Source organism: Haliotis cracherodii, unplaced genomic scaffold (genome assembly GCF_022045235.1).
Source record: "Haliotis cracherodii isolate W230 unplaced genomic scaffold, xgHalCrac1.p SCAF_7, whole genome shotgun sequence".
Classification (NCBI taxonomy): Eukaryota; Metazoa; Mollusca; class Gastropoda; order Lepetellida; family Haliotidae; genus Haliotis; species Haliotis cracherodii.
The window spans coordinates 8,035,566-8,107,646 of record NW_027266330.1 but is presented as its reverse complement, the minus strand read 5'-3'; the positions used below and the strand labels follow the sequence as shown (position 1 = coordinate 8,107,646).

The window sequence follows — 72,081 nt, the reverse complement described above, 5'->3', positions numbered from 1 at the left end:
ATATAGGTTTGAATTGAAAAAAACCTATGTGCAAACTATGAATCTGTTGAGCGTAACTAAATAATTTATTTATATATGATAGCCAGAATATATACTATTAGTCATAGAGAAGAATAAGTAGATGATGTAGGAAAAAAACCTATCAATTAGTCATTCATACATGTTAATACATTCCGTAATATTTTTACATGAATTATGCCTTTTTGAATTTCATTTTATATAACTGGTCTCAGAATTTGGCATAATGCTTGTTTTGAGATCGTGAAGATGAAATTTGCTTTATCATCTGATTATACTGTTATTGTGTGACTGTGACATTGAGTGATGTTCGTGACATCACTCACTGGTTTGCCTCATCAAGACCTCCTGTGAACTATGCCCCTGAAACCCAACATGAAATTGCATGGTCACAAATGTATGTCAGTGATACAGAAGAATGCCAGTGCTATGTGATGTACAAAAGTATGTCAATGATATACTTACTCAAAACAAGTTAAAGAGCACCCACAACTGATAGTCTGTGTTGCAATTCCCACCAGCCATGACAAATTGATTATAGTCATATGAAAAATATGGGTGTTTTTTAACTTCTTGTGAGTAGTATATATATATATATATATATATATATACCACTCAACTCTTGATAGGAATATTTTGAGTGTCAGTGTTAGAACTGAATGCAAGTAATTGCTTGGGGAAGTCCCGCAAAAATTGTTCAATGTTCCCATGGACTGGATTATCTCCTCTTTCTTTCTAGTGACAATGAACATAAGTATACAAGTTGTTGTCCTCTGTGTTTTGTAAAAGTATGACAAGTCGAGTAATTTTTCCAGGATTCAGGCTAATTTGATCATAATTATGCATTTTAAAATGAGTTGTGCGCAGAAAAAAAATAAACATTTTTAATTTTTTCAGTGCAAAATTCTTTTATTTTTGGAACTATAATTACATGTAATTAAATCACAAATTGGTCAGTTATTATTAAAGAAATGTCTTGATGTAAGCAAAGTCTGTCATGCTCACGACTGTTATGTTTACTATGAATACAAAAGTGAATGAATTCCTGTGATGTATATAGAAACGTTGATCTGTTCATCACCAGAATCGATGTATTTGTGTCTGATATTTCATGCCGACAGACCGTATGTAAAAAGTACATATCCATGATCTTAGTTGTGACTTTCATACACGCCCACACTGGTTGACTGGACCCCCCACACCCCCACCCCCCCAAACCCCACCTCCCCCCATCCCACCTCCCCTCATCAACATTTGTGGCAAAATCTCAAATGTGTGTCTCAGTATCCCTGTCGAGGGTTGAGTAGTATATTGGGAGCAATATGTAACCACGCCAGTTTAAAACTTTGAGCGTTAAAGGCAACTATGCTTGTCGTAAGAGGCGACTAACGTAAGAGGCGACTAACGGGATCAGGTGGTCAGGTTCGCTGACTTGGTTGATGAATGTCATCAATTCGAATTGCGGGGGTCGATGCTCCTGATGTCAATAACTGGGTTGCCTGGACCAGACTGGATTATTAACAGGCCGCCGTCATATGGCTGTAATATTGCTGAGTGTGGCGTTAAATAACATGAACCGAAGCCTCAAACAATGTGATGTAACCTGAAATGTTTCTGTATGGTTCTGTGTTCATGGGCTCAACGAAAACACCAAGACTTGTTACACAATTGATATAAGCATCATCACAATATCAACCACTTTCTGACTTGTCAGTTGCTTTCATCAACCATTCCATCAATAAATAGACAATAGATCACTGTGTGTCTGTCCTGTGTGGGAGTTGTCTCCCTTTGAATTGAGGATACAAGCTCCTCATTACAATGACCTGTTTGGTGAGCTCTCTATCGCCTTACCAGTCACAGCTCACCACTGCGCCAAGCTGCCTACAACCACGCATGGAGTTGAACTCACAGTGACTGACCGTTTCCTCTGTCATGACGCAAATACTCTTCTGACAGTTTTTTTGTTTTGTTTGTCAGTTTCATTTCAGCTTTCATGTAATTGGTACAGTGAGAATGTAAGATGGAAGTTGCTGCTTTTCCATTTGTCTGCAATCTTGAACCAATCTAAACAACCGTTAATTCATCTTTGAAATAGCAAGTCAGTCATAAACCTTTTCACTATTCACTATAATGGCTTTGCCAGTCCTACCTTTGAACTATCAAAACTTATTTAGCAAACGATAACATCAAGACATCAGATATAGTAGCAGTTTGATTAAATAATAATCGTTGCTGTCATCATTTGCTATCAACTGCTTGACATTTGATTTAGCTTTGATGAAATCAAAAGCATGGAATTCCAAATGACGCATATTCTATTGAGATTGTACAGGTTCCAGTTGTAACACGAGTTACCTCATTCCTTTGAACGTAAATGTGTTATCTGTGCTGTAGCGGAAAGTTTCACTATGTGGATGACCTGTGATTTGTAATTATATGACTATTTGACAAGGTTACCATAAACAAATATGTTGCCATACACATTTGGCAACTGTTGTAACTGCTGGATCAATTTGAGTGAACAGTCTTCCTGAGGCAATGGCGTTAAGTACTTTAAAAGTCCAGTTTCCACCCTTGCCGAAATAGGCTGGAATTTCGTGGCTCGATCGTAACGCCACCAGTGGCTATTACGAGTTATGTCCCTCCTATTGACCAATCAGATTCCACCTCTCAATTGCATGTGCTTCACACAAAATGGCGGCGCACAGTCAAGATGACCTGATCGATGTTCAAAATATTTAATCTAATAAAACGGGTCTTTCCTCGCCAAGTGCATCAAATCACTTGAGCACCAGGATTAAACACATGAAAACATTTGTAAAATATCTGTCGACGCCCAGTTGGCTGAACAAAGGTTTGCAAATCCTTCAGTCGACCGAAATCTGCCCTTGACTCGGGAAGGTGCATTTGACTTGGAACGTGGTGAGAAGCTCTGTCTAAATCTAGCACTCAATTACATTGTTTATTATGAGCATGTCTTATGCATGTCATTATTTTACTTTACACCCATCTTTACTGAACCTAACTTGACAAAATACTCCAATATGCCCTGATCAGAATTCATCACGAGCAACGGACATTCGCATTTTTCGCATTAATTTACAGTAACTTTTTAACCGCTGCTTATCTGTTGTTTGGGAATGTGCCATGCATGATATCTCTGATATGAAAGCCACCATTCGTGTCCTAATCCCGTCTTCATCTTACAATCTTCGTGTTTCTTTAATGCAGTTACTTTACTTTTATTATTTTTATTGCATGAATGTTTTCCCCAGTTGTTTTGTTCTGTTCTGTTCTGTTCCTTGCATTCACAGATCACACGGCCCGTGAAGATCCGGGGTAGAATAGGTCTTCAGCAACCCATGCTTGCCGTAAAAGGCGACTATGCTTGTCGTAAGAGGCGACTAACGGGATCGGGTGGTCAGGCTCGCTGACTTAGTCGATGCCTGTCATCGATCCTCCCAATTGCGTGGATCGATGCTCATGTTGTCAATCACTGGATTGTCTGGTCCAGACTCGATTACTTAAAGACCGCCGTCATATAGCTGGAATATTGCTGAGAGCGGCGTTAAAAAATAAACAAACAAACAAAACACCGATCAAACACAATGCTTCCTTTGAGTTGTATTTATTCTGTTCTGTTGCTTACGCTGGTTTTATTTTCCCCAAACAGCTTGCACTCCAGGGCAAGTTTGCTCCTAGAGCCGTTGTGCAGGAGTACAACCCACAGCCCTCCGAGGACCCCGCCCGTGATCACTGAGAGACACGTGGATGGAGGGATGGAAGGAGAGATGGACGGAGGGACGGAAGGAGGGATACGGGAAGAGGTTGTTCTTCTGGTTTCTACATCCATTCAGATTCTTGGTGTCACTCAAAATCTTTCATGGTCTTCAATTTATAAACAGCATTGTAGACAACAACAAAAAACACTTGACAGAGATTTATGCCCCGGATTTCCTAAATCTTTTTACACCGACATCTATTTTGTGTACCTTATAATGACTCGGTATTCTACAGCCAGTGTTATTGTTTTCATAAATGTTTAGTTGATTAATTAATACTTTTGGTGGCTCTCTTGGCTGGATATAAGTTTGCTTATTCATCAGCGAGTTGTTATGGAAACAAATTGAAACATACAGGTGCAGCAGCTTGATCTGGTATATTTAGAATACATCCCAGGCTGATGGAAACGCTGCTGCTTGTCTCCTACATAAGTCAAGTTGATTGTGATGTAGGGTGAGGGTGATTGAATCAGGGTTATACTTAACTGAAGGGGGCACGGGTGGCCCAGTCGTCTAAGGCGCCGCGATTCGCTGTGCAGAGTTGCGTCCCTTTGGCACGCCAGAAACCTATGAGTGTGGGTTCGAATCCCGGTTCGCCCAAATAATGTTTCTAGGTTTGTCAGCACCATACCCGTGCTCGTGAGTTTCACCGAAGTGGTAAACGTCTGAAACCTGCATCACTTAGGGCTTTTTCTCCAACATTAAGCTGACACGCCACGATATAACTGCAATACTGTTAAAAGCGGCGTTAAACCCAACTCACTCACTCACTTAACTGAAACGTCATGACTGTTTTATTAGAATATTTGAAGCCAGAATAATTTGAAAACTACTTTGTTGGAAGGTATGAAAGAAAGAAATTAAGGACGAGTAACTGAAGGTACAATGGTAATAGCGTAATAATGTGCAAAGAATACTTGTAGCTAAATATCGGTAGCATGATAAGGATGTGGTATCGATTGGCAGTATACGGACGTGTATATTGCTTGGGTTTGGAGCTGACCCGTATCTCTCTCACATGTGATTTTTGGGTCTGGGGTTCTGTAATCCAAGTAATGAAAATAACAAACACATGTAATTATTAAATTTTATTTTTCGGCTTATGGACGGACTTCGACCACATATATGTGATTTTTTGGGTCGTAGGATCAGTAAGTAATCAAACTAACAATTCGTCTTATGACGGAGTGTGATCAAAATAATGTGATCAAAATAATGTTGAGACATTGTTTACATTTATTTGAACCACGTAGTTTATGGATATTTCTAACCCCTGTGAATCCTCACTCTGCTAATCTGGATACCCACCTAGCGGAACATTAATTTTAGGTGCATGTATTTACATTATGAAATAACGAAATATTCTCCATAACTATGATTCATTGAGCCGGACATTCAAAACTATGGTCAAGTTCAGTTGGGATAGTACTGTCTGGATAAAAGGGTTGCACTGTACGAAAGGGGAGTAGAATTAACTTGCAGACGTTGTATATGCTTGTGTAATGTATATTTGCTGGTAATACTAAATAATGTGCAGTCACGCTCCCTGCATTGCGTGATTATAACCAGCTTTTCAGGATGCTAATATTATCGTTCATGCAATACATGAAACAGCTGGCATATTAATTTAATCCGTGACGGAAACGCATTATCTTGTGTTAAAAATCACTATTTATTGGTTTTATTAAATGAGTTTCAGAGCAAAAGGTTTTTACAACACATATACATGTTTTCGAGAGCGGCATTGTGTGAAATTGTGATATTTGTTTCATTTCATGTCCCTACAATTTTCTCTTTTAAACATATTGACAGTGAACCAACACTATGTGTGATTTATTGCAGACTTTGGATACACCTGGAAAGCAATTAAGCACCAATCATTTATTTTAACATTTCCTGGACTTCCATCTATCATTTGGAAATATGTACATAGGACACTATCGATACTAGATGAGCAGTATAAGAACACTGTATGTGCCTCCAGATGGTCACAGGGCCTTGGTCATATATGTTGCAGAGGCAGAGAAGCCATTTGAAATAGTCAGTCCCCGCTGTATTCTGCAGCCCCAAAATACAAACTTCTGCGGTTAATTTTCGTATATTCTGTAACCAGATTTTGAAATTTTGCACACTTTTAAACTTAGTTTTCGTGAATTACCTAGTTTTGCACCTGGTCCACCTATCCACGGGTAGAATAGCTTTTTGGAATGATTCTAGCGATCAGTAAGCACGTTCGTTAAGCGATATTATAAAAGTCAACTTTTATGGAAATGTATAATAACAGATGCTTTTATTAGTTTCCATGTGGGTAATAGAGTGTTGTCATGCTGAAAAAATATCAACTGTAGCCGTTCCACCATAGTGAACTAGCAGCTGCTGGGTCTCCATTATTAATGCTTGCTGTCTTACAATGTGCATAATGCTGGTCGGTTTCCGTAAACATTGGCAGAATCTGCTTGTTACAATATATCATATATTGTATGGTTAATACTCATTTAGCGGCCTGTGAAGATCCGGGGTAGAATAGGTCTTCAGCAACCAATGCTTGCCGTAAAAGGCGACTATGCTTGTCGTAAGAGGCGAATAACGGGATCGGGTGGTCAGGCTCGTTGATTTGGTTGACGCATGTCATCGATCCCAATTGCGCGGATCGATGCTTATGTTATTAATCAATGGATGGTCTGGTCCAGACTTGATTATTTACAGCTGGAATATTACTGAGTGCGGCATTAAATAACAAACCAAACAACTACAAAAAAAATACTCATTTAGCACACTTTCAATGCTATTTTATTCTCTTAATACATACACATTGTGAACTATATTGTGCAAAAATCAAACAGTATAATAGTTGTATATTCTTTCGTATTTCGCCTACTGTATCATGTTGTTAGTTGCAGTGTGTGATACCTGTGTGTAAATAATACCATGTACAGAGGGTTTCTTAGTTGCGATATATGTATGTGATATATATGGTTTGGGTGTGGACCAGAATTTGGAGTCGGATTGTGCGATTCCGACTGTATCACGAGCGTGTGTTTATGAATCGCTATCCAATAACGATGATACAAGTGTTTGTAAGAAGGTGAGCTTATCCTACCCCACCTGTTGCACCTGTCACGAACACATGCAAATATGAAAGACGAAACCCGATAAACAACTCCGACCATAACAATAGAATGTGTTTATTCATGGACCATGTTCGCGAAAAAAAACAGCTGTGGTAATGTGAAGGTCGTTTTGTGGCAGTCAACCACCTCCCTTCAATGTGAAAAGTCAGCCATGACGAAGGTTGCACCGGGGCCTGATTGGAAATCTTGTCACGGTGCACATTCTGATTATGTTTGCACGTCAGGTCACGAAAGATACAACTGCTTGGTATTCTATCCTGCGTATTCAGGACATTCAGGTATCTGCAAGGGAAATAGCAACACTAGCTGTCACAATCTCTAAAGCTACTGGGGGGTGGGCACGGTAGGCCCAGTCGTCTAAGGCGCCGCGATTCGCTGTGCAGAGTTGCGTCCCCTGGACACGCCAGGAACCTATGATTGTGGGTTCGAATCCCGGTTCGCCCCGATTATGTTTTTAGGTTTGTCAGCACCATACCCGTGCTCGTGGGTTTCACCAAAGTGGTAAACGTCGGAGACCTGCATCACTTAGGGCTTTTCTCCAACATTAAGCTGACACGCTACGATATAACTGGACTACTGTTAAAAGCGGCGTTAAACCCAACTCACTCACTCACTCACTTGGAAGTCATCCGGTGTAACAAGAATTTTGCCCAGTCGGTGATTGGGACTTCTCATGTGCAATTATATGAAACACAAAACAAACACTGTCATAATTGAATTCGTTAAGACGATGTGTTGCCATAGAGCTGATATTTTCCAGAAGCGATTGGAATTACTAATAATTGGAATGATTTAACAGCTTTTCCGGATTTTAAGCGATTGTTTCATAACACCCGGGTCACCACAACACATTAGGTATCTAATAGGGATGGGTATTGAAGGTTTAGAGTGCATAACAATATTTTGCAATGCACAAGGCCGTATTGCGATACGCATCAAGATATATCGTGTAATTCTAAATTTTGAATTCCGGAAAATCTGAAACATCAATGTATGGATGGAAGTTCACAAATAGAACCAAAAAGGATGCTGGTACAACCAAATGTTTTCATATTTAATAAATATGCAGCCATCTTGGGGCCTGGACGCTCGCTCCGGGGCAGAGAAGGTATTTGACAAGTGTATAACATGAAACACCTGATAAAAAACGCTATTACAAATCACCCGATCTACTGACCATGACAAAAATATATTGTGATACGTATCCAGGAAATATAAGAACCTCAATTTACCGATACACCGGTAATACCGCGCACCCTAAGTGTCCAATATCACCTACAGTCATTGCTACAGGTAGGAATATAAGCAAATAATGTTTAAAATCGTGAAATTTCATAAGGTACAAATTCGCTTTTTGGGGGTACGAGTCATCCAGTTGATTAGGTCCGAGTGGATACGAGTTGTCCAACATTTGTGTACGAGCCATCCCGTTGATTAGGTGCGAGTGGGTTCGAGGTGTCCCACATTTGTGTACGAGTCATCCCGTTGATTAGGTACGAGTGGGTACGAATTGTCCCACATTTGTGTACGAGTCATCCAGTTGATTAGGTACGAGTGGGTACGAATTGTCCCACATTTGTGTACGAGTCATCCAGTTGATTAGGTACGAGTAGGTACGAATTGTCCCACATTTGTGTACGAGTCATCCCGTGGATTAGGTACGAGTAGGTACGAATTGTCCCACATTTGTGTACGAGTCATCCAGTTGATTAGGTTCGAGTGGGTACGAATTGTCCCACATTTGTGTACGAGTCATCCCGTTGATTAGGTACGAGTGGGTACGAATTGTCTCACATTTGTGTACGAGTCATCCAGTTGATTAGGTAGGTACAAGTGGTCCAACATTTGTGTACGAGTCATCCCGTTGATTAGGTACGAGTGGGTACGAATTGTCCCACATTTGTGTACGAGTCATCCAGTTGATTAGGTACGAGTGGGTACGAATTGTCCCACATTTGTGTACGAGTCATCCCGTTGATTAGGTACGAGTGGGTACGAATTGTCCCACATTTGTGTACGAGTCATCCCGTTGATTAGGTACGAGTGGGTACGAGTTGTCCAACATTTGTGTACGAGTCATCCAGTTGATTAGGAACGAGTGGGTACGAGTTGTCCAACATTTGTGTACGAGTCATCCAGTTGATTAGGTACGAGTTGTCCAACATTTCTGTACGAGCCCGCCAAAAGAAATATGGGTACCGATCTCCATGGATACGGAATGGCCACGTCCGCGTTAGATCATGTAATATTGGGGGAAGACCAACAGTTCACGAATGTGGGACAGAACGTGGTGACCGGACGTGTGTTGTAAAGTTATAATAATGTGTTAATGATCCTTCATTTAGAATTTGGTATTTTTTATTACAATATTACATTTATATATATTATATTTTGTATGTCATATACCGGACGGGTGTTGTAATGTTATAATAATGTGTTAATGATCGTTCATTTAGAGTTGGGTATTTTTTTTATTACAATATTACATTTATATATATTATATTTTGTATGTCATATACCGGACGGGTGTATATTTGTATGCAGTATGTGTTATCATTACTCTGGCACGGACGACAAGTCTCTCAATTGCTTGTTTGGAGTGAGTTTGCTCAATTTTTTAGAAGCCATTTTAATATCAGATTCAACTGGTAAATAAATGTGTTAATCAACCTATTGATATTATCCACACTGTGATGAGTAGTATGTCAATAAAACTGTGTTGTTGTCATTATCATTCTTAGTAACATAAGAAAAAGTGTATTCATGAATATAGACCACCTGGCCCAGAATTCACAATATATAAATTATATTAAGACATGTGTAAAATTAACTATATATAACTTATGTTAGGCCATGTGTAAAATGTTATTCATACCTATGATACATTCATGATATAACTGGACCTGTGCAAAAAGTTCCACCGAGCAGGATCTTTTAGGAAAAAATATTCAGGCTTCTGAAATCGCCCGGGGGCACGGCTGGCCCAGTCGTCTAAGGCGCCGCAATTCGCTGTACAGAGTTGCGTCCCTTGGCCACGCTAGTAACCTATGATCGTTGGTTCGTATTCCGTTTTGCCCTGATTTGATTTTCAGGTTTGGCAGCACCATACCCGTGTCTGGATTCACCGAAGTGATAAAGGTCTGAGACCTGCATCACTTCGGGCTTCCCTCCCACATTAAGCTGACAAGCCGTGATATAACGGGAATAATGTTCAAAACGACGTAAGAGGCGGGTGGTCAGGCTCTATGACTTGATGCATGTCATCGTATCCCATATGCGTAGATCGATACTCATGATGTCAGTCACTGGATTGCCTGGTCCAGGCTCGATTATTTACAGGCCGCCGTCATTTAGCTCGAATATTGCTGAGTATGACGTTAAACAGCAACAAAAACAACAACAAAGAAACAAATAAAAGCAGCGTTAAACGCAGGTAACTAATCCGGTCACAAAGAAGTAACGCTGCTCCTTATGCAATCCTGGCTCAAGGTTTAGATAGGTCGTCCCTTACAAAACAATCGGTGTTCTTTAGTATCTAATAATATTGTGATATTACTGGGATACTGTTCAAAGCGGCGTTAAAACTACACTAAACTGCGGTTATAACGAACTCAAAAGCGACAACTAATTTTTGTTCGTTATAATCGTAGTTCGTTATAAGCATATATATAAGCATGTTACCAACTCCCTTATTCTGGAATATCCCACCTTTTTGTGATCTTCTATCTGCATGAACTCCTCGACGGTTGCAGAGACACGGATGGGGTTAGAGACACACTACATAGTATTACTGGCATTAACATGACAAAATGGATGGAAATGAAGCCACTGCAGCTGAAAGGAAACAACACAATGAACATATTGTTTTTACATAGCTATAGTCAACGTATTATTCAAGATATCCAGTCAATTCACCTATTGTCAATCCTTCCGAATCGCACCGCGAAACTCATGACTGCTTTCTGAAATATGAAAGGACATCGTTTTCTGTAGATATGGATCTGAAGACAAATCGCTGACACTTTGTATTTTTCATAAAACACAAGGGTTTTTAGTATGTTGTTTTCCAGAACCTTTTCGTCCTCATCATTTATAACTGAATATCTCATTTGGTTCATTGTTCTTGTGTACTTTTATAATTGGATGCGTCATATTGTACACATATCGAAATTAGGAACAGCCATATTTTCAGGATGTGAGGAATTATGTTTTGTTTTTATGTATTTCGACAGTGGTAGCTAACATCCATCGATATTTCCAAGATTTCATGTTTCATAGGTTCTTCCAAATTGTGATTCATGATGGTATTTTGTCTTCAACACAAGTGTGTGTTAACAAGTTTGTCTCTGAATTGAATCAAATAAAACGACATTGGTTGCCATGTGTGTTTTGCCATTTTCCTTCAAATGTTTGCAGTTTTATGCCTTGACAGTTTGTGACCTTAAGGGGTTGCAAGGTTGGGCTAATATTCTAGAGAGCCTCGAAGATTGCAGATTTGGGTCCCTTTGGTGTGCAAGAATCTGATTTATTCCCTGACAATTATTGTCGGTTTATCAGCACCATGGATTTGAAAAAAGTGGTGAATCGGTAAATGCGTTATAGTGTCACTGATATTGTCTGGTCCATCACCCAATTAAATTTCTATATCGGCATGTGTTCGATAATCGGCTGATTATATGCATCGTCATATGTGTTGTAAGATATGTTGTTTCATGGTGTTTTGGATTTTGAGACAACTCGACTCGGACGGAACTTACATCTATTTGGAACATTGCAGCGTCATAAAAGAGAATTATGTCGCATGCTTCAGAATACAGAATATAGAACAGAATCGCCATCAATGCATACAATTCACAATGACACGCGACTTTGAAAGATTTCATGTTCTGAAAAAGAAATTATCTGTATACACTCTTCAAAAAAAAGAAACGCACAAGTAGTATGCAGTTCATTGAACCTGACTACAAAAGAAATCCGGTATATAAATTGGATATATCTCATTGGAAAATGATGGTGGCCTGATATTCGACAAACGGTGCGTCAAAACGCAGTCATTGTCGATTTGCAATGTCTTAAACGGCATTTTTTCAGACTTCTTCCAAAATGTCATGGAGGAAAACAATCAAGCAAAATGCGCGTGCAAGTTATTGCATTCGTAACTCGTGGTAGTGGCTACAAAAAGGCAAGCATATGCCAATAATTTGTCATTCAATTGTCAACATTTTTTCAAGTTTGAAAATGCCGGAACTCGGCGCTGCCGATCGGAACATCGCCGTAGGACGTATCCAAGGAGGGGAATCGCAGTCTTCTGTTGGACGCCACTTCAACGTCCAACACAACACAATTTGCCACCTTTGGGACCGATACACACAGTTCAATTCCACTACAGACCATCCGAGAACCGGATTTGAGGTTTCACTTGGTTGTGGTTCAGGGAAATTTGACAGCAAATCGCTACGTGAATCAAATTCTTCAACCTCACCTTTTTCCAAACATTGACCGCCAGAGGGAGCTGTTTCAACAGGGCAACGCTCCACCGCACACAGCTCATGTCACGGTAGACTACCTTCATAATGCCAACATCAACGATTTGCCCTGGCCGTCGAGATCTCCAGATCTCAACCCAACTGAACACCTCAGGAATGAACTTGATCGTCGTGTACGTCAACGTCAGAACACGCCACAGACACTCCCACAACTGACCAACGCGTTACAAGCAGAATCGCGCAGAATTCCGCAATACAGAATTCGTACGCTTATCCAGTCAGTGCCGAGGAGATGCAGAGCCGTGATTGCTGCCCGGGGCGGTCACACGAGATAGCGCAACCTTATTGCCTCATGTGTCATGACAATGAACAGTTTTCAATGCCTTTGTACAACGACAACATATGACTATCGAGCTCCAAAATGTCGTATTTGTATCTATGATGTTGAATTAAATATATCGACTTTATTAGGTACAATACATTTACTAAAAATCTACCTGTGCGTTTCTTTTTTTGAGGAGTGTATACGCCATGCAAATATCCCCACGTGCGTTCGTTATGGTTGGAGCTCGGACCAATCAGAGCGCTCCACGCCATTGAGCGCGGATATCTTTTGTTTACTTCCGTAACCGACAGCCGCGATTGGGCCAATATTTCGATAAAATCACCCGATGTGGGTAACACATTGCACAAATGAAGGTTCGTGGCATGTATGTGGAGGGAGGTGGAGAGGTATTGTGAACATAACATGCGTACATTTCCATTAATGTATACGGTACAGCCGATTTCAACTTCGGCTAAGATGGTGAGTGACGTACCTTGCCTATTTATATATATATGGGTCCGAGTCAATAATATCCCTATCCTGCTTCAGGGGCCTGTGATTTAAACCCCTGTGTCCGTGCCACAATAGTTATATTGTCGTCCTAGACGGGCGTTGGAGCCCAAGGAGCTGTATCCCTCTTATGTCTCTATGCACCATCTTCCCGAGGCAAGAGAGTTAACTGAATTCCTGGGCTCGATCGAAGCGCCACTAGTGGCTATTACCAGTTATGTCCCTTCTAAGCCTCTCCTATGGACCAATGGGATTCCACCTCTCGTATCACATGCATTTGCTTCAAACAAAATGGCGGTCCCAAGTCAGGACGATCTGCTCGATAATCAAGCTCTATATTGTGATAAAACGGGTCTTTCATCGCGAAATGCATCAAATCACGTGAGCACCTTGATTAAAAACACGAAAAGAGTTTGAAAATATCTGTTGACAACGAGTTGGCGGTGCACAGGCTTTGCAAATCCTGCAATCGACCGAAATCTGCATGACAGTTTACGAACCGGATTTCGATTTCGTTGAGCGATTTTGATTGGACTATGCATAGACTCATTAGTCCATCCAAACTCTAACTCCGTAATACCAGCCTAGTTCGGTAAGGGTGGAAACTAGACTTTTATAGTCAGTTAACTCCCTTGCCTCGGGAAGATGCTATGCACTGGCATGAACAATCCTTGAAAAGTTTTATAATCAAATGTACACCTGTTGTTCAGTGTTTAGTCAAACAAATCGAGCTCTTCTTCCGCCATTTACATCCCACGGCGACTCAACGTAACACCTGGAGCCGTCGATTCACGTCAGTTACGGTAAACTGCAGTGAAACCAACTCGCAAGAGCTCCATTTCATGGAATGCGGTTCCTACAGCCTGCGAGCATTAGTGGTGGTAGCAAACTTTTACGTCAGAAAATGCCTCAACTTAAAACACTAACGACACAGGAACTCGGCTATGGTTACATGGCACAGTGCCAGCTCGGCACAACGGTCACTTCTCGACGTCACGTGATTAGTTGGAAGCAAATTATTATACAAAATATAAATTTGAATCACACTTATTGCTACATGGGATTATCGATAATCACACACTTAACGGATAATAATTTGTCACTTTTTAATCCCTAAACTTTCTTTTTTCTCAGTGAGGATTAATGTTTAAAAAGTTTTTCTCTTAACATAAGGTTGCAGGCGATTAATAAAATATCTCTACGATCGACACCCGAAATGGGGTGTGTGGGTGTGGGGTGGGGTGTGGGGTTGTGGGTGTGTGTGTGTGTGTGGGGGGGGGGGGGGGGGGGGGGGGTTGTCGTGACGAGCGATTATATATTATTATAAGCCAGTATGAGCCGATTGATTACTTACTTGACGTTACAATAGTTGATTAGTAATTAAGTAATATAATAGATTTAACTGATACACAAACAGTTATGTGTACATCTAGTATGGATATACAAGGGGCTACCTTACCTGTAACGTGGAACATCAACATCAGAAGAGTGTTGGGCCATGTCGGCCAGACAAACAGGTGACATTTGAATGCACCTTCAGATTGTCATGACGTCACGGGGAGCAGCCCGCGTGTCTTTCGTGACCAACTCGTGTTATTCCGGGACAAGCCGAATAGCTCATGACCATTTTTGCGACCGGGTTCCGCCTTAGCGCAAACGATAATTGCGTGATGGTTCACATATATTCCCATATGTTATATATATTTCAGATGCAATTTAAAGCACATCGGGACATGCGGAATTATACAGTATAATTGAACAGATTTAACTGTGTCTTAGGTATATTTTTAGATGCAAGACATAGGTAAAATAAAAAATTGTTTCTGAGGGATTCTTTGACGAAGAACTTGAAATCACACGCGCATCCTGAGTGGTTTGTCGTATTTTCGCACATAACATTCATCGATAGGGGGACGAGTCTTGTTGCAAGTTACGGAAAGCGGCGAGTGGTGACTAATTATAACATTCATCGATAGGGGGACGAGTCTTTCAGGTTACGGAAAGCGGCGAGTGGTGACCAATTCCCGTGAGTTGGCGTTAAGCCAAGTATGGAAGCAGGTACAAGTTATTCTGTTGAAAGACCGCCTCCGTGGCCTAGTGGTAGAGCGTACGCCCGGAGAACGGAAGGTACGTGGTTCGCGTCATACCACAAGACGTTAAAAGATGGTACTTGTTGTTACCCTGTCTTGCTCTCGGCATTAATGGTTTAAACTAAGAAATGGTTGGCTCGGAGCTACGATACTGTGTCTGAGTGGGGTATTAATTTCAAACTGCGACATGATACCTCAGTGGTCCGGCACTGTAAAATCGGCATTAGTCCGGACTTGTACAAGCAGCCACATACACACACGTGCATGCCACGTTAAACTCCATTTTCACCTCACCTCGTGTTAAACCAGTGGCGACCCAGTCTTCGGCCAGCTGACCACCTCCAGCTCCATGGTCCCAGGTCAGCCATGACCTACGGCGCCATAGCATTCCAGAATGTCGCACCCGTTCTGTGGAACTCACTTGCGTACGATATCAGAAACATTGAAAATACTTACATATCAAAGCTCAAACCATATGTTTCTGACAGCCCATTTCCAAGGACCCTTTTGAGCATCCGCCTCGAAAGAGCGCTGAAAACCTGTCTATTTTATTATTTATTTATAGTTCAGGGCAAGCCATGCTTTCTTGCACTACACGAGGATGCTGAGTAAACTTTACTTCTTAAACAAGGATAAATGTGTAGAAGAAACCGTCACACTGTTCACTGCATTGTATGACGAGTGTTGTATGACGATTCTGCACAAACTTTACCCACGTTCAACAGTTACTTGCAAGCTCGAACACACTTGATGTACCTGAATTAATAATGTCAATGTATGGTTTGTCATGTGATGGGGTTAAACTTGTTGATGCACGCTTGACTGCCCGACCTTGAAAAGAACGAACACTAAATTGAGAGAAAGACATGGTGTTGCACGGGAAATACAGCCGGAAGCTTTGTACTATCTGAAATCAAATCTTCTTCTTAATCGTTCGATGTCACATAACAACTGTTCAAGGTCATCTAACCATTGCCTTGTGGTATATGAAAGTATAAATTGTACACGAACACGGATCTTCTGCAGATTTCATCGATCACCGCATATGTTTGTAAAGCACTCTTCTATGCAGATATTCTCCCTTGGCCTAGAGTGTGCGGTTTACCAACACAACGCTATGCTACGCGTGTGCAGTGGTATTGCATACACCATGGCGGAATGAACAGGTTGACTACCACCGATACACGGTAAGGAGACTTTCTTGTCTAGTTTCACGGTGTGGGAAATAATGGTATGTGAATGTGTCAACGCAACCCCCAATACCTCATTTGGATGTTTATATTGATGTAGTAATGTTTATTTAACTGCAGTTTCACTGCGGTTGAGATCGTAGAATATAGGGTTGCTGTCGTCTTACACACTGGTATTGGAGTCCGTGTGTATGGTTACAGCGTGTGCCTGCTCATCTCCAATGTCATCAACAATGGCGCTGATTATTCAGAATCATCACGTGAAATAAGTTAAATGCCAAATCTAGACATATTTTAACATCTGTTTATAAACTAACAATTACTCTCTTTCTATATATATGTACATTAGTGGAGACGCCAAAGCCTTAATGTCAAGTAGTAACAATACACATTATATAGTGAGAAGACCACTCATGTTACCAAGACTTAAGTTCCGTGAAGATCTGGGTTAGAATTGGCCTTCAGCGACCCACACTTGTCGTGGGAGGCGACATTTAACCAACATCTTCCAAGATCCCCACGTACAGCCAGTAATGGTTTTGTAATTACGTTAGCTCATTGTTTCAGTCGGGTCACGTCTGTTTGCTCAGCCGCGACGATCCGGGGTGGAATAGGTCTTCAGCCACCCATTCTAGTCGTAAGAGGCGACAAACGGGATCCAGTGGTCAGGCTCGTTGACTTGATTGATGCATATCATCGTATCCCAATTGCGTGGATCGATGCTTTTGATATCAATCACTGGATTGTCTGGTTCAGAATCGATTATTTACAAACAGCCGTCATATAGTTGGAATAATGCTGAGTGCGGCGTTAAACAACAAATAAACAAACAAAAATAGAGTCATATGCATATGCTACTTATGTATTGAGACACAAGTATACAGACCTACCATTATGGTGTAGTTAACATCTCTTGTTAAGTTCATGTTACCATAGACCGCCTCCGTGGTCTAGTGGTAGAGCGTCCGCCAGGAGAGCGGAAGGTCCGGGGTTCGATCTCCGGCCGCGTCATACCAAACGACGTTAAAAGATGGTACTTGTTGTTACCCTGTCTGGCGCTCGGCATTATGAGGCTAAAACAAGGACTGGTCGGCTCGGAGTCAGTGTACTGTGTCTGAGTGGGATATTCATGTTAAACTGCGGCATGGTGTCTCAGTGAGCTAGCACTATAAATCGGCATCAGTCCGGACTAGTACAAGCAGCCACACAAACACATACACGTGCATGCACGTCGCTATATAAGTGCAATAATCTTGGACGCGACGTTAAACCCCATTTCACCTCACCTCACCTCATGTTACCATACAATACAGTTTTCAGATCAAAACCCTTTGTGTAACAGACTAGTATATCGAGCTTCGAATGTCAGGATAAATTTCACCAGTAAAGGGTAAGTGACATAAAAACCGCACTGAAATGCTTCAAGATTTGAAAAAAATGTATGTCTTTCAACTATACGACTGTTAAGATCACTGCACCCAATTCTTAAACGAGCATGAACAATTTGACAATATCGAGTACCTCAATTTCAGTAAAGGCAGACACAGTTTTCATTGCATGTGTAACACAAGCGAACATAATAGTATACTGAACACCAGCTAGGAACAGATTCCAAGAGCGGGTAGTGCCTGGAAGAAAGGCCTTACTACACAGCTATGTCTTGCAAAATATTCCTTATAATTGCATATTATTTCTTCATATTAATGATGTTTTATGTCTAAATGACGTGTAATAAGATTACACAAATATTTTGGCTCACTATTGTTGATCATTTAATTTTTGCAGCATAAACACATTTTCTTGATTTCGTGATATGTTCTTGAGAGAATATCGACCAGTTTCTTTATATTATTTGCTATAGTTTATACCTCCAGGTCGTTCACAAAGCATTAAGATGAAGTTGTCAAATAATATTTTCTGCTGTCATGTACAATAATCCCATATATTAGAGATGTAATCGATTATAGGCAAACATAAATACATTAATACATGACACATGTTTATGGATAGCAACCTGATGACGGAGCAAGAAGTGTCTTTGAAACGCCGTACAAAGAATAAAAGAAGTTACCATGCAAATAAAAGTGTCATGCATTCCTATTCATCCAACTTCTCGCGTTTCCGGGTCGAACGTTAATATCAAAGGAGGCAAATATTAAACAATAGATTACATGACAAAAGTTCCACTTGGATTGGCATTAATGACGAGGTATTGTAATTACAGATGTATATATTCCAACGACAGTTATGTAGATTTGACACAATATACTATGGTGGGGTGATCCGTCATGTGGAAAGCAATTTCATACATTTGATTGGTTTACAGAAGAGACATCAATCAACCATGAGATTGACAACACTCTACCCATGTAGTGTTTCCATGAAGTATACTGCCAGACAGATTGTTACAGTCTATTACGGCATACAGTCAGTGCATTCAGGGTTGATTTTAAACACTTATAGCCAACACAGTCTCCCAAGATATACAATACAAAAAATAGTACAGTTATGGTAGAGTCAGTTTGTTTGTTGTTTTACGCCGCATTCCAGCTATATGACGGCGGTCTGTAAATAACCGAGTCTGGACCAGACAATCCAGTGCTTGACTTCATGAACATCGATCATTACAATTGGGATACGGTGACATTCATCAACCAAGTCAGCGAGCCACCCAATCCCGTCAGTCGCCTCTTACGACAAGCATAGTCGCCTTAGTCAGTTCGTATTAATCTTAACATTAATTCATCTTGACAAAAAGGATACAGGTATATATCCTGAGTTGTTTCAATTCAGAAAGTCATTTAAATAACTGGTAGTTAGTCACTCGAGACATCCCCATCCACATCCACTGTGAACACATTTCCTTTCTGAAATAGCCTGATTGTCATTGTAAGCCTTAGTTTCCTTTCCGAAAGCTGACGTTCCTTATGCTGTTTGGAACATTACCAGGTAGTTCCTTGAAGAAGATAACGATTACACTCCAGTCACTGCTGATACCTGCATGCATGCATGACTTTCATTATAGCCAGTGCTATTCCTACTGCAAAGCAATCTGCTTAAGCTGTCATACTTCTTTCATTACCTTGAAAACCCCACACCAGTCGCTCGCTGCTTACTGGTGTTAGCCCATTGAGGAGGGAACAAACTGACACCGGATACATTCATATCTGCAATGATTATATTTTCATATTTGTGTGTAGTAGTTAATCTGTGTGGCAGAGAGTGCAACTATGAATCCTTCAAAGGGATTCGCGGACCATGAATGCTATTGAATAATTTTTGTGTAGCACAATGTGCACGATGCGGTGCATTTCAGTGCAAGTTACTTTTGTGACGCTCTAGAGGGGGCATATTTGCTCAAACTCTTCTTAAATGAAACTGTGAGTAAAGAGCGATATTACTGCTTTCATCTTTCTCCGTCATAGCTGGAATGTGTTTTGAATTATTTAGTTAGGACTGCGACAAAGCTGTTATCGTTATAGGATTGTGATTCAAGTTCAGTGGAGGTCAAAGTACAAAACAGTGACTGATGTATTGAATACACCGAAATATACTGTACCGCAAAAGAAACGTCACCATTGATAGATATATGAGAAACCTCATTTGTCCAAACACTGTAAACATACTTTGAGACATATCAAAAAGATATGCTTGGCAAAACTGATCATCAAGGCTGAACTTAAAGTGTCAAACGTTCTTAAAGTGGAACACAACATTAGTCTCTGGGAAAATGGCATCACAAGTCAGTATCTCGTGTGTCCGCCATGTGCATTGGTGACTGCCGTGCAACGTCGATACATGGAGTTAATGAAGCGGTTGATGAAGGGCATAGGCACAGTTCAGCTGCAGCTGTCGGCCTTGGTCAGACGTCATTCAGCCATCTTTAAATCTCGTCCCAAGGGTGCTCAGTGGGATTTAAATCAGGACTAAGGGCAGGACACTGCATGGTTCTGATGCCATTCTGCTGGAGGAAGTCTCTTATTGCTCTCGCAGTGTGGGCAAGGGCGTTATCATGCTGAAACTCTTGGTTGCGGCGACGTGCCAAATGAGGTATGGCGTGTGGTCTCAAGACTTGATCAATATACGGAGCTGCTGTGACACCATTGCCTCTCCCTGGACCGATGTTCTGAAAGGCCACAGGGCCGAACCTCTGTGCAAAACTAATTCCATCCCACACCATGATGCTCGGACCACCCCACGAGTCTCTCTCAATAACACAAGCATCCGAATAACGTTCCCCACGGCGTTGCCAGACTCTTTCTCTGCCATCTGCTGTTGAGATACAGTAACTGCTCTCGTCTGAGAAGAGGACTCTTCTCCACTGATAGTGGCGCCAATGCTGGTTCTGTGTTGCCAACTGAAGACAGTCCCGGCGGTGACGTGGTGTCAGAATGGGCCCTCGGTGTGGCCTGTGTCAGTGGAGGTGTGTGTTCGTCAATTGTCGACGCACGGTGTCCGCACTAATGTGCTGGTGTGTCCCCATGGTCTGTCGAGCAGTTTTCGCAGTAGTAACAAAGCGATCGCACAATCTGACGATCCTGACGTCGGGTGGTGACCCTTGGTCTTTCACTACCTGGTCGGTCATCTGGAGTGTTAGTGGTCTCTTACCGTTGCTGGAGCCTGTATATGGTCCTTACGTGGAATGCATTGGCTGTTTTCCAGGCGGTTTGTCCAGCTTGCAATCGTCCAAGGGCTTGGTGTTGCTGATTTCTAGTCTATCTTGGCATGTGGTAGCAATTCTTAAACAAATGAATGTTATCCGAACTGGGTTGATTTTTATAGGGCAAGAAATGGGGGAACGCATGTGCATTTCAATTTGCACGGAACTCACGTGCATCGGGTTACCATGGCCGTGATCGGTTTTATTGTCATCTGCATTGTTTGTTTATCATCAAATTTCATTTTTCCGGACAAGGTAATGTTAAATTTTAGAAACTTTGACAAAAATTACCCAGATATTTAAATGACATCTTTTCATGTAATGGTACTTGGGTGACGTTTCTTTTGCGATTTAGTATAGTTGGCGTTCCCTTATGCTTTGTCCATGTGACCAACGGACTTGTCTTTGCATGTGTTTGTGACGGGTGCCCTCCATGTGGTATTATTCGCTCACCTTATCGCAAACACCTGGTATAATGATTTGATAGTGGTTCATAAACACATGCGTATGCTATGGCCGGAAACGAACAATAATTATGTCAATGTCGTTGTAAATTTTATGTATTCAGTGAGTTAGAATTATAAGGAAGATCTGTGATTAGACTTATTCCACTTTCTCAACGGTATGAAAGCGGTCAAAAAGTGAGTGACTGTGCCGGTTTGAAAGTGATGCAATTTTTTTAACGACTACCAGTTTTGCGAAGGCCTTGAGTATGGTGCTGACCACCCAAGACGCATCTGTGATTCGAACCCACAAACGATTTCTGGCACGTATAACAAACTCTGCACATCGTCTCTATGTAATTCCGTTTTGAACCCAGTCAGCCATACTATCCTATTGAGTCGCATCTTTCCCCAAGCCGTAGAATGCGGAGAAAATGCAGCTCACAGGTCACGTCGACCTTCATTGCATTATCCAGACAGGTGGGACAATGCAGCTGACAGGTCAAGTCGACCTTCATTGCATTACACCAGACAGGTGAGACAATGCAGCTGACAGGTCACGTCGACCTTCATTGCGTTACACCAGACAGGTGGGACAATGCAGCTGACAGGTCAAGTCGACCTTCATTGCGTTACACCAGACAGGTGGGACAATGCAGCTGATGACAGGGCCATTGCTTTGAAATACATTCTCAATATGATTCATAGGTAATCCGGGAATAGGCAATTTCTTATGCGGAGGTTAATTTTTCTCGATTATGTTTCTAGGTTTGTCAGCGGGTGATCACCAAAGTAGTAAACATCCGAGACCCGCATAAATTCCGGCGTTCCTTCCACATTAAGCTGATACGCCGTGTTATAACTGGGATACTGTTCAAATCGGCGTTTAACACACACATTAACTCACTCACTCACTCATACTGTGCTAAAGAGGTACATAGAGAAATCTTCCATCGTGATCACAGTCTTGCATTAAAGTGTAATTAATATTGCTATTTCATAGCTATTACGAAATGATTTTTTGAATTCAAAGTATTTAACGTTTCCTGAGATAGGTGTCGTAAACTTTAGGTGTCTCTAACTTTCCAATTGAAAAAAAGTCGTTCCATTCTATTAGACATTCCTTATCCCTGTACTGAGGAGAGATAGGTACTGTTCTGGATATCATGTTTTATCATATAATGGGTAGTTTTCTCGGCAGGATAAAGCCAACGGATAAAAACGATATCCGTTCGGGTCATATGCGGATAGAGATGCAAATATCTAAGGTCAAGTAGGGACTACTTTCACTGTGTATAAACAAACATGGCGTCGCCCTCATCATTCGGCGATCGAGTCAGAATAAACCATCAGGAATCTGGATAAACTACAGGGATAATTGCTATCATTATCAAAAGAACGGTCTTATATACTGAAAATCAGTGTCTAACTGTGACGTAGCTAAGTTTTGGCAACTTTGGAGAAATAAATTTCGAAACAATTTTGCGAGGGCACGAGACCTAGCCAAGAGGGATCAGTAGTCATATCTGTGCTCGTAGACCTCTGCGGCTTGAAACCTTCTCCACAAATTAAAATAGTTGGATTTGGCTGAAATATGTTTGAATTGTTACCTTGTTTCGTTTTCTCGCTGTGTGTACATCTGACTACACTTCTTAGTGATAGACCGACTGTCAACAACGTCTGACCTTGGCCGTGACGTTTGATAGACTAGGGTTAGAATAGCTTCCCTTTGACAAAGGGCAGTTACTCTAGCGGGCAGAACGATGGATTGCCGCGAAAGGCAATTACAAACAATTGTTGTTTTGCGTATATGTTGCTTCGCCACTGTATAAGAAACAGATTTCAGTTGGAACTATATTGACTACTGTCACTGTCCGACTGACACATCACTTACCCTGTGACGTAATAAATATTAATGCGCGCATTCCAAGAAAACTCGCAATGTTTCGGTAATGTTTGAGAGAGAGGGAAAGCGATTTTGAAGCACAGAATTAAAGAATGACATTATGTGATAAAGAGGTTATCACGCTTGTGTGTTTAGGGATGGTAGATATCATGTATAAGGAATAAACACTATGTATTTAGTTCGCCAAGGCTCGCTTGATACAATGTTTATTCCTAATGAAGGATATTTACCATCCCCAAACACACTCGCATGATGACCTCTATATATATTGCTCCAGGGACGTTTAGTTAAAACAAACCATAGTTACACATAAAGGAATTTACTATTGAGGCCTATCAGAGAAATCACCAGCCATCTTTCTAGGTTTGCACAACATTATAATTAATACTCTGAGAGTGTGGGTTCGAATCGCGGATGGAACTCAACCCCCTTAGAGTACTAAAATTTGTACTTTACGAAGAAAGTGTAATCCCAGATATAACATTTGTTAATTATAATCAACAGTATTTAACATTTTAAAATAGTTTAACCATATATGAATGAAAGCTGGCCTAAAACACATGTCATAATGTTATATCATATCGGTTAGTGAGTTTATTGTTCAACAAAATGATAAAAACCTGTAAATGTCCGCATTTTCCTCAATTTCTAACGTATTGCGACACCCTACTGATGACTTCATTCAGTTCCATGGCGTCACGCAAAAAAGTTACAAGGTAGTGACGTCATAGTTTAAGACTATTCAAAACTGCCATCAGGAATACGCTTGAAGTCGTAAAACAGGAATACAGTCCTTGTTATACATCCCCGTATCTTATTCTATTTGACAAGGGGCCAACGATTCTAGGCGTTACCGCTAACAGATTGACTTACAGAATGTCATTAGGACGACATTCGCAGTGATTACACAATCCTACCATGTGTGTGGTGTGTGTGTGTGTGTGTGTGTGTGCGTGCGTGCGTGCGGTGTGTGTGTGTGTGTGTGTGTGTGTCTGTGCGCGTGTGTGTGTGTGTGTGTGTGTCTGTGCGCGCGCGTGTGTGTGTGTGTGTGTGTGTGAAAAGAAGGTCTTGGACTTTGTATGGAGACAAGGTGTTTGTTCAGCCACATTTCTATCTAATATAATCGATATAATCAAATAAATCTATTTAAAAACACCTTGTAACAACCTAATATTTGTGTCAGACGATTTCGGTTGTTTAAAACAGTCTGAAGCAGAATTATCTTTTCAAGCATTTTCGTGGACAATAAATATTTTTTCGATCCTCTTCTGATCAGAAACGCCTCCCTGAGTGGTGTAGTTGAATGAGCGTCTGTTCTGATAGCTGAAGATCTGTGGTTCGATTCCCTGGCCGCTTTATACCAAAATACGTTACAGGATGGTACTTGTTGTACCCAGCAAGCAGGAGTAGTTATCTAGCTAGAAATCGGTCACAGTGTGCACGGGGACCAAGTTAACATTTGCAGAGGTCAGAGATCTTCAAGATAAACACCGCAATGAGTCGTAAACAAATTCTTAACGAATAATAAGATGAAGTATATAAACGTGAATGACACTCTGGCGGATAACCCGTCCGCTTTGTTAAACGACCAGGACTGCCACCCTATGAAACCCACTGACGAATGCAAACAGACCTAACCTTCGCCAGCAAAAGCCGGACTTTATGTCAATACATTTCGAGTTGGATAAGGAGAATCTTGAGCAACTCAGCCCAATTCGGTAAAAGCATACGGTGTTCCGTGAAAAATAGTCTTGTCTCTGGAACTGTGAAACGAAAACGTCAGGTGTAGCATCAAACGAACACAGATTTAGATAGATTTCATGAATTGCTATACGAATGAACATGCTCACCAGTACTGATTTAATCCAAGAGGCATTTTCCATGAAAGACCTATCATTTATATTAGATATCCCATATTTCATGATTTCGAAACAGACGTGACGATGCGAAACTATGTTCACAGTCCATATGTCAAAAGCCCGCTGTGATATACAGTAATCTATGTATAACAAATCTTCCCCCTTCATCGACTTATTGAACAAGTCCTTTAAGTAACAGTTCCCTGTTGAAGACAATACATCACATGTGCAGAGTTGCATCCCTTGGACACACCAGAAACCGTTGGTTGTTAGTTCGAACCCCGGTTCGCCCTGATTATGTTTCTAGGTTTGTCAGCACCATACCCGTGCTCGTGGGTTTCACCGAAGTGGTAAATGTCTGAGACCTGGGCCAACTTGCACAAAGCGATCTTAGCGCTAAGACTATTGTAAGCCTATGTTAAAGTATGGGAGTTACGATCATCTTAGCGCTAAGATCACTTTGTGCAAGTGGGCCCTGCATCACTTCGGGCTACATTGTTCGATGCTCGAATTATCTGTAAACTTCCGGAATCGCAAGGATGGGTGTCAAGCGTTATAGAAACATATGGAATATTCTGTGATGCTCATGTGACTCTGGACTGGTCCTCCACCTGACATTACATCAAGACCAGCTTTTGAAGATCACTCATCTACGATGTCAAAATACTCAACTATATATGCAAAGAACTTTCTCTCATGATTCACTTATGTGGTGTACTCAAGGCCACTAGCCCATTTACAACTGAGTGACAGGACACATTTTATAAGCGACAAAGTTATGGTAACAATTCATTTTGTAACACAAACATATGCTGTATGTATAAAGCTAGATGATGTATTAGCGTACCTTTGCAGGACAGTAATGAAGACATAGGCATATATACTGAACCGCAAAAGAAACGTTACCCCAAGTAACATTGCATGAAAAGTTGTCATTTAAATATTTGGGTAATTTTGTCAAAGTTTCTAAAATTTAACATTACCTTGTCCGGAAAAATGAAATTTGATGATAAACAAACAAAACAGATGACGATAAAACCCGATCGCCCAAACGCATCACGGCAACGGCCATGGTAACCCGATGCACGTGGGTCCCGTGCAAATTGTAATGCACATGCGTTCCCCCATTTCTTGCCCTATAAAACTCATCCCGGATCGGATAACATTCATTCGTTATTAAATTACAACCACATGCCAAGATTGACAAGAAATCAGTGACACCACGCCATTTGGCGATTGCAAGCTGGACAAGTAACCAATGCATTTCAAGTCCACGAAAGGACCATATACAGGCACCAGACCACCAACACTCCAGATGACCGACCACGTAGTGGAAGACCAAGGGTCACCACCCGACGTCAGGATCGTCAGATTGTGCGACAGCATTTTCAAGATTGCTTTGTTACTGCTGCAGAAACAGCTCGACAGACTATGGGGACACACCGGCGACACATTAGTGGGACACCGTGCGTCGACAATTGACGTGCACACACCTCCACCGTCACAGGCCACACCGAGGACCCATTCTGACACCACGTCAACGCCGGGACCTTCTTCAGTGGGAAACAGAGCACCAGCATTGGCGCCACCATCAGTGGAGAAGAGTCCTCTTCTCAGACGAGAGCTGTTACTGTATCTCAACAGCAGATGGCAGAAAGAGACTCTGGCGACGCCGCGGGAAAGGTTATTCGGATGCTTGTGTTATTGAGAGAGACTCGTGGGGTGGTCCGAGCATCATGGTGTGGGGTTGCATCGGTCTTGCACAGAGGGTTGGCCCTGTGGTCTTCCAGAGAGGCAATGGTGTCACAGCAGCTCGAAACATTGATCAAGTCTTGAGACCTCACACCATACCTCATTTGGCACATCGCCGCAACCACGAGTTTCAGCATGATAACGCCCGTGCCCACACTGCGAAAGAAACAGACACAATGGAATCAAACCATGCAGTGTTCTGCCCTCAGTCCTGATTTAAATCCCCTTAGGCACCTGTGGGACGAGATTCGTAGACGGCTGAATGACGTCCGACCAAGGCCGACAACTGCAGCGGAACTGCGTCAGGCGTTCCTCAGAGTGTGGGCTCAAGTGCCTATGGCCTTCTTCAACCGCCTGATCCATTTCATGTACAGTAAACTACGGTTATAACGAACTCAAAGGAACCACTAATTTTAGTTCGTTATAACCGTAGTTCGTTATAAGCATATATACAGCATAACTACAGCAAATTTTAGGGACAAAAAAAGTAAGTTCGTTATATCCGTCAGTTCGCTATAAGCGTGTTCGTTATAACCGTAGTTTACTGTATCGACGTTGCACGGCTCCGTACATTGATCAAGTCTTGAGACCACACGCCATACCTCACTTGACATGTCGTCGCAACCACGGGTTTCAGCAAGACAACGCCCGTGCCCACACTGCGAGAGCAACAAGAGACTTCCTCCAGCAGAATGGCATCAGAACCATGCAGTGGCATGCACTCAGTCCCGATTTAAATCCCATTGTGCAACTGTGAGACGAGATTTAAAGACGGCTGAATGACGTCCGACCAAGGCTTGAGTGTGGGCTCAAGTGCCTATGGCCTTCATCAACCGCCTCATCAATTTCATGTATCGACGTTGCACGGCAGTCATCAATGCACATGGCGGACACACGAGATACTGACTTTGCTCAGAGACTAGTGTTGTGTTTCACTTTTGTCACTTTAATTTCAAACTTGATGATCATTTTTGCGGAGTTTCATCATTATAATATTGTAATGAGTGACGTTGTATATTTGTGTGGTTCACAAGGGGTCCAGTTTGGTTGGACGGCGTCATGCTTGATTGAGTTAAGTAAGCTGCCTGACGGGGAGAAGCGTGTTTGTGGGGTGATTAGAGTTTGAGTTGGCTTGGTAACTGATTGGTGTGGGCCGATCAACCTTTTGTTTCGGCTGAAGTAGATAGCTTACTTGGACATTTGTTTACTATATGAGGGCAAGTCATCGAACAGAAAGGGGGAAGGAAAAAGAATTGGAGAGGGAGAAATATGGTTTAACTGGACGAGGGCAGTTCAGCCCAGCGTTATGACCAGGGACAAAATTAGAAGGTCATGTCGACGCTGGAGGAAACTGTTGTTACCCAGTTATCCTGTGAACTGTGATGTATAAGTTTGGAACAATGTGAAATGGAATTCATTGGGAATGTGATGTCAAGAAATCTGAGGTGACTATATTTGCCATATTGCTTTGCCTAAATAGATGTGTATGAGTGCCTTGCCTAGTAACTGAGAATTGTTATATACTTATCTTTGTTTTAATTATTAAATCTAGCTTTAAACTTCAGAGATTGTTGTGTGATTCTTGTAATTGTTATTTGTGGTATTAGCGGGAACCCCCTGCCGTTCACACCACACGTAACTGTAGTGATTGGTGCTTCCACACTCGTACATTGGGTTACATCGGACTGGCCACCCGATGTTACTCGTATGTTTCCGGGTGTGATCGAGGCACAAGATCAACTTACCCGCCAAATCTAACAGGTGACAATTGACAGATTGAGACGAGACAGCAGACTGAACAGACGAAACTAACCGAAGCTTACGATCTCGATCTCCCCATCATCACGCTTACGCTGTAAGGTCAGCACCTTTTCCCTCTCACTAGGCTTTCCCAACATAACAAATATGTCTCAAAGTATGTTTACTGTTTTTGGACAAATAGGGTTTCTCATATATCGTCTGTGTGTAAGGATTAATACGGCATGAATATTAAAAACAACACGAATATTGATTTACCATCCAAAATATTGCTCGTGAAAGTTTCTACAGGTGAGATGCATTCAATTGTACATCGCATCAACTGTAGTGACATTCCTTCTCGCTTCCAGTTTCATGTTGGCATGCACTAATATTTCCTTTTCAAAATAGGTCGTTCACTTCTAGGTCGTCGTTTGCACCGCCCAACGCCTGTATCCTATGTAAAGCATTTTGTCACCCAGTACACACATTCGACGCTTGCCTAAAACAAGCAAGATTGCCCCCCAGCTACACTGCATTGCCTTGGGGTATATGAAAGTATAAACTGTACACGAACACGGATCTTCTGCAGATTTCATCGATCACCACATGTGTTTGTAAAGCACTCTTCTATGCAGATATTCTCCCTTGGCCTAGAGCGTGCGGTTTACCCACACAACGCTATGCTACGTGTGTGCAGTGGTATTGCATACACCATGGCGGAATGAACAGGTTGACTACCACCGATACACGGTAAGGAGACTTTCTTGTCCAGTTTCATGGTGTGGGAAATAATGGTATGTGAATGTGTCAACGCAACCCCCAATACCTCATTTGGATGTTTATATAGATGTAGTGATGTTTCACTGCGGTTGAGATCGTAGAATATAGGGTTGCTGTCGTCTTACACACTGGTATTGGAGTCCGTTTCTATGGCTACAGCGTGTGCCTGCTCATCTCCAATGTCATCAACAATGGCGCTGATTATTCAGAATCATCACGTGAAATAAGTTAAATGCCAAATCTAGACATATTTTAACATCTGTTTATAAACTAGCAATTACTCTCTTTCTATATACACACATTATTGGAGACACCAAAGCCTTATTGTCAAGTAGTAACAATACACATTATATAGTGAGAAGACCACTCATGTTACCAAGACTTAAGTTCCGTGAAGATCCGGGTTAGAATTGGCCTTCAGCAACCCATACTTGTCGTGGGAGGCGACATTTAACCAACATCTTTCAAGATCCCCACGTACAGCCAGTAATGGTTTTGGCATTACGTTAGCTCATTGTTTCAGTCGGGTCACGTCTGTTTGCTCAGCCGCGACGATCCGGGGTGGAATAGGTCTTCAGCCACCCATTCTAGTCGTAAGAGGCGACAAACGGGATCCAGTGGTCAGGCTCGTTGACTTGATTGATACATATCATCGTATCCCAATTGCGTGGATCGATGCTTTCGATATCAATCACTGGATTGTCTGGTTCAGAATCGATTATTTACAGTCAGCCGTCATATAGTTGGAATAATGCTGAGTGCGGCGTTAAACAACAAATAAACAAACAAATAGAGTCATATGCATATGCTACTTATGTATTGAGACACAAGTATACAGACCTACCATTATGGTGTAGTTAACATCTCTTGTTAAGTTCATGTTACCATAGACCGCCTCCGTGGTCTAGTGGTAGAGCGTCCGCCAGGAGAGCGGAAGGTCCGGGGTTCGATCTCCGGCCGCGTCATACCAAACGACGTTAAAAGATGGTCACCTCACCTCATCTCATGTTACCATACAATACAGTTTTCAGATCAAAACCCTTTGTGTAACAGACTAGTATATAGAGCTTCGAATGTCAGGATAAATTTCACCAGTTAAGGGTAAGTGACATAAAAACCGACTGAAATGCTTCAAGATTTGAAATACATGTATGTCTTTCAACTATACGACTGTTAAGATCACTGCACCCAATTCTTAAACGAGCATGAACAATTTGACAATATCGAGTACCTCAATTTCAGTAAAGGCATACACAGTTTTCATTGCATGTGTAACACGAGCGAACATAATAGTATACTGAACACCAGCTAGGAACAGATTCCAAGAGCGGGTAGTGCCTGGAAGAAAGGCCTTACTACACAGCTATGTCTTGCAAAATATTCCTTATAATTGCATATTATTTCTTCATATTAATGATGTTTTATGTCTAAATGACGTGTAATAAGATTACACAAATATTTTGGCTCACTATTGTTGATCATTTAATTTTTGCAGCATAAACACATTTTCTTGATTTCGTGATATGTTCTTGAGAGAATATCGACCAGTTTCTTTATATTATTTGCTATAGTTTATACCTCCAGGTCGTTCACAAAGCATTAAGATGAAGTTGTCAAATAATATTTTCTGCTGTCATGTACAATAATCCCATATATTAGAGATGTAATCGATTATAGGCAAACATAAATACATTAATACATGACACATGTTTATGGATAGCAACCTGATGACGGAGCAAGAAGTGTCTCTGAAACGCCGTACAAAGAATAAAAGAAGTTACCATGCAAATAAAAGTGTCATGCATTCCTATTCATCCAACTTCTCGCGTTTCCGGGTCGAACGTTAATATCAAAGGAGGCAAATATTAAACAATAGATTACATGACAAAAGTTCCACTTGGATTGGCATTAATGACGAGGTATTGTAATTACAGATGTATATATTCCAACGACAGTTATGTAGATTTGACACAATATACTATGGTGGGGTGATCCGTCATGTGGAAAGCAATTTCATACATTTGATTGGTTTACAGAAGAGACATCAATCAACCATGAGATTGACAACACTCTACCCATGTAGTGTTTCCATGAAGTATACTGCCAGACAGATTGTTACAGTCTATTACGGCATACAGTCAGTGCATTCAGGGTTGATTTTAAACACTTATAGCCAACACAGTCTCCCAAGATATACAATACAAAAAATAGTACAGTTATGGTAGAGTCAGTTTGTTTGTTGTTTTACGCCGCATTCCAGCTATATGACGGCGGTCTGTAAATAACCGAGTCTGGACCAGACAATCCAGTGCTTGACTTCATGAACATCGATCATTACAATTGGGATACGGTGACATTCATCAACCAAGTCAGCGAGCCACCCAATCCCGTCAGTCGCCTCTTACGACAAGCATAGTCGCCTTAGTCAGTTCGTATTAATCTTAACATTAATTCATCTTGACAAAAAGGATACAGGTATATATCCTGAGTTGTTTCAATTCAGAAAGTCATTTAAATAACTGGTAGTTAGTCACTCGAGACATCCCCATCCACATCCACTGTGAACACATTTCCTTTCTGAAATAGCCTGATTGTCATTGTAAGCCTTAGTTTCCTTTCCGAACGCTGACGTTCCTTTGGCTGTTTGGAACATTACCAGGTAGTTCCTTGAAGAAGATAACGTTTACACTCCAGTCACTGTGTAATGTATATGAGAGGTGCACCACTGCTGGTACATGCATGCATGCATGACTTTCATTATAGCCAGTGCTATTCCTACTGCAAAGCAATCTGCTTAAGCTGTCATACTTCTTTCATTACCTTGAAAACCCCACACCAGTCGCTCACTGCTTACTGGTGTTAGCCCATTGAGGAGGGAACAAACTGACACCGGATACATTCATATCTGCAATGATTATATTTTCATATTTGTGTGTAGTAGTTAATCTGTGTGGCAGAGAGTGCAACTATGAATCCTTCAAAGGGATTCGCGGACCATGAATGCTATTGAATAATTTTTGTGTAGCACAATGTGCACGATGCGGTGCATTTCAGTGCAAGTTACTTTTGTGACGCTCTAGAGGGGGCATATTTGCTCAAACTCTTCTTAAATGAAACTGTGAGTAAAGAGCGATATTACTGCTTTCATCTTTCTCCGTCATAGCTGGAATGTGTTTTGAATTATTTAGTTAGGACTGCGACAAAGCTGTTATCGTTATAGGATTGTGATTCAAGTTCAGTGGAGGTCAAAGTACAAAACAGTGACTGATATATTGAATACACCGAAATATACTGTACCGCAAAAGAAACGTCACCATTGATAGATATATGAGAAACCTCATTTGTCCAAACACTGTAAACATACTTTGAGACATATCAAAAAGATATGCTTGGCAAAACTGATCATCAAGGCTGAACTTAAAGTGTCAAACGTTCTTAAAGTGGAACACAACATTAGTCTCTGGGAAAATGGCATCACAAGTCAGTATCTCGTGTGTCCGCCATGTGCATTGGTGACTGCCGTGCAACGTCGATACATGGAGTTAATGAAGCGGTTGATGAAGGGCATAGGCACAGTTCAGCTGCAGCTGTTGGCCTTGGTCAGACGTCATTCAGCCATCTTTAAATCTCGTCCCAAGGGTGCTCAGTGGGATTTAAATCAGGACTAAGGGCAGGACACTGCATGGTTCTGATGCCATTCTGCTGGAGGAAGTCTCTTATTGCTCTCGCAGTGTGGGCAAGGGCGTTATCATGCTGAAACTCTTGGTTGCGGCGACGTGCCAAATGAGGTATGGCGTGTGGTCTCAAGACTTGATCAATATACGGAGCTGCTGTGACATCATTGCCTCTCCCTGGACCGATGTTCTGAAAGGCCACAGGGCCGAACCTCTGTGCAAAACTAATTCCATCCCACACCATGATGCTCGGACCACCCCACGAGTCTCTCTCAATAACACAAGCATCCGAATAACGTTCCCCACGGAGTTGCCAGACTCTCTCTCTGCCATCTGCTGTTGAGATACAGTAACTGCTCTCGTCTGAGAAGAGGACTCTTCTCCACTGCTGGTGGCGCCAATGCTGGTTCTGTGTTGCCCACTGAAGACGGTCCCGGCGATCACGTGGTGTCAGAATGGGTCCTCGGTGTGGCCTGTGACAGTGGAGGTGTGTGTACGTCAATTGTCGACGCACGGTGTCTGCACTAATGTGTCGCTGGTGTGTCCCCATGGTCTGTCAAGCAGTTTCAGCTGTAGTAACAAAGCGATCTTGAAGATGCTGTCGCACAAACTGACGATCCTGACGTCGGGTGGTGACCCTTGGTCTTCCACTACGTGGTTTGTCATCAGGAGTGTTGGTGGTCTGGGGCCGTTGCTGGAGCCTGTATATGGTCCTTACGTGGAATGCATTGGCTGCTTTCCGGGCTGTTTGTCGAGCTTGCAATCGTCCAAGGGCTTGGCGTCACTGATTTCTAGTCTATCTTGGCATGTGGTAGCAATTCTTAAACAAATGAATGTTATCCGAACTGGGTTGATTTTTATAGGGCAAGAAATGGGGGAACGCATGTGCATTTCAATTTGCACGGAACTCACGTGCATAGGGTTACCATGGCCGTGATCGGTTTTATTGTCATCTGCTTTGTTTGTTTATCATCAAATTTCATTTTTCCGGACAAGGTAATGTTAAATTTTAGAAACTTTGACAAAAATTACCCAGATATTTAAATGACAACTTTTCATGTAATGGTACTTGGGTGACGTTTCTTTTGCGATTTAGTATAGTTCCCTTATGCTTTGTCCATGTGACCAACGGACTTGTCTTTGCATGCGTTTGTGACGGGTGCCCCCCATGGGGTATTATTCGCTCACCTTATCGCAAACACCTAGTATAATGATTTGATAGTGGTTCATAAACACATGCGTATGCTATGGCCGGAAACGGACAATAATTATGTCAATGTCGTTGTAAATTTTATGTATTCAGTGAGTTAGAATTATAAGGAAGATCTGTGATTAGACTTATTCCACTTTCTCAACGGTATGAAAGCGGTCAAAAAGTGAGTGACTGTGCCGGTTTGAAAGTGATGCAATTTTTTGAACGACTACCAGTTTTGCGAAGGCCTTGAGTATGGTGCTGACCACCAAAGACGCATCTGGGATTCGAACCCACAAACGATTTCTGGCACGTATAACAAACTCTGCACATCGTCTTTATGTAATTCCGTTTTGAACCCAGTCAGCCATACTATCCTATTGAGTCGCATCTTTCCCCAAGCCGTAGAATGCGGAGAAAATGCAGCTGACAGGTCACGTCGACCTTCATTGCATTATCCAGACAGGTGGGACAATGCAGCTGACAGGTCAAGTCGACCTTCATTGCATTACACCAGACAGGTGAGACAATGCAGCTGACAGGTCACGTCGACCTTCATTGCGTTACACCAGACAGGTGGGACAATGCAGCTGACAGGTCAAGTCGACCTTCATTGCGTTACACCAGACAGGTGGGACAATGCAGCTGATGACAGGGCCATTGCTTTGAAATACATTCTCAATATGATTCATAGGTAATGCGGGAATAGGCAATTTCTTATGCGGAGGTTAATTTTTCTCGATTATGTTTCTAGGTTTGTCAGCGGGTGATCACCAAAGTAGTAAACATCCGAGACCCGCATAAATTCCGGCGTTCCTTCCACATTAAGCTGATACGCCGTGTTATAACTGGGATACTGTTCAAATCGGCGTTTAACACACACATTAACTCACTCACTCACTCATACTGTGCTAAAGAGGTACATAGAGAAATCTTCCATCGTGATCACAGTCTTGCATTAAAGTGTAATTAATATTGCTATTTCATAGCTATTACGAAATGATTTTTTGAATTCAGAGTATTTAACGTTTCCTGAGATAGGTGTCGTAAACTTTAGGTGTCTCTAACTTTCCAATTGAAAAAAAGACGTTCCATTCTATTAGACATTCCTTATCCCTGTACTGAGGAGAGATAGGTACTGTTCTGGATATCATGTTTTATCATATAATGGGTAGTTTTCTCGGCAGGATAAAGCCAACGGATAAAAACGATATCCGTTCCGGTCATATGCGGATAGAGATGCAAATATCAAAGGTCAAGTAGGGACTACTTTCACTGTGTATAAACAAACATGGCGTCGCCCTCATCATTCGGCGATCGAGTCAGAATAAACCATCAGGAATCTGGATAAACTACAGGGATAATTGCTATCATTATCAAAAGAACGGTCTTATATACTGAAAATCAGTGTCTAACTGTGACGTAGCTAAGTTTTGGCAACTTTGGAGAAATAAATTTCGAAACAATTTTGCGAGGGCACGAGACCTAGCCAAGAGGGATCAGTAGTCATATCTGTGCTCGTAGACCTCTGCGGCTTGAAACCTTCTCCACAAATTAAAATAGTTGGATTTGGCTGAAATATGTTTGAATTGTTACCTTGTTTCGTTTTCTCGCTGTGTGTACATCTGACTACACTTCTTAGTGACAGACCGACTGTCAACAACGTCTGACCTTGGCCGTGACGTTTGATAGACTAGGGTTAGAATAGCTTCCCTTTGACAAAGGGCAGTTACTCTAGCGGGCAGAACGATGGATTGCCGCGAAAGGCAATTACAAACAATTGTTGTTTTGCGTATATGTTGCTTCGCCACTGTATAAGAAACAGATTTCAGTTGGAACTATATTGACTACTGTCACTGTCCGACTGACACATCACTTACCCTGTGACGTAATAAATATTAATGCGCGCATTCCAGGAAAACTCGCAATGTTTCGGTAATGTTTGAGAGAGAGGAAAAGCGATTTTGAAGCACAGAATTAAAGAATGACATTATGTGATAAAGAGGTTATCACTTTTGTGTGTTTAGGGATGGTAGATATCCTGTATAAGGAATAAACACTATGTATTTAGTTCGCCAAGGCTCGCTTGATACACTGTTTATTCCTAATGCAGGATATTTACCATCCCCAAACACACTCGCGTGATGACCTCTATATATATTGCTCCAGGGACATTTAGTTAAAACAAACCATAGTTACACATAAAGGAATTTACTATTGAGGCCTATCAGAGAAATCACCAGCCATCTTTCTAGGTTTGCACAACATTATAATTAATACTCTGAGAGTGTGGGTTCGAATCGCGGATGGAACTTAGAGTACTAAAATTTGTACTTTACGAAGAAAGTGTAATCCCAGATATAACATTTGTTAATTATAATCAACAGTATTTAACATTTTAAAATAGTTTAACCATATATGAATGAACGCTGGCCTAAAACACATATCATAATGTTATATCATATCGGTTAGTGAGTTTATTGTTCAACAAAATGATAAAAACCTGTAAATGTCCGCATTTTCCTCAATTTCTAACGTATTGCGACACCCTACTGATGACTTCATTCAGTTCCATGGCGTCACGCAAAAAAGTTACAAGGTAGTGACATCATAGTTTAAGACTATTCAAAACTGCCATCAGGAATACGCTTGAAGTCGTAAAACAGGAATACAGTCCTTGTTATACATCCCCGTATCTTATTATATTTGACAAGTGGCCAACGATTCTAGGCGTTACCGCTAACAGATTGACTTACAGAATGTCATTAGGACTAACATAGACGACATTCGCAGTGATTACACAATCCTACCATGTGTGTGTGGTGTGTGTGTGTGTGCGTGCGTGCGTGCGTGCGTGCGTGCGTGCGTGCGTGCGTGCGTGCGTGCGTGCGTGTGTGGTGTGTGTGTGTGTGCGTGCGTGCGTGCGTGCGTGCGTGTGTGTGTGTGTGTCTGTCTGTGTGTGTGTGTGTGTGTGTGTGTGTCGGTGCGCGCGTCTGTGCGTGCGTGTGTGTGTGTGTGTGTGTGTGTGTGAAAAGAAGGTCTTGGACTTTGTATGGAGACAAGGTGTTTGTTCAGCCACATTTCTATCTAATATAATCGATATAATCAAATAAATCTATTTAAAAACACCTTGTAACAACCTAATATTTGTGTTAGACGATTTCGGTTGTTTAAAACAGTCTGAAGCAGAATTATCTTTTCAAGCATTTTCGAGGACAATAAATATTTTTTCGATCCTTTTCTGATCAGAAACGCCTCCCTGAGTGGTGTAGTTGAATGAGTGTCTGTTCTGATAGCTGAAGATCTGTGGTTCGATTCCCTGGCCGCTTTATACCAAAATACGTTACAGGATGGTACTTGTTGTACCCAGCAAGCAGGAGTAGTTATCTAGCTAGAAATCGGTCACAGTGTGCACGGGGACCAAGTTAACATTTGCAGAGGTCAGAGATCTTCAAGATAAACACCGCAATGAGTCGTAAACAAATTCTTAACGAATAATAAGATGAAGTATGTAAACGTGAATGACACTCTGGCGGATAACTCGTCCGCTTTGTTAAACGACCAGGACTGCCACCCTATGAAACCCACTGACGAATGCAAACAGACCTAACCTTCGCCAACAAAAGCCGGACTTTATGTCAATACATTTCGAGTCGGATAAGGAGCATGTTGAGCAACTCAGCCCAATTCGGTAAAAACATACGGTGTTCCGTGAAAAATAGTCTTGTGTCTGGAACTGTGAAACAAAAACGTCAGGTGTAGCATCAAGCGAACACAGATTTCATAGATTTCAGGAATTGCTATTCGAATGAACATGCCCACCAGTACTGATTTAATCCAAGAGGCAATTTCCATGAGGTGAGGTGAGGTGAGGTGAGGTGAGGTGAGGTGAGGTGAGGTGAGGTGAGGTGAGCTGAAAATGGGTTTAACGTCGCGTCCAAGATTATTGCACTCATACAGCGACGTGCCAGGACGTGTGTGTGTGGCTGCTTGTACTAGTCCGGACTGATGCCGATTTTTAGGGCTAGCCCATTGAGATACCATGCCGCAGTTTATCATGAATACCCCACTCAGACACAGTATACTGACTCCGAGCCGACCAGTCCTTGTTTTAGCCTCTGAACAGGGTAAGACAGGGTAACAACAAGTACATTGTACCATCTTCTAGCGTCTTTTGGTATGACGCGGCCGGGGGTCGAGCCCCGGACCTTCCGCTCTCCGGGCGGACACTCTACCACGGACCACGGAGGCGGTCGCATTTTCCGTGAAAGGCCAATCATTTATAGTGGATATCCCATATTCCATGATTTCGAAACAGCTGTGACGATACGAAACTATGTTCACAGTCCATACGTCAAAAGCCCACTGTGTTATGCGGTAAGCTATGTATAATAATGATTACAAATCTTCCCCCTTCACCGACTTATTGAACAAGTCCTTTAAGTAACAGTTCAATACATCACTATCTACTCAGCCTTATGAATGGACACATGTGCAGAGTTGCATCCCTTGGGCACACCAGAAACCTATGATTGTGGGTTCGAATCCCGGTTCGCCCCGATTATGTTTCTAGGTTTTTCAGCACCATACCCGTGCTCGTGGGTTTCACCGAAGTGGTAAACGTCTGAGACCTACATCACTTCGGGCTTTCCTCCCACATTAAGCTGACACGCCGCGATATAACTGGAATACTGTTAAAAGCGGCGTTCAACCCAACTCACTCACTCACTCAATTATTTAAAGATCATTGATGCAATCGGTCGTTGAGGGAATCATGGTTGAGATTGAAAGATCCAATGAGACGTGACAACAGCACGTGTAAGACAGCACGGAGCAGGAAGTACCATGTTTCTGTGTGTAGAAATTTATTTTCGAAATTAGACGCCATGGTCAGACACAATAAAACCGTTCCACTTCCAGCACAGATTAGGTCATCAGAGACCAGAAAACCAGCACCAACTTAAATAGCAAAGACTTACTGAGACCCAGTTACTCAGGTCACCATTCCTTTGACATCTGACCCGGGAAGATTCCGGGGTAGAATAGGTCTTCAGCAACCCATGCTTGCCTTAAAAGGCGACTATGCTTGTCGTAAGAGGCGACTAACGGGATCGGGTGATCAGACTCGCTGACTTGGTTGACGCATGTCATCGATTCCAATTGCGTGGATCGATGCTCATGATATTAATCACTTGATTGCCTGGTCCAGACTCGATAGTTTACAGACCGCCGTCATATAGCTGGAATATTGCTGTGTGCGGCGTTAATCAACAAAACAACCAACCAACATCTTTGTCCAGCATGTTGGAAACTTGTTAACATATGGGATACTAGGCAGAGACAGAAGACAGATGTATAAGGCCCCTCCCCACCCGTCTCTTCGAACAGATACATGATACTACTGTACTATTCAAGATTAACATTCCTTCTTATGATATGTTAGTAGGGCAAACCGTTTGTGGAAAGACTCTGTTCGCTTATCAGATACTACAAAGAGGACGCATTAAACCAGTACATGGGGACATCGTTAGGTGTTACACTGTGTGGCAACCTCTATATGTGTACAGATACTATCAGGAATACTTAACCTGATGTGACATCATGGTAAATGCATTCCTTCCAGTTCAAAGTTGTTTCGACGCCCGGGACAACAGCATGCTTGTTGCAGATGTCCTGGTGTCTAAATAAAACATGATGGAGGCATCTCTCAAATGTTTAAACATACCCGCTATCACAACAATGTGAATAATGTTTCCGAAAGGTAGAACGTCGCGTGAGATTGCTCTAGAAATCAGTATGTGACCCTATTGAATTCCCCAGTCAAAAGACATCAGGTAGGCTTGTTTGCCAGGCGTATTTATCCTCAAAACTAGGGCCACTTCGTGAGAGGGTATAACGATGCAGAGCGACGCCCTAATAGAAACGTAACTGTACCCCGCAGTCCGACAGTGAAGAAGAACACCATTGTAACCATGACTCTGAACAGAATATCCCGTCAACTCAACCTGATTTGACCCGTATCAACATTTCTGGTAAATACTGTTTCAACCGAGTAGCGCTCAGGTGCCTGACAACTCTCATCCACATCACACCAGTACAAAGGCACAGACGTACCTATGGAGACAGGAGTCAGGTCCAAACTGAACATAACTGGACAAGAAATAAAAGGTAAGAAGTCGGCTTGCAGCCCGTGTGTGCTCGTATCTTTCATGTGATGAGAGGAATGACACTTAAACGAAAACGGTATCGACAGCAACGGATGTCAGAGTCCATAAATGTACAAGCTATCTCCCGGGGACACCAATTATTTTGTATTATACTTTTCTTTTTTAAAAAAAATATTTTTATTTAATTCAGTATATGACATTACAGACTTATACATGGAGTAGCACGTCTTGTAGCATACTTGTTAGGTATAGGTTACCTCTACAGCAGACAGCAGGTCAGCAAGTTTAAGTTCGCTACAGGTGTCCATCCAAGTTTACACATGGTGAAAACGGGCAAATATTTGCCAGATTTATAAACTAAGTGTGGAGCTCAATCCTTACAAATTGATTGTTTAAAATAAATAATTTTTAAAGAAAATATATAAAAAAAAAGAAAAAAAGAAAGAAAGAAAAATAATAATAATAATAATAAAAAAATAGAGACAAATTAACTCTTTTTATTTTGTTTTGTATTATACTTGATAAATTGAGTGACAGGACAGTCGATCAGACAGTGATCGAAGACAAGATAAAATGTCTCTCGAAACCCATTATGATTTGTTGTTTGTTTGTTTGCTGTTTAACGCTACACTCAGCAAAATTCCAGCTATATGACGGCGGTGAAACCCATTATAAAGGACATAATATATTATATGTATTTGTAGATATGACTGAGAAAGTGACTCTGGATCCGATCATATCAGTGATAAAACGAGTCACCCAAATTAGCAATATGACAAAAACAGTTCTTTGATGGTTGGACACTGTTGCTTCTTCATCAACTCAACAAACAATACCATGTACATTATATATGTGAATCAGAACCAATCAGATCTCCTTCACCTTAACACAATTTTGAAATCAAGATGGCCAACCACATTGTCTACCGACACCACGAAAAAACTGAAACTAAAGTGAACAACCGAATGTCAAGAGCCAACCAAAGTCTTAAGACAATTCTTACGAATAAAAGCATATTGTAAGTGGTAGCAGTATAATGAGGCGTTCCGCATTAGGTGGTATAAACATAATGGGGGACGCATGAAACCATATGTACGCTTCGTGGTAATGTTACAACGATTGTATCTTATCAACCTTCTATTATCTGCCATTTAATTTATATATTTTTAAATTCAAAACTGACAGGAAATAGCTGTTCGATTGAGCTGTGGTTAACTTGAGCTATGTCACGCGACGTTCTTTGACTTTGAATAAGCGTGCGGCATTTTGCTTAGAAACTAGGTATAAGGGATTTATTCTCCAGCTTAGAAATCCACGTTAGGTCTGTTTTCGTCGTGGTGGGGTATAAGGGCTTTATTCTTCTGCCCAGAAATATATTTCCTTCCCAGGCAGAATTCATCGTATTTTATCAAGAGCACGTGAACCAATCAGATCCCATCATTTTGACATGGAGGTGTGATAAGAAGTGTCATGTCAACGTAATTAGGTGTTCTTTACCAGATGTGTGTTTGCAATAAACGTTCGTGAATGGTTTTCACCATCCTGTGCTAACATCATTCAAACCACTGTTGGGTTCTTTTATTCGTAAATTATAATTACTGTAAACTACGTTTATAACGAGCACTCTTATAACGAAGGCGGATATAACGAACTTTTTGTTGTCCATTTACTGTTTATATGCTTATAACTAACTATGGATATAACGAACTAAAATTAGTGTATTACAGGGGCGGTCGGGTAGCCTGGTGATTAAAGCGTTCGCTCGTAACGCCAAAGACCCGGGTTCGAATCCCGACATGGGTAACATGTGTGAAGCCTAATTCTGGTGTCCCCCGCCGTGACATTCCTGGAATATTGCTAAAAGCGGCGTAAAACCATACTCACTCACTCACTCACAATGACGAAGACCGTGTGACGAATGAAAAAAGATCACTAAACTGCATGCAGAGCATATAGGATATATTTTACGATTCCTGTAAAATACTGAACCGAACCGACAGCGAACAATCCCGAACGAAACAATTTGAAAAATGAATTATCTCGAGTACAGGGATGATTCTCCAGTCTGTTTTGAAGAAGTGTATATGAGGAAGAATATATCAGGTTTTACGTGTTCGCAAATGTGTATTTAAATACATATCTGATCATACGAAACAACTTCAACCATGTCTATTGTCCGAACGGTTAACGGGGCACGGGTGGCCCAGTCGTCTAAGGCGCCGCAATTCGCTGTGCAGAGTTGCGTCCCTTGGGCACGCCAGAAACCTGTGATTGTGGGTTCGAATCCCGGTTCGCCCTCATTGTGTTTCTAGGTTTGTCAGCACCATACCCGTGCTCGTGGGTTTCACCGAAGTTGTAAACGTCTAAGACCTGCATCACTTCAGGCTTTCCTCCCACATTAAGCTGACACGCCGTGATATAACTGGAATACTGTTAAAAGCGGCGTTAAACCCATCTCACTCAATCACTCACTCTGAACGGTTAAAACTGTTTGCTCGGCTGGCCACACTCTCCGGTCTGGTTCCCTTCAGCGCACCACACGAATCTTCCAGTCCTTCTTATTTTCTCTCTCGTGTCTAAGGTCGTTAAAGTGGTTCAGTGACTGATATATTGCCTCTAAACAGGGTACTGTAACCCTAAACAACTCGTTCCATAAGTCGCTGAAAAAAGGAAGATATCAATGTTGGGTTTGACGTATTTGGATTGTGAATACAGTTTCGCCTCGCCTGCTGTTTAGAAATCATGGAAAAGGACATCCTGTATGAATGGGCTGCGTTTTGTGGTGAGCATGGCCATTCGTGTAACATTTCTTGACGGTTTCTTTTGACTTTTCATTTCGGACAGATGTTAAAGATGAAATTGCAGTGTTTTTTATTGACAAACACGTGTACCTTGATATACTAATATAGAAATGGTATGTGTTTCGTCGTGAATGTCACTGGATGGGACGACTGCCTTTACGTATGTGTCAATATATTTAGACTTTAAATATTAACTCACTCACTCAGTATATTTCGTGACCATAACCAGAGAGTTGAGAGAATAGGTCTTGAAACTATTTCCGTGGAAAACTAAAATCTGTCTGAATATGTGTACACTCGATGCTGTACATGATTATATTTTCTTTGATGGGCATTTAGAAGTTGGTGTACTCAATAAGGATATGAATTTATGGATGAACAACTTCTTTATTACAATTAAGAGCGACGTTTCGGTGTAGGTTCTAACACCGCTATCAAGCATTGAGTTGTTGTTGCATTAAGTGTTTCAGAGGTCGCCTTCTGCCTGGGCAATTTCGGCTGACCTGTCCTTCTTTGGGACACCTGTGTGTGAGAAGGGTACACCTATCTATTGGGAGTTTGGTGTTCACAAAATTTCTGTTTTTGTATTGATATGATTTATATTTTCTTATATTGATATGATTTCATTTTTATCCTTGGCAGCTCTGTTTATATACGTTCGAGTAGCTGTCCATCTCTCAGAAATAGAGGAGCAGTGAATGTGGTTGGCAAGTATATATACAAGTGGGAGGCAATGTAGAGTAGATATTGTTATACTGGAGTAGAGACGCCTGTTATGTACACACAAGGGTAGTGATGCAAATCATCGGCGAAGTCAGTGACATAAACAAAGGATGAAGCCAGTAATATAAACAACGGGATTATTGCTGATTGGGGTCTTTGATGAGTTGATGGTACGCCGGGAGGTTTACCCTCACTTTGCCAGAAGTTCCCTTTGTACAGAAGGGATTAGTGGTTACACCTGACTGATTAGTGGTTACCCCTGACTGAGCGTGCAGGTCCAATATATTCCCCGTGTAATTCTATCCGGGGTGTACAACCATGAACTATATCTAGCCTAAGATTGTCAGGTTCAAGTATAAGTTGCAACACATTCAACAGTCAATGAATATGTTATATTAACTAAAAACAGAAACCAAAAAAAAAGAGATAGCCTATCACTTTACTGTCGCTAAAACTAACCGTTCCCTTATTTATTTCCATCAGTATATATAAGAACGTGGGATGACATCGAGCAGAGAGTGAGAGATTTTGTAAGAGAAACACTGATGGGTTCTGCTGATTCCATTCAAATTGATACGGCTCACCGTCTTCATGCTAAATCGGGAACCATCTACATATTTGGGACACGATGACGTATCAACCAAGCCAGGGATCAATTCTTACCCATATATTCTTGGTTACTGATCGGTTTGTAAGCTTAGAAGGCAAAGTGTATGTTTAGTTTAAACATGTTGTATTGTTGAAAAAGACAATGGGATTGGATACAAGTGCAACCTTATTGTCCCATTCTCTGTGAACTAAGATGGAAATACAGACCATCCGATATGTTGGTCAGCGTCCTATCTTCAAACAGTGGATTTAAATAAGTGTAACCGTGGCTCCACTGAAAATAACACTTCTTCCAGTGAGTGTGATAAACCAATTGAAATTACTTATATGAACAATATTTGTACTTGGAACATACACTACATACATGTATATGTACACCCATACGTTTCTCTGACATAGGAACTCACAGAAGATATTGGAATAGATATTTTACACAGTACACTTCTTCGGATTCCATACATATCTGAGGATATGTGCAAATTCATTATATACGGAGACTTTAATCTCTGAACTGCAAATTAACCTGATTTCATACTTGACGACCCGTGGCATATTCTACCTGGAGATACAGACTATGCTTCTGATTGTGAGTAGCACCCGCTCACCAACTCTGGAGATTTGATCAGGATTACAAATAAAACGCTGTCGTTTTCTTTGCCACATTCCAACGTGCAGATAACGCGCTGAAGCACCCAGTTCATATGTGGTAGACATTGGTGCCGATAGGGAAAGACGTGCTTACGCTTATCGCGAAAACCCGGTGTCTTCACTGACGTTCAGTGATCACTTCATGTAATTGCCGGGGCGGTCGGGTAGCCTAGTGGTTAAAGCGTTCACTCGTCACGCCAAAGACCCGGGTTCGATTCCTGACATGGGTAAAATGTGTGAAGCCCATTTCTGGTGTCCCCCGCCGTGATATTGCTGGAATATTGCTAAAAGCGGCGTAAAACCATACTCACTCACTCATGTAATTGCCTCAGCTATTTTGCCTTTTGCGCCCGGTGAATCTATTTCGTCAGATGATGGCGATTGGTTGTGCTCGGGCGTTGACATTAAATCTCTTATATGAAAACTTCTGTTGCTTCTACATATAATTGCACATAATTACACAAGGGATAAGGTTAGGGCAATTAACTAATTCCTTTGTGATTATACCATAGGATCGTAGCTTTGTGTTGTGAAGAGTATTTGAAGCCATCAAACTTTAGAAATGTATTTTCCTAGATATTTGAGTATCTTGTGTTTATAGTTATCGAGGCAGACATCGCAATTGATGACCAATATTGACGTAGCCCTAGCATTGCACGTGTGTGTATCGTATTGACACATCTCCAGCATGGCACGTGTGTGTATCGTATTGACACATCTCCAGCATGGCACGTGTGTGTATCGTATTGACATATCTCCAGTATGGCACGTGTGTGTATCGTATTGACATATCTCCAGCATGGCACATGCGTGTATCGTATTGACATATCTCCAGCATGGCACGTGTGTGTATCGTATTGACATATCTCCAGCATGGCACATGCGTGTATCGTATTGACATATCTCCAGCATGGCACGTGTGTGTATCGTATTGACATATCTCCAGCATGGCACATGCGTGTATCGTATTGACATATCTCCAGCATGGCACGTGCGTGTATCGTATTGACATATCTCCAGCATGTCATTCCCTGCAGGCCATAAAGTTTCACCCCATTGGTTGGGGACATTGATACGTATAGTGTATTTGGGATTGCCTCCTTCCTAGTGTTTCTTAATGTTTGGATATAGCCTAATGGATCTGTATTTGAAAGGAGGAGCCACACAACCTTGTGAGTTTTTCTATCTTTGAGTAATCCTGGAACATGTTATGTTTTTCTAGGATGGAGGACAGGCCGCATAAATGCACAGTACTTACCTAGAATGGCAAGCATTTGCCTCTTGGCATATCTTCAGGTTATTATGTGATATCCTTGACGTATATAGTGTACTATTTGGGATGTGTCTTTTGACATATTGCTATTCTAAAACCTGTCACACTTCGTGTTTATCAATGAGGCGTCTAAATAGGTCGTTGGTCTTGTTGATTGCGTGCCATCGTATACCATGTGTGTGGATCGATGCAATCTCTGGATTGTGGCCAAGAGTCAATTATCTAAAGACACACAACTGCACTATTGGTGAGGGTGGCTTTACACAGCAAATTAACAAATCGTGTTCATATTTTCAGCAATAACTTGGTATGGAGAGTACATCGAAGAACATCGACGGAGGCTGGGCGTGGGTCATCCTGACATGTGGATTCTTTTGTATGTTTCTGAATGGCTTCATGTGCTATTCTGTGGGAGTCATCACCGAAGCATTGCTGGAAGAATTTGAAGGAGATCTTGCTGTTACTGCTGCCGTTGGAACATCTATTATCGGAATCGAAAATTTGTTAGGCGAGTTCAATCATGCAAATACTATTTTCAGATCTGTGACATTAATGTAGCTCTCATCCTATTATATACGCAGCTGTTCATAACATTCCCCAAATACATACAGTATTTAAGATTAGAAGAATACTTCCCCAATACTTCAAAACAAAGCCGTACTGTTGGCACTGAACGCGTACAAATAATACCAGTTCTGTAAGGGGCACTGGCGACTCAGTCGTCTAATGTCCCACTATTCGCTACGGTCTTAAACCAAACTCACTCACTCACTCACTCACCAACACAGTAGCGAACTTGAAATCACCCATCAATCACAAGCGGTTGCATGGCCAAGTTAATTCTTCTTTGACCAGTATTACTACCAACCATAAGCCAAAAACGGTACGGTGCAGGTCGCAGACGTCTTTCGTAAAAAATATTGGGAGCATAAATATGTTACATATTACATAACTTGGGCGACTCTGGGAGTCAAATCGACGATAAGACCAGCGTGCTACGATTTCAGGTCTACCTGTCTGAATTCTATATTTTTTCTTTCACATCATAGGGTTTTGTAAGCACCTATGTGTTTGTATATTTAAAACATTTTTTATTTGTTTCAGGACCGTTCATTGGCATAGGCATTAATATATTCGGATGTCGCAGTTGTACAGTATTTGGAGGTGTCATTGCGATGTTTGGACTCGTAGGTGCATCATTTTCAAAGAATCTATCATCAATGATGGGTACCTTTGGCATTGTGGGTGGTATGTACTTTTGTCATTTACTTTGTATAATGGGACAAATAGCTAGCAAGAGGAGTTATTTATACATTTTCTACTTTATGTTTCAGTTATGGCGAAGGATTAGTATTATAGTTACTGGTTACTTTATAACTATAGGATTCATCCCATTGTCCAATGCTCTTTTTCATCGAATTTAAAGGTTTTCATTGTATAAGGAAAAGTGTCAGTGTATAAGGAAAAGTGTCATCTATATGTCTGACGCCTTCATCTTTGTTGATTCCCATATAAGTGTCGACAATATCCTAGCATGTGTTCATGAATCACTATCAAGTTGTTACGATACGAGTAACAAGGTGTTCGCGAAAAGGTGCATGGCTCTTGCCCAACCGATGGCACCCATAACATACAAAGTAAATTGTTCACATGAAAAAAAACAACAGAAACATTTGGTAAAACAATAAATAGGGACTTGATCATCAGACATGATAAGAAATTCAAGCTACAAAAAATGCATAGTTTGTTGAAGGACCCTAGGTTGATTTCGTATATTCCTGTTCAATAGTAAACTTTGAATCAATATCTTTTCTTTAGGTATAGGATATGGTTTTGGCTTTCTACCAGGGAACGTGATGGTCGGTTTGTATTTTAAGAAACTGCGCCCAATAGCAGCTGGAATAACGATGGCCGGGGCAGGTCTCGGAATGTTTGTTGGTCCGCCTCTCATTCGCTACCTCATCGACATGTACAGCCTTCAGGGAGCTTTACTTGTCATCGCAGGGATTGCCCTTCATTTCTCCGTATTCGGATGTCTAATGAGACCCTTGAAAGAAAATCACAATAAATCAAAATCAACAAGCAGTCCACGTTTAGAATCTCAGTCATGCACGCTTCTTTTGACAAAAAAGTGGACAAAAACGAAGGAACGGATGGGTGGCAGATGTTCTTCAAGGATATGGAAGAACTACGGCTTCTTGTTATACGTCCTCAGCATCTTTGGATGGAATTGTGCAGAGTCAGCAGTTTTGTTGCATCTTCCAAACTATTGTATACAACAGGGTTCATCAAAACAAGAAGCAGCTTTCTTGTTCACGATTATGGGCGTAACTAACGTGTTATCCAGACTTTTTACTGGGTTCGCGGCCAATGACGAACGTGTGAGTAGCTTGATTCTCCACATGGGACAAATGGGTGTGGCGTCCTTCTTCACATCACTCTTCCCTCTGTACTCTCACGCGTACAGTGGGCAGGTTGTGTTTGCTGCTGCGACGGGTATGTACATAGGGGGAGTAAATACTCTCTTCACGCCAATACTGTTTATGTTGTTGGATAAAGAGGATCTAGCTTTAGGATATGGGATGGCATACTGCACTGCTGGAATCGGATACATGACTGGTCCTCCTGTTGCAGGTAATGGCTATTTTGTGATGTATCGTGTTGAAATATTATTGCCACCAGCATACCCCTAAAAAACACTCTTAATCTATCACATATGAGTTGTGGTGGGTAATGGGGCCTCTAGATAGTGGCAGCAAAAGGTGCAATGTCAGCCCTTTGACGATTTACAAAGTTTCATTCGGGTAACAAAAATAACACACACGATCCTGTCTTCTTTATAGTCGAGGCATTTCTTGCAAGGTAACAATGTCGTGAACAACTTTTGTTCCGAAAGTATACCTCTGTGCATGAGGATATGCTTTGTAGCTGTGAAATAAAGGTTGAATGACAACTGTGCCACTTTTAGCTCATGTTTGTGGACTGTAAACATAGAACAGAAATAAGTATTGTCTCTCGGAGAGTGAAATTGTACCAAGCTCAACACAAACGTCTAAACATTGGTTTCTGACATCACTTCAAGAAGAAAATAGTGTTGTCTCTATCCCACAAGGGGCAATGGGGCACATTAGAACTGTTTCGTCATATAGCAGTGAATATAAACCTTTAAATGAGTCCTGTAAAGCATTAAGAAGAGACAGGCATCAGACAAATTGATTGAATGTGAAATTGATGCACACAAAAGGCTCCTTCTCTGGAAACAAAAAGTAATTTATGGCATTATTTTTCCATCTCAGTTTTCACAAGTCGTCATTGCAGACACTATTTAGAAAGTCGAAAAGCATGGAGTAAGGGCTGTAACTCTGGAATGAAATATTTTACGGGACCAATTTCCAAACTCAGTCTTGACAAGTATCTCTTAGATAAGCACGCAAACTTTTATTCATGTAATTTTAGTAATTTCTGAGAAAACTTGTCACCATTGCGCGCAGTGTGTACAAAGTTGAAATGAATGGAGCAAGGGCCGTAACTCTGTAAAAATAATTTAAGACACCAATTTCCGAACTCATCTAAGATTAAACCAGTAACATCAGTGTATAAATTTTCTTTTTTCTAACTTAAATAGTTTTTGAGAAAATTTGCCTACTTTGGGAAGCGGATGGACGAACGGAAAGACGTATTTTAATAGATACAATGAGACTATCTGAAGTACTCTGTATGCAGTTAGACTCTTACAAGCGCACGTAAAATCCGAAACTAGGCGACAAAGCAACTTCAACATCTGAGGCATAACATTTTCTTTTTATCCAGGTGCCATAGTTGACAGCGGAGCGACGTATACACAAAGCTATTTGTTTGCATGTACGTACAGGCTAAGGTCAACGCTGGGCGAATCCACGCAACGTTCCGCGAACCGTTTTTGGTTTACTTGGAATAGAATGTTGTTGGTGTGATTAAGTCTTCCACCTACCAGTTCGCGCAACGTTGAGCGGACTCGTCCATTTGCCCCAGCTGGGGTACATTTCTGTATCAGTATATTGGCCACAGTACATTTCTATAGCTGTTGGACCCGTGAAGATTCCGGGGTAGAATAGGTCTTCAGCAACCCATGCTTGCCGTAAAAGGCGACTATGCTTGTCGTAAAAGGCGACTAACGGGATCGGGTGGTCAGGCTCGCTGACTTGGTTGATGCATGTCATCGTATCCCAATTGCGTGGATCGATGCTCATGATATTAATAATTGGATTATCTGGTCCAGACTCGATTATTTACAGACCGCCGTCATATAGCTGGAATATTTCTGAGTGCGGCGTTAAACAACGAACCAACCAACAACTATAGCTGTCTTCATGATATTGACCCTTTAAGCCCCATTGATAGTTCCTAGTGTCTCGTATGTTTTTCTCCTATGAATTCGAACTCAGTAGAATAACTTTCAATTTATTTCCATTTTTATGACATTAAAAAAAATCAAACATTTGTTTTAAAATCGTGAACATCTTATAAAATTGATTTCCTCTTTTGACTGAATGATCACAAGATTTCTGACTACTTTTTCTCACTTCCAGCATCCATGTTCCTGCTATCTAGCATGCTGATCATGCTCATTCCAATTGCTCAAAGTGTGGACCAGAAACTGATTTCAAATATGAACCAAGACATTTCCGTGAATATGGAGGAAGAGGTGAATGAGGGGTCTAGATGGTTGCCAGAACAGGATGGGTCTTGTGGTAGTTCGTAGATGAAGGACATACTGATACCTGCTTGGAAACACCATCCAGTGACAGTGATTGAGGACAGAAGCTAGATGCTAGTGATAAAGACGAAGCCATATTACCTGTTTGGCGAAGTGATTGAGAACAGAAGCTAGATGCTGGTGATAAAGACGAAGCCATATTACCTGTTTGGCAAAGTGATTGCGAACAGAAGTTAGATATTAGTGCTGAATATAAAGCCATATTGATACCTGTTTGGTAAGAACATTCAGTGATGATGAGAGACTGAGAACAGAGGCAAATTGTTTGACGTTTGTTTGTTGTTTAACGCCGCACTCAGCAATATCCCAGCTATAAGACGGCGGTCTGTCAATAATCGTTAAGGGACCAGACAATCCAGTGATTGACATAATGAGCATCGAGCTACAACTGCCAGCAACTGGCCAGCGAGCTTGACCACCGTCCGTCCGTCCGTCCGTCACATTTCATTTACGGAGCAGATCTTTAAAACCGTACCATATTTCTTCACCAAACTTGGCACATAGATAGTTCTAGTGGTGAACTAGTGCCTTTTGATAGTTTGGGATTTAAAAAAAAAATTTTTTTCGAGTTTCCATGGCAACGACTTTGATTTAGACTGAAAATGGCGGTAGTCCTCGTTTCCGGAGCAGATCTTGAAAACCGTACCATATTTCTTCACCAAACTTAACACATAGAGAGATCTAGTGGTGGACTGGTGCCTTTTGATAGTTTGGGATTTAAAAAAAAAGAAGTTTTTCGAGGTTTCATGGCAGCGAGTTTGATTTAGACTGAAAATGGCGGTAGTCCTCGTTTCCGGAGCAGATCTTGAAAACCGTACCTTATTTCTTCACCAAACCTAACACTTATATAGATCAAGTGGTGGACTGGTGCCTTTTGATAGTTTTAAATTTTTTTATTTTTCGAGGAATATAGGAATGGGTGCTGTCCGTCCTTGTTTCCGGAGCAGATCTTGAAAACCGTACCATATTTCTTCACCATATTTTTTGCACATTGATGGGTCTAGTGGTGAACTAGTGCCTTTTGATAGTTTGGGATTTAAAAAATATATATTTTTCGAGTTTCCATGGCAACGACTTTGATCTAGACTGAAAATGGCGGTAGTCCTCGTTTCCGGAGCAGATCTTGAAAAACGTACTATATTTCTTTACAAAAAGGCCAAGTGAACAAATAATCGTAAATAATCGTGTCTGGAACAGACAATCCAGTGATTGATATCATGAGCATCAATCCACGCATTTGGGATACGATGACATGCATAAACCAAGTCAGCGAGCCTGACCACCCGATCCCGTTAGTCGCCTTTAACGACAAGCATAGTCGCCTTTAACGGCAAGCTTGGGTTGCTGAAGACCTATTCTACCCCAAAACCTTCACGGGTCTGATCCAGACGGCGACATTGAGACACATTATACGGCTGAATGGTCCCCCCTTCCCTACCAGGAGCCGTATGTCTTGAAGTCGAGTGATGGATCCGGACTTGGTAACAATATCTCAAAACATGATGTTTGGTTTTTTAAACTTCACTTTTCTGGTTGTCTTTAACTCCTGATCAGTTGAACATTTGTCAAGGTCTCCACGAGTTCGACACAGCGAGGTTCGAATGTATAGGTGCAAAAAGAAATTACTCGAGCCGTTTTCGGATGCCACAGGTATCCCTTAGGTTAGTGGAGTATGATGTTGATAAGATATATGATTCGTGTATCATATGACAATTGACAATAACGAGTACCGTAATGTTAGTTAAAGCATATGCAATTTTCCAAGCATGTGTAGTCTGTCTTACAGACCCTGATAAAAAATTTATATCAAATACAGCCCATGCACGTCTATAGTGTTTGGCAAGTAAATGAAGAGAGTCACTGGGCTCCTTTTTATTATATTTTTATTAAGATAACTGAAGAACTGTTTTTATGTACGATATGTTCATTTCAGAGACTAGATTTTAGTCTAAAGCATGTGTAGAACCCCCAATTGCGTGGATCGATGCTCGTGATATCAATTACTGGATTGTCTGATCCAGACGCGATTGTTTACAGGCCGCTGTCATATTATTGCTGGAATAATACTGAGTGCGGCTTAACAACAAACCAACCTACTAGAATGCTTAGCATAATCTGGGAACAGATTCAAAAGGCGGGAAGTATCTGGAAGAAAGGATTTACTGCACAGCGATGTCTTTCAAAGTATTCCTTGTAAATGCATACTATACATGTAATGATGATATGTAATGATGATATATGTCTATCTGACGAGGGACAAGATTACACAGATATTTTGACGCAGTATTGTTCATCATTTATTTTTTGCAATATAAAGATAGTTTCTTGATTTCTCTTACGTTCCCAAGAGGCTGCAGACCTGTCTACACATAAATTACTATGGTTTATACCCCCATGTTGGTCTTAAGGCATCAAGATGAAGTTGTCCAAGAGTATTTCCCGCTGTCGTGTACAATAATCCGATATGTTAGAGATATGATCGATTATATGCAAACAAGTAAGATAACTACCTTGTTTCTAGCATTTTCCTGGTCACGCGTTATTCTAAACTTCTCAAGCAATTACACAGAGGACCAGTTTTCTTAAAAACATTTCTGATCTGTTCATGCTTTTGGACGTCTTCTTACTCCTAAACGTTTATAGGATGCTATCTCACTAACAGTCTTACTTTTCCTAGACAAAGGATCTTCATGACCAGGTGGACGCTTGCTTGAATGGATATAGATGTTACCACCATGGAGACATTGTTTCAAGTACAGGTGCCACGAGTGAATCATGGAATGCATCTTTGTAAGGGGCCTTTGAAGATTCGGGTAGAATTGGTCTTCTGCAACCCATGCTTGCCGTAAAAGGCGACTATGCTTGCCGTGAAAGGCGACTATGCTTGCCGTAAAAGGTGACTATGCTTGCAGCTGACTACGATGATCCGACTACACATGAACATGAACATTTGTTGTTGTGATACCTGGAGTCAACAGAAGGTGACGAAACTTGGAAGAAACAGAATTTCTAATAAGTTTTGGCTTCTAAAGTTTGAAGGCATGATCTTCAATAAAACATACTTCATTGTAATCTTCACCATTATCAAAATTAAAATTGACTTTTTTTGTATTTAGGATCGTAGTTGTTTAATGAAGAGTGTTTAGCTACAGTTTGACCTATACAATTTGCGACGTCAGATTTATCTTTTAACATGTCATGACCATCTTTGAGATGTTGAATGCTGGAAAAATAATTATAACCCTGACCTTTATTTCTTTGAATCAAATGCCACACCTTTCACACAGGTGTATATGAATTGATTTTGGATACATACTTTGACAATATTTAACTGTAGGGTGTCAGCGGAAATACGTTTCTGCCGTTCGCGTATACTTTCTAACCTGTTTGCAATCATCGGTAAACCATAGTTTACGAATGTGCGGATTTACAGATATACTTTTCAGAGTTGTGAATACCTGAACAGGGTCGTGGATATTTCTGTAAGTATCATGTTTTATTGTTTCAAATCAAAGCGTAATGGCCAATTTACTTGATTACAATTAGAAAATTGTTGAATGAGGCTCACCTGTTGGGTTAACAGTTCATAGTACTGTAAGGAAATGGTCACTTCCACATAGGTTTTTTGTTTGTTTGCGGGTTAACGCCGCACCCAGCACCGTGTGAGCTACATGACGGCGGTCTGTAAATGATCGAGTTTTGACCAGACTATGGAATCATTAAAGGATAGCACTATACATAACAATACATGATAAAAAAGGGCTATAGATCGCCAGCCACTGAAGGTAGATCACCATACTGGGGACCATGTGAATCACTGGATTGTCTGGTCCAGACTCGATTATTTACAGACCGTCGTCATATAGCTGGAATATTGCTTAGTGCGGCGTAAAACAACAAACCAACCAACCAACCAACCAACCAATACTGGACCTTTGCTACCTGCATGGACCCCAGCAGGATTTACATCATCCCTTCTGATTTGGGTTATTATTAACACATTATTCTACGATTAAAGGACGTTGTGAGAATAAATCTACTTTGAATGACGTGGTCTTACATACCCTATCCGGTGGACAATCATTTTACACTACTTCAACCGCCTTCGAGGATACAGCCACTAACAATCTAAGTTATCACATTAATTCTGCCAATTATAAAATATCCTGCATTTTACGCACAATATAATAATTAAAATCAAAATTCGATTTATTTCAACAACAAAAACAACTAAATGAGACCTTATATTCAAAAGATCCTTTATAGATGAAACTTTGAAATAGGTATCCCTTGTGAAGAAAAAATCGACACAGTCAAGATTCTTTCATCTTTCATCACAAGGGATACAGGACGGAGGATCCTCATCTTGCACAAAATACTTGTGTGTATATCTTGTTTGTTTGTGTGATGCTTAACCCCGCACTCAGCACTATTCCGGCGATATGACGGCGGTCTGTAAATAAACGAGTCTGGACCAGATAATCCAGTGATTGACATCATGAGCATCGATCTAAGCATTGGGAAATAATGACAAGAATAGTCGCCTTTAAGGTGAAGCATAGGTCGCTGAAGAGTTATTGTACCCCGGGACTTCACGGGAATATCTTGAATGGCCAACACGACGTCATTAAATAAGTAGTCAGAGAAAATATTATTGTAAATGTAAATATTTATCGGGATTGACTTCAATATGTATTAGCGTTTTATACGCGGACTCTCGCTACATATTACTTCCGAGCCGGCCATATGATGATGGTTTGGATGCGAGACAAAGGCAAAAGAGTTGCATCAGCCGGAACTGTTATTGACCATGGCGATGGGACGGACCTACACTGGTCTTCAATGTGCCTTTAGAACCGGAGAAGCTGTTATCCATTCAGCAATATTATCTTCTAGAGATAATATGGTATTTGTGTACGTGGAATTAAAAAATGGATATGTTTGAGAGAATATTTGATACATCTTTAATACACCTAAATTAGCAGAGACTCCTGCAAACATGAATTAAAATGGGACAGGTTAGTAATTTAATATTATGGTGTCCAATTGTATAGTGGTAAACCCAAGAAGAAAGTAATTCAGAGCAATGGGGATCACTTCATGCCAGCCATTGCCATTACCAGCCTGGCCTGTGAAAAAATAGTATTGTTCGTAGATATAAACATGAAAACAATTAGTTTGCTTTCGTTCATAAAAGCTGGAAAAAGCATGCTCACATTTCATATTTCAATATTCAATTAGATTAATTTCATCTCATAATGGAGAAATAATTATGTGTAGAACATCCTTGGAATACTCCATAACAGCAAGAAGGTCATACGAAGCTATTTATATCTTCTTCCTAGATGTGACTCTATAATGTCATTCACTCACTAACTCTTCTTCATAGCATTTATTAACAGGCCATTAAAAGTCGGAAACTCTCGCAACGAAGAGAATCTCGCGAGATTGCCCAGAAGCCCTTCTTCGTCAAGGCCTGAGACCTGATAAGAGGTCGAGGACAAGACAATGGGATAATCGGCGCATTTAACGCTCGAATCTGCAAAAGTAAGTGTTGTGACGAACGACCACGTAGATGGTCAGAACATGGATGATTCAAGTTTAAAGTCTCGACCAGAACCTTGACCGTCCTCCGGCCGTAAAAGAAATAGGAAGAGCGTGCGACTCTTGCCAGATTCTCAATTTCAAGGCTCTGATGTCTGGTGATAATTCGGATAGCTTGACATAGTAATACTGGCATAACCACCTTTGTAAAGGGTCAATCGATATTATTCATGACAAACATCTCAATTCACATCAACTTATCGTATTGCTAGTCACACAAAGAAGGTACCAGAGTGTTTCCTGGTATGACTGGTTCGTCAGTTGTTTAAACAGTCACTTTTTACGGCAAGCATAGGTTACTGAAGTTTCAACCTATTCTACCCCGGAATCTTCAAGGGTATGAAACTATTGATTATTATTTCAGATTTTAGTTAAAATAAATTTGACAGTATAGGAATAAGGAATAATAATACACCATCACTTTTAGTTTATTCTGTCAATATGATGTCAAATTGTTTTTAACGTAAATCTGTGATAATATAGTACTGTCCTTTGGTGACATGTCTTATACAGTATAACTATATTTATTGTGAATGTATATATTTATCTCGTCACAATATGGCTGAAATATTGCCGCTTAGACTTTCACCTCACTCACATTATAGTCATATCAGTCATTGACATATATAGGGGAGGTGAGGTAGTCTAGTGGTTAAAGCGTTCCCTCGTCACGCCGAAGTCTCGGGTTCGATTCCCCACATGGGTACAATGTGTGAAGCCCATTTCTGGTGTCCCCCGCCGTGATATTGCTGGAATATTGCTAAAAGCCGCGTACAACCATAGTCACTCAATCACTTAAAAATATCAGCTGGAATTTGTCAACCCATACATCACACATGTTTCCTCCCCAGTCTCCTCTGACAACTTTGTTGCAGACATCTTCTTGTTTAACGTCGAGACAGTGTGTACATCCCTGTTGTGGACCAGTGGTATGACCATCATGATTACACTAGACAGCAGGAACATAGATGCTACAAGTAAAACAACGACAGAGATGGATGCCTGCATTTGCAACAATTACGGTGTTGGTTAACAATCGTTGGACCATTGTCGAAATTAGAGATAAGTGAATGATAGAGATTTGCAGTTGACATGGCAAAATGTGGTCCAGATGTAACATTTATTTTTCATTTTGATCACAGTGAGTGAGTTGGGTTTTACGAGTTTTGCAATATGTCAGCAACATCATAGCGAGGGAACACCAGAAATGGGTTTCACGCCATTCCAATGAAAGTAGATATTGGTATATTAATAGCTTCAAGGAAAATGATAGGGGTTTGCATGAGAAAATGGAGTGTTACTTACTGCAAAGTAAATTTGGACATAGGGAGAGGAAAAAGGGACGACATTAACACATAACGTGTACTTGTGCCGTATGTGTTTACATACCTGCAAAAAGATAACTTTCTGTATACGTTGCTCCGCCATCAACTATAGCTCCTAAATAGAAAGACAAAGGGTTATCTGGTTGAAAGATACTTGATTTAACTGAAGCTAATATTGAAGTTGTATTTTTGTCATCACATCACAAAGTTTGCGTTACATGAACGTTTATGGTGCAGCGTAATTCATTATAATTCATCCCTCACTGAAGAGAGGGGATGGGCTGGTGCTTCGTTATGTTCTAGGAGTGTATTTATCTTTACCTGCAATAGGAGGGCCAGACATGTATCCAATTCCAACTGAGAAATACACCATTCCAAATGCTAATGCCAGATCCTCTTGATCCACCAGCTGAAACACGATTGGTGTAAAAAGAGTGTTTGGTCCTCCTATATACATCCCCAAAGCAGCAACATACAAGACCTGTCCACCGTATGTGTGAGAGTACAGAGGGAAGAGTGATGTGAACAGTGCAGCCACGCCCAAAAGACCCATGTGGAGAATCAAGCTACTTACACGTTCGTCATTGGCCGCGAACCCAGTAAAAAGTCTGGATAACACGTTACTTACGCCCATAATCGTGAACAAGAAAGCTGCTTCTTGTTTTGATGAACCCTGTTGTATACAATAGTTTGGAAGATGCAACAAAACTGCTGACTCTGCACAATTCCATCCGTATATGCTGAAGATGTACATCAAAAAGCCATAGTTCTTCCACACGCTGGAGGAGCATCTGCCACCAATCCGGATCTTCATTTTATCCAATAACCTTTTCCTGAAAGATATACATGCTTCCCCTGAAGGTCTGTTGTCCTTTTTAAGAGGTCTCATCAGACAACCACATACACAGAAATGAAGGGCAATCCCTGCGATGACGAGGAAGGCTCCCTGAAGGCTGTACTTGTCAATGAGGTAGCGAACGAGAGGCGGACCAACAAACATTCCGAGACCTGCTCCTGCCATCGTTATTCCAGCTGCTATTGGGCGCAGTTTCTCAAAATACAAACCGACCATCACATTCGCTGGTAGAAAGCCAAAGCCGTATCCTATACCTAAGAAAATTAATAGTGTAAGGAAACTCCAGATCACAACAAGCACCAACATGATGCGTGGTACATGTATACAAATCAGATAATTAAGTTTCACGAACTAATATTCTAATCTAATTTCATGTCTACTGATACGTCTGTAGCGCAGCCACACCACCTAGTTAGCATCTACATATACTTTGTTTAATGTTTGAAAGAAAATTCGATTTAAACGCAACTTGTCATCATGATGTGAAGCACAGCTATACCACAGGTTGTCTTTTCACATTGGATATTTGTTTTGATAAATTATACTGAGACATGTACAGTGCATTTCAGATTGGTTTAAGACACCAAGTATCTTTATTTTTATGTTTGAAAGTTCGCTTGTCTCATTTCCGTGATCATGGGTTTCGCCATAGGGTTTGTTTGTTTGTTGTTAAACGACGCACTCAGCAATATTTCAGCTATATATGACAGCGGTCTGTAAATAATCGAGTCTGGACCAGACAATCGAGTGATTGACATCATGAGCACCGATCTACACAATTGGGATCGATGACATGCATCAACCAAGTCAGCGAGTCTGACCACCCGATCCCGTTAGTCGCCTCTTACGACAAGCATAGTCGCCTGTTACGGCAACATGGGTTGCTGAACCCTATTCTTCCTCGGATCTTCACGGGTCTTAGGTGTAAACCTCCCTTATGTCGCTTACACGTTGTGTTGTAGCTGTAGACTGTTCTAAACAATGTCAATGCAAACTAACCTACTCGCTATATCTAGGATAGAGATAAATTATAGTGTACATTGTGCTGCATATTCTAATCTATTGAATCTAATGACGACATGTGGTAGATCATATGCCTGCATATGCAGGGTATATCATTTTGACATCATTAAACACACAACAACATGCCTGTAACAATACCAAGAGTCCCCATTGTTGATGGCAGGTTACTTGAAAGTGATGCCCCAACCAGTCCAAACATTGCAACGAAACCTCCAAATAGTGTACACGTACGACAGCCTAAAATGTTGATGGCAATTCCGATAAACGGCCCTGAAACACATGACTTCGTCAAATGCATACATTCATATATCGAATGGATATTCGCTCTATAGCTGAGGCAAGCTTATGTTTATTCCAGAATTATCAATGTCAAAACGCATTGCAAAATTGTGAGTGGTTTTATTTGTTATCGATGTAATCAGTCTTCACCTGACATGCTTTGTTTTGGATGATTGGTTGGTTGGTTTGTTGTTTAACGCCGCACTCAGCAATATTCCAGCTATATGACGGCGGTCTGTAAATAATCGAGTCTGGACCAGACAATCCAGTGTTTGATATCATGAGCATCGATCCACGCAATTGGGATCGATGACATGCATCAACCAAGTCAGCGAGCCTGACCACCCGATCCCGTTACTCGCCTTTTACGACAAGCATAGTCGCCTTTTACGGCAAGCATGGGTTGCTGAAGACCTATTCTACCCCGGACCTTCACGGGAGAGACAAGCATGGGTTGCTGAAGACCTATTCTACCCCGGAGTCTTCACGGGTCTGTTTTGGATGAAGGCTCACAAGGTGTAATGTTTATGAATGTCTGCTAATACTGTATTTCATGTAAATCTTAAACATCAGATTAAATGGCTACGTTTTACTGCTCAAATTGACCTTTAGTACAAATGTATACCAATACCAACCTGAGAGGCTTTCGATGCCGATGACAGCCGATCCAACGGCAGCAGTAACAGCCAGGTTGCAATCAAATACTTCCAGCAATGCTTCGGTGATGACGCCCACTGAATAGCACATGATGCCATTCAAAAACAAGCAGAAGAAGCTACCCGCCAGGATGACCCAAGCCCAGCCTTTGTCGATGTTCTTTGATGTAATCGTCATCCTAAGTTATTACTGGAAACGTACATACAATATGTAATGCTTGTAGAAGAGGAAAGACATTAAGCTTAATATTCCGAATCTGTTAAATGTTATAATTGTTATGTAAGAATTTTAGAGTAACTATGTTTGTAGTTGTTTTCAGTGAGTGAGTTGGGTTTAACGCCGCTTTTAACAGTATTACAGTTATATCGTGGCGTGTCAGCTTGATGTGGGAGGAAAGCCCGAAGTGATGCAGGTCTGAGACGTTTACCACTTCGGTGAAACCCACGAACACGGGTATGGTGCTGACAAACCTAGAAACATCGGGGCGAACCGGGAATCGAAGCCACAATCATTGGTTTCTGGCGTGCCCAAAGAACGCAACTCTGCACAGCGAATCGCGGCGCCTTAGACTTGGTCACCCGTGCCCCCAGTTGTTTTCAGTGGCAGTAAATACTGAACTATTAGTGAGTGGAGCTTTCGAATGACATAATACTATACTTTATGCGATTGGAGTAATTCATGCTTGTTGTATATATGAACATGATAGGTTTGATCGATCGAGACGTTTCGGGATGAGACAGTTTCTAGGAGGCAGGCTGTGCCTATATAAGAGCATCAAGGGGTGATTCGATTCCTTTTTCGACCTGACCTTTTTCTAATACTTAATTGGAATATTCGTGTGTGCACTTAAATAATTTTGGGCCTGTTACGTGTTTGAACAATTGTAGGGCCTTTTTCTCATGGAAAGTAGAACTGTGCGTTCGAATGTAATTGACTGATCATACGACCATTTGAACATTTCCTCCTGTGCGAACCGATATTTGGGTTAACCTCTGTGTTTCACCACGTATCGGAATACACAACAAGAAATAAGGGATACTAAAAATAGATAAATGCAAGGATAAAGCAGACAAGTATACAATGTATACAATGTCAAATATACATAATTGATATTTGGCTATAGATCACCAATAACCAAAGGTAGGTCACCATACTAGGTACCATGGGTACTTACGATACTTCTGCTACCTACATGGTAACCAAGCAGGATTTACACCATCACTCTGGCTACTGGTGATTGTCAGCAAGTTTAAGCCAAATCAGTTAAAAACAACAAGAATTGTACGATTAAAAACATGGCAAATGAAAAATACTTTGAATGAAATAGGACTTATGTACCCTCCCAGGGGGACAATTTACGCTACTTCAACCCCCTTTGTCACGAACAATCACAGTTATATAATCATTTTACCAAATAAATTTATATTCACAGAAAGTATTTGAGACAAGTGGAATAAATACCATTTAGATTCCAGAAAAAATAAAGGATTTGCTTGACATTTGCAATCTCAGAAAAGAACCATTTTCAATTCTGTCAAAACATTTGATTTTTCAATAAAATCACGTCATTCCATGGACCTTTTGTTACAAAATCATGTTGACCTTAGATATAGTTATATATCAGGTACATATACAGGTTCAGGTCAATTTGTCAAAAATGAAAGCAAATGCGCTCCGAGGTGTACTGAGAAAACAATACGAAAAATGCTGGACTTCCTCAATGATAAAATCTATGTGACATTTGGACGTAAGACATTCATGCTCAGGTCAGCAGTAGGAATCCCCATAGGCATCACCTGGGCTTCTCTTCTTGCTGGACTGTTCTTTCAGCATATGAATCGGAATTTCTGCTCGGATTGGCAAAATGAAAATAGGTAATTCAGCCAAGACGTTTACATTTAGCTTCATGTAATATCGATGATCTGTTAGCGTTGAATAACCATCAAAAAGCCAATTCCTTTCCACTGACTTATCCACCAAAACTAGTAATTATGCAGACCACTTTCATATTTAGATATATGCATAAATATTCAGAGTGACAAAACATTCTCCACAAGGTGGGGCAGGATACATTCTCCTTTTCGCGGAGAAGGCCTCGTAAGTGTGTCACTTGTGCCTAATCCATTTGGTTTTCCGCAATAAAATATGTTTAAATCAAAATCCTATTCGCGAACACCTTGTGTCGTCAATATGTGATAGTGATTCACAAAGTCATGCTCATGATATAGCCGGAATCATACAATCGAGAATCGGAATCGAGATTTCCCATGAATATGGAAAGGATTGTGTTTCTTTTCTTTATATTCACTGAAGGAATTTGAGACAGGTGGAATCTGTTTCATGTGGATTCTCAGAAACAGGTGTATGACTGATGTCAGATCTTGTTTTTGGCAGGTCATAGGACATCTTGAGGCAGAAGCTATGTGATATTTCAGTTGAATTTTGTTCACCTGTGGGCATGTTCGACTAAAGGGCCAAAGAGCCCCATAAACGAATGTCGGAATTGCGCTCGTCTGTGTATTAAGATTATTAAGCATTGTAACATAAAAGTAGGTATGTTCTCTGATCTGATTGGTTAAAAAAACTGTTGTCGAATGAGCATAACATCGCTGAATTTTTGGGGTCTCATCACCGTGTATGTATACATTAATTAATGGAACTATTTTTGAAATCATCAACATGGAGGAACAGATGGAAATTTACCCTGACTTCCACATCGGAGATTTCGATGAAATATTGAGTGATTGGGACGACGAGACATTTTCTGAGATAATTCAAGAATTTGAAGGTAAATGAAATTTACCTTTTTTCATTAATTACCCAATCATAATCATAAATGATGTAATTTTCTGGGGCTTGGCCAAAGGGAAAAGAAAAGAAAATTATTTTTTAACAGAGTAAAAACATTTATTGCAACTCTATAATAGTTATGACTTTCATACACCCACCTACTTTTGTTATTATTATTACTCACAACAGCTGTTGAAGCTGAAAACCGTTCTGAGATGGCCCCTGAACTAGGAAATACAGCCAGCGTTTCCGTAGAGCCAAAAGTTCAAGCGTCCAGTGACCGCTTCGCGTCCCATGATGCAAATGCAGTACAGGACATCGTGGATGGGAACCTCTCCAAATCTACTGGGCGTAATACCTCCTGGGGAGTTAAAATATTTCGACGTAAGCCATTGAAACATAAAGCAATGCAAATACAAATACCTAAAATTCCTACGCCGATTCGATCAACATCAGCGAGAGTTACCTCCCATACACCATTGCCATGATAGCAATGTAAAGCGTGACCAATGTGTCATCGCAAAAATTGGCAATAATATAACGAGATTAACCACAATCTTAACATAAATTAAATATTTCGTTTTGTAAGATTTGAGATATGTTATGCTAAATGGATATACGGAAATTTCATTTAAACACGACGCCGTAATAGGACTAATAACAAATTACTCCCACTCACTGTCACATTTGTACCTGAACAAGGCAATCTTTTTCACTTCCAGAATGGCTTGGTTTCCGAGGTTTTGAACCCAAGTTCGAAGAGCTTCCTGCTTCTCAACTGAATGAGAGACTGAGGTTCTTTTATGCCGAAGTCAGAAATGCTGAGGGAGATCTTTACTCAAAATCGAGTTTTGTTGGGTTCCGTGCTGCCATACACAGGCACATCAGGGGACCGCCATTTGAGCGCAGCATCAACATTATCCAAGACCGGGAATTTCACACTGCAAACAATGTTTTTCTGTCCATGATAAAAAAAACTCAAGCGCGATGGCCTTGACCAGACAACACATCATGCTGCTATCCCCGAGAAGGATCTAAAAAACATCGTGAAAGTTTGGAGACGAAAACTCCTTCCGGCTTGCTTCGTAAAGTGTGGTTCGACCTTACACTCGGTTTCGCTCGTCGTGGTAAAGAAAACCAAAGGGAATTAACTGAATCTTCCTTTCGTGTATCCACCGATGAACAGGGGTTTGAGTTCTTTGAAATGACACACTCCGAAGTCACAAAAAATCACAGGGGGGACCTCAAAGACTCAAACGGGCCCAACAAACGCATTTATGCAACATCGGACCAATTCTGTCCTGTACTTTCATTAAAAAAATACATGTCTCTCCTCAATCCCAACAATGGTGGTTTTTACTAGGCTCCCAAGAGACGAGTCCACGTCGACGACACCGAATGGTACACCACGAGGCCAGTTGGTGTAAATGTCATTGGCAACATGATGAAAGAAATTTCTACCAACGCTGGTCTCAAAGTGTAGACAAACCTTTGTCTTCGGGCAACTGCTGTTACTTTGCTGTCAAACGCAGGCATTGAAAATCGTGAGATTTGCAAACTTACCGGCCACAAAACCGATGAATCGTTGAAGTCGTATTCCATTGACTCGAGCTAGGCTCCAAAACGACATTATTCGAACATTCTTCAGGGACAGCAGCAGCTCGCTAACGAACGTAAATTGGTACCTGTCCAAGATAAAAATATCCTGCCACTGTCCACTGCTCCCGTGAATAACTTCCAGGTTAATTCTTCTGCTAATTCCCATGGTCTCTTTCACATATGTAATTCCACTGTGACAGTAAACAACTTTTTCCATCCCAGCTACGCTGCATATCTAAAATCTCGCACATGTTTGACCTCTCTTGTCACTACCTCAGCGAGTTGACACTTTCTTGTATAGGGGCCAAACAGTATGTACGGCTTTTCTAATTTTGATTATTTGTATTTTATAGATACGCATAACTACAAATTACAAGTAAGATGAGGAACTGTGATAAGAATTGAATTTGTGATATTTCCTGTTGTTTGTTTATTTTCTGAGAAATGGGCTTGAACATGTGTCCACCCCTTTCGTAAAATGAACCATCATTATTGGAGTACATCGAAACCGTTAATCGGTTTCGCGGCACCCCATATCATGCACCCTTTCGAAGGTGAGCACGAGGAGACGTATTGCTGACGACAGTTTTCCTGTGTCATGCGCTCAGTAAATTAGTTCCTCCTAAATATCGATTTAATTAACGTTCATGTTACAATGTCGATAAATATTTCGTTGTGTAAGATTTGCGTGATGTTATGCTGAATGGATGTACGGAAATTTTTCATTTCATTTGAACACTCCGCCTTACGGCGTCGTGTTCAAACGAAATTTCCGTATATCCATTCAGCATAACATCACGCAAATCTTACAAAACGAAATATTTATCTCCTAATCATCATTGAGTATTATATTTTTGACAAGTATTTATTGTTTTCTCTCAAGAATTCAAGAAAGAATCCAGGTCAACAACGACGTGGTTTGTGTTTTTCCACCATGGACAGCTCCTTTGCACACAATTGGTTATGACATGAGACGTCTTTAGATTTTTGGAATGTCTACATATCTCTTGGATGGGGAAAAGGTGAACGACTACTTTGAGTTGTAATTCTCACATGTTGTTACCTTCGAATGGAGACGGTTGGTTTGTTGTTTTACGCCGCACTCAGCAATATTCCAGCTATATGACGGCGGTTTGTAAATAATCAAGTCTGGACCAGACAATCCAGTGATAAACACCTGAACATCGATTGACGCAATTGGGATCGATAACAGTCATCAACCAAGTCAGTGAGCCTGACCCCCCGAACCCATTAGTCGCCTTTTACGACAAGCATAGTCACCTTTTACGGCAAGCATGGGTTGCTGAAGACCTATTCTACCCCGGATCTTCACGGGTCCGATTGGAGATAGGATTTTATAGGGCAGTGAGATATCGTCAACATGTGTTGGTCCTGGGATGTGGAGATAACTGATTTAGACTACATACAGTTTAGCAGAGAACATACTTCCTTGTCGCACACACCTCAAGGTTGAATCATCCAGACTAGGTTCTAGTTCCCAATCCACAGGTATTTCAAAGTAAGTGTTGCTCAATATCCACAATGCCGTTCCGTGCTTTCAGAAACCCAGAGTGTCAAACAGTAATAATTGCTTTGCTGCGTCTATGAAAACCACCTCATTGTTGCTTGAGTTGTTTCTTTTAGTATAAAGGAAGCTTGAAGATATGAAGGCCTTTCAAAAATCCGCACTGGTGTGGATCCGGGAAGGATTTTGCAGTTACCAAAATCTGTCATTCTTCTGCATATACCTTAGAGATCACAGGTAAGAGTCACATCTCTAAATGAATCAGCGGTGAATTTTTCCTTTGTATATTTTGAACGATTAGAGTTTCTTACCGTTGCTTCGGAATATATCCAGCGGTCAGGATTCGGTTGAAGAACTTTGAGGCGTAGTGGTACAGATGGACCGCGGAACGACGCAACAGGCATGCGTCTCTATATATAGTTAGATAGAGCTATACTCTCAACCAGTTTTGAACAGTATTCCAGTTATACCATGGGAAATATTTTCACAAGGGAGGAAAGGCCAAGATGTTTAGCACTTTTGATGAGATAAGTTGTGAAATCAATGATCGCAGGTATGGTACTGACAAACCTGGAAACATAGCCAGGCTGATCTTAGGTTTCTATAACATATACATTCCACAGACACTTGGGTATCTCTTTGCAAGGAAAATGACAACACATGAAAAACGCATCACTCGTATACAACTATGATACGGACAAGATACAAGTATATGCAAATATTACATGAACATTATGCGAATGCATATTTACCATGGACTGTACGCGAATGCCTGGACCAAGACAGACAACGCCTTGCACAAAGTGAGTGAGTGAGTTCAATTTAAGATCACGTCGGCAATATTTCAGCCACAGTGTGACTTGAACAAGCTATACAATATTTATAAAAACTGTCGACGAAAGACAGTATAATCACTAGCAATATATCACAGCTAAAACTAGTTGTAGAACATTAACAATATCTGATTATTGGGGTAGGACATGGTATAAAAATGGGGCTATAGATCGCCAGCAAAATCAATATACTAGGGACCAAGGGTACATACGGTACCTATGCTACCTGCATGGTTACCCAACATGATTTACACTTTCCCAAGTTACTGGCGATTGTTGCAAGTTTAGCCAGAGATTAAAATTAAAAGTAAACAAATATTCTCCAGTTAAAAGAGAGGTAGGTATAAAAATACACTGAAAGAGGTGGTCTTACATACCCTATCAGGGGGACAATAGTTTTACGCTACTTCAACCCCCGTCGAGGGCATAGCTAATCATACACTACCGATTGATAACATACATGACTTTTTACATCACAATTTGTGAATTAGTTCTATAACCTTTAAAATGTTAATGATAAAACGTGAAAAAATATTGATAAATGGGTCCTTAACTGTTTTGACACTGAAATAATTATCCCCCGTGATGGAAAAGTCAACACAGTCAAGCAGGACATGCTTGACCGTGATTCTTTCATCACAAGAGATGCAGAATGGAGGATCCTAACCTTTTAATAAATATTCATGAGTAAAATGAAAATGACCAATAAGACATGTTAATATGACCTCTTCAAATCTGGACTTACACCCCAAGTGGCTGTAACCGATACTTGGTTTTATTGCATGTAATTTATTTATACCCACTTGCGTGTCGCACTTCTCGCACAAAGGAAATACATAAATAAATACCTGGAGGTCGTACACAAAGACGCATTTGACAATACATTGGATAGATTAATGCTATTCACGAACAATACATCACAACATGTGCTACACACTGCCATTCTTTCAAGGCATATATACAAAGCAACTACATCATACCTCATGATGCTCAGTTATAATGTGTAAGGGCCGCTCTGAACAAACTAGGACTAGCAGGATAATATACTTGTATAAGATATATTACTTACCCCAGGCTGTACACTGATAATACGGTAAAATGTATACTGGAATACTGGTCTGACATGTACATCACTACAATGTGTGAATAATGCAGATTATGCATACGGAATTGAGACCACTGTGTTCATGCACCATATGAATATAAATGTAGACATTACATGTCTATCGCATGAAGTTGCTGTCAGTCTCGTAGATATTAGAATAATTTTGTTACAAGAGGTAAACCAATGACCATATGAGAATGTAGAAAATCTATTTTGTCCTTCAAAGATAGACTTAGAATAGACTGCAGCTTGCGTGAATATAAACAATATCACGTACACAGGTTGAGGTTACTTAGTCTGTTCACTGAACACTGAGGGGCGGTCGGGTAGCCTAGTGGTTAAAGCGTTCGCTCGTCACGCCGACGACCCGGGTTCGATTCCCGACATGGGTACAATGTGTGAAGCCCATTTCCGGTTTCCCCCGCCGTGATATTGCCGGAATATTGCTAAAAGCGGCGTAAAACCATACTCACTCACTCACTCACTCACTCACTGAACACTGAACTCTTGTCAAGGCATTGTGTGAGACAGAGCTCATCGCTTGTATGACATGTCTGAACAGAGTATTGCAACTGAACTAGAAGAGTCAATGTGTCACATCAGTTAAACGCTTTACAACACAAAAAGACAGTGATATCAGCAAAACGAACACATTGTTTACTTTTGTTCAACTCTTCCTCAATCTATAAAAACTCCATGGCATGTCATCGTTGTGGTGGCAACCATGATGGCATACATTGTGATAGGGACTGCCGTTGTGCGAACTGTCGTGAAAAACATGTGGCCTCTTCAAGTTCTGCCCCGTTTGTCTCAGTCAAACCACAATAATAATCTGAAATCAAACTTTCTTTCGCTGATGCCAAAGAGTTGGTAGACAGCCAATCCCAGCCTTCGTCAACCATAGCGTACTCTACTGTAGGTTCTCGTCCTGTTTCAACTGCATCTACCATGTGCCTTACTGAGAGGACATTGGTCAAGTCAGATCAGCCCGTTACTACCAGCACCATCACCGAGCCCAGTGTGACATCAACTTCAGATACTAAGACACAAACTCAGAATCAAATTGTTAATCAGACTGCGAGTCAGCTTGAACCAGCCACTGTGGAACCAGACATTGTGTACATTTGTCAAAGAAAGAAAGAAAAAGAATCAATAGACATAAAATAGTCAGGACCCTCTCTCCTTTGGAGGTACCTGTGTACAATTCTTTTGATCCTTTGGAGATGGAGGTCACTCCTTCTTCACAGGACAGTGTAAGGAATCTCTCTTCCTCATGTTAATGTGAGAGGTCACAGGTTGAGCCATCGTAACTCAGTCGTCCAGTTTGATCCACTGAAATTGCAGAGGACTTAGAAAGATCTTTTAATGATATTAATTTATTAGTCCAAAACCTTAAACTGTCAGCACTATGTCTCCAAGAGATGTATCTTGACGATGATGATATTTTTGACTGACGACAGTACAGTTTTTACCATTTAATTTCTCCCCCCGGTGATAAAGCGACTGGATGGTCTACTGTCCTGGTCAGGCTGAACGTAATTGATAGTGCTGTTTAACGACACACTGTTCGCCAAGCTGTTGCTGTCCGACTTTAGTTGCATATTGCATTTACATTGTGCTCTTTAAGGCAGCACAGTATTACCAGCAGTATACAGCTTAACCGAAATAGGAAACTGAAACAATTACGTATTGCGATACCGGTATTTTGACAATCATTTGGTGTTTCTTGATACACCATTAGTTACAAGCTTACGTTGTTACCTTGATTTGTTTAGAAATAGCGGACAGGAAACATGAAGATTTTGAAGTTGTCACCAACAAACACGCAAAGTCCGACGTTTGGCGACATTATTTCAGGGTTAGGGGGGAACAATGTTTTCAACCTCGGTGAACAGAAGCCAGGAGACTGTGACTCCAGACAAAACACCAGAGTCTCCTTCTCTTACCTGTTTGTCATGCATCGTCGCAGCTTTTGTTCAGCTAATTGTGTTGTGTCTATTTTTAACCTTTATCACTACTCTAGACTCAGTGATATCAAGGATGCGTTTAGCTTATAGGAAGAAATTGTGGATTTGTGATCATGTAAGTCACACAGACAACACACATAACACCCAACTTGTTGGTTGTCTTTAAATTTCTACATTTGCCATTTTAAATTTTTGCAAAACTGAGTCAAACAGCACAGCCAGTCAGCCACAAATACAGTTGTGAGTTTTCACTGAATGTTCTTTCAGTATTAGCCTCAGGCAGAGGCATTTTTGTTTTGACTCTTTTGAGTTTACTTACTCTGAGTGTCAATGAGTTATTAAATAATCAAAAAGAAAACAAAGAATGTTTTGGATTTCCCTTTTTTTCATTTTGAAATAAACTAAACATGTTATGATTGTACAATGGATAATGTGATTCAATGTGGAGGTTAAAGAATATTAAACAGTAGACAGAACTCAACAAATTTGCTTTCACAATATATTGCAGTACAGAGGAATATATGGCAATGTATGGCAATACGAAATTTGGGGCAATACACAACCCTACGCTTTATATATTCCACCTTCATGAGCTCTTCGACAATCATCAGAATTTATATGGTCAGCTGCCTAAGCCCAGCATTATCATTGGCGATTTACCAGTAAAGTTCGGAAAGCTCCAAGACTGTGACAGAAACTTGGAGAAGGGTTTTCTGATGTCCCTGTTCTGGGTCCTTGACAAGCCCAACATTTAGCTATTTTATTAACACACAATCGCAGGTTTCTCTCAATCGTATGCATGCTTTTACCCCGACAAGATATATTATAATGATCCACAAACAAATGATCAATCAACTGACTCACTTAAAACGTTTTGATACATAATAGTGTGATAGACAAACTACTGCCTTGCGGGATACCCTGATCCTGATTATAATGGTCAGACAGGGTTGAACCCACTTGAACTTGAAATTGTCTGTCGTTGAAAAATTGTGATATA

At 41.0% G+C, this 72,081-nt stretch overlaps 2 protein-coding genes across 2 annotated transcripts; one reads left to right on the top strand and one right to left on the bottom strand.

Annotated features, from left to right (window-relative positions):
* The first annotated feature begins 40,495 nt into the window (after positions 1-40,495).
* Positions 40,496-51,588, top strand: LOC139447711 (monocarboxylate transporter 14-like). Its single transcript, XM_071229162.1, has 6 exons — positions 40,496-40,709; positions 47,060-47,270; positions 47,867-48,010; positions 48,581-49,396; positions 50,573-50,623; positions 51,331-51,588. The coding sequence occupies exons 2-6, from the start codon at positions 47,072-47,074 to the stop codon at positions 51,501-51,503; spliced, it is 1,383 nt and encodes a 460-aa protein (XP_071085263.1). The 5' UTR covers positions 40,496-40,709; positions 47,060-47,071; the 3' UTR covers positions 51,504-51,588.
* Positions 51,589-57,926: 6,338 nt separating this feature from the next.
* On the bottom strand, positions 57,927-61,439 carry LOC139448031 (monocarboxylate transporter 12-like). The gene is made up of 5 exons (XM_071229533.1): positions 61,241-61,439; positions 60,453-60,596; positions 58,769-59,557; positions 58,512-58,562; positions 57,927-58,093 (listed from the first exon to the last, which is right to left on the bottom strand). The coding sequence occupies exons 1-5, from the start codon at positions 61,437-61,439 to the stop codon at positions 57,927-57,929; spliced, it is 1,350 nt and encodes a 449-aa protein (XP_071085634.1).
* Positions 61,440-72,081: the final 10,642 nt, after the last annotated feature.

Coding starts and splice junctions, on each gene's coding strand:
- LOC139447711 (XM_071229162.1), top strand. CDS start 47,072: ATGGAGAGTACATCGAAGAACATCGACGGAGGCTGGGCGTGGGTCATC. Junction 48,011..48,580: donor TACCTTTGGCATTGTGGGTG/GTATGTACTTTT, acceptor TCTTTTCTTTAG/GTATAGGATATGGTTTTGGC. Junction 50,624..51,330: donor ACAAAGCTATTTGTTTGCAT/GTACGTACAGGC, acceptor TCTCACTTCCAG/CATCCATGTTCCTGCTATCT.
- LOC139448031 (XM_071229533.1), bottom strand. CDS start 61,439: ATGACGATTACATCAAAGAACATCGACAAAGGCTGGGCTTGGGTCATC. Junction 60,597..61,240: donor CGGCATCGAAAGCCTCTCAG/GTTGGTATTGGT, acceptor CATGTGTTTCAG/GGCCGTTTATCGGAATTGCC. Junction 58,094..58,511: donor AGAAAGTTATCTTTTTGCAG/GTATGTAAACAC, acceptor TTTTACTTGTAG/CATCTATGTTCCTGCTGTCT.